This window comes from Magnolia sinica, chromosome 4 (assembly GCF_029962835.1).
Source record: "Magnolia sinica isolate HGM2019 chromosome 4, MsV1, whole genome shotgun sequence".
Taxonomy (NCBI): Eukaryota; Viridiplantae; Streptophyta; class Magnoliopsida; order Magnoliales; family Magnoliaceae; genus Magnolia; species Magnolia sinica.
The window spans coordinates 45,740,451-45,805,090 of record NC_080576.1 but is presented as its reverse complement, the minus strand read 5'-3'; the positions used below and the strand labels follow the sequence as shown (position 1 = coordinate 45,805,090).

Below are 64,640 nucleotides of genomic sequence, written 5' to 3'. Positions count from 1 at the left end.
ATTTAGGTATGGGACTGGTTTGGATAGAATTCTCTTGTGATAGACTAGTACATCCAACGATACTACATACTATTATCCCGACTTCACTCCAGCTTGGTCATTTCATTCGCATTGCATATTGCATTTTATCCGCAGCATATGACATTTTGGATTGCTACGTTATTGCACTTATATGGCTTAGACGAACCTGGCAGGATCTGCATATTACATTGCATCCGCAGTATATGATATTTGGCTCATTATGATATGCATTGCGTACTCTGATATTATATGACTCATGGATTTACCAGTATATTTTTGCTTACTCTGATATCATATAATTCATGATCTTGATAATATTTTCGCTTATTCTGATGATGTATGATTTATGGGCTTTATTGTATACTTGACACTTACCTTACACACACTTTCACCACCTTCTAAGCTTTCTATAAGCTTATGCATGATAGATGCGTGCAGGTGGAGTTAGGTCGCGGCAGCGTTAAACTTGGAGCGTGCAGCGGACTTCTGGAGCTTGATTTTGATACATATGTATTTCCCTTTCAGCATTGTATTGAAATGTACATATTAGTAGATATGTGATGATGATGTTGCCTTTTTGATTTAGGTATACTTGTGGTTATGCTTATTACGAATTAAATGTACATTGAAAAATCCTCCTTGTAGGGTCCCAGGATCAGAATCTAGCATATGGGTGCTAGGAGCCGAGAATGGGGTACTACGGAAGCTGTCGGCACTGGATTCGGCGATCGGGGATTTTGTGAGCCTGGTTTTCGAGTTTGGGGTGTGACAACATACATCATGGTGGGGTTGTGTGCATGTTAAATGGATGAACGACATGATATAGAATGCATGCATCAAAGGAGCCCACCGTCCCAACCTGCGGACGGTGTGAAATAAACCCATACATCATGTGTGGTCCACACGTGTGGACCCCTACACCTCGTGAGACCCTTGGCCGTCCAGCGATGGTGGGTCCCACCAAATAGATGGACAGCGTGGGTTTACTCCCACGTACAGAAGCTGACAGAGGGTGGGTCCCACATAGCAGTGGCCCACCCATTTAATATTATTAATATATTATATATATATATATATATATATATATATATATATATATATATATATATGTGTACGATGACAGAGGGCTGCCCATTCCCATCTGGACGATGAAGACGTCATGATAAAGGTGGGTCCCACGTAGGGCCCACCAACATATATATAATGATATATATTATATTATAATAATATTATCTTATATTATATTATATACATTTTTCTTTTTTTTTTTTTTTGCAGGACTTTACACTCCACTGCCGAATCACACTTCTATGGAGGCCATGTCCAGCGTCCAGGGATGCTGGACGGATGGGTACATCACAGGCATCATAGTGGGTCCCACATGGACGTGGCCCACTTTTTTGGATCAATTTAATATTTGTGTTTTTCCTTCCGTCTAGGCCCGGTAACGGGCTGGACAGTGTAGATCCAACACATCCATCAGGTGGGTCCCACGAAGGTGGTTGGCATGGATAAAATATATACTTCATGGTGGGCCACACACACAATGCACCATCATCTATACAAGAGAGAGAGAGAGAGAGAAATAATGAGATAGAGGGACCCCGCCACTATGGGCCCTCTCTACATTGCATACACCAATGTGGGTCCCACAACAAGTGGGTCCTAAAATTGAAATCAACGGTGGATCACCCACCTATCGGCCTCCTTCTTTAGCTCCTTGGACTCCTATGCTCATTGCCTTCAATTTTAATAGAGGTAGATGATGAATAAATGGTTAAGATAAGAGATGAGTGAGTGGGAAAGTGGGCCACACTTGAATTTGGGTGAGAGCTTGGACGTTTGGAATTTTGTTGCTTAGGAGATTGTTTTGAGAAATGAGGGAGAGAGAAGTGATGGGATGATAAGGGATGGAGTGATGGAGCTGTAAGAAAGGGAGGTAGAGAGAGAGAGAGTTGACTTTGGGAATGGGAAAGGGATGGGTTGGTTGTACTTGTGGTATGGTGTGTACTTGATTTGATTGATTGATGGGACATGTTGTAGAGATTCTCTCAGAATTCGCAACACGCGGCGTTTTTCCTCGAGGTGAACGAGGGCCCACATCTCCTGGCCTGGGTATTGGATCGGTGCGGGAGTCGCGGCGTTGGAACCATAGCGATGGCGTGGTCGCAGGGGTACAAGTTTCAAGTCGAGTCGACTCCGATATGCAGGACTCAGCTTAGGATCACGTGCAAACATCGGATACAGGTTGAGGGTTGCCGAAATTCGACCGGGATGACCGCAGAAACTTACGGAACTGTACGGACTATGATACGGGCCTTACAACTCTCCTCTCCAAGTAAAAATTTTATCTTCGAAATTTACATAATCATCTTAACTAGACATAACTCATAATAGAAGAGGAAACAAAGTATCACCATGTAAAATCGGAGACAGCATACAAGATACAACATATAATCAATCATCAAAGAGATGGGGATAGCGCTCTCGAATCTTAGCCTCGCGCTCCCAAGATACCTCATCAACAGAATGGTGACCCCACTGAACCTTCACCGAGGGAATGACCTTGGTCCGGAGGACCTAATCCTTCCGATCGAGGATACGAACTGACTGCTTAATGTAAGAAGCGTCCTCACGAACCTCCAACGGTTGCCAATCAATAATAGGAACGATGTCTGACCCACACTTCCTCAGCATAGAGACATGAAAAATGTTGTTGACACCAGACAACTAAGATGGCAAGGCAAGCCGATAGGCCATGGCGCTAATGCGCCCAGTAATCTCGAAAGGTCCTATAAATCTCAAGACAAGCTTGCCCTTCGCTCCAAATTGAACCATATCCTTTATGGGTGAGACCTTGAGATACACTCTATCCCCTACTGCAAACTCCAAGGGATGACGCTAACGGTTAGCAAAACTCTTTTGCTGGCTCTGAGCTGTGCGTATCTTTTGCCTGATGATATCGTTAGCCTTTGACGTCTATTGCACAAGCTTGGGACTTAGGAGACACCGCTCTCTGACCTCAGTCCAACAACTTAGAGATCTGCATGGTCTTCCATACAATGCATTAAAAGGAGTCATGCTAATGGTTACCTAATAGCTGTTATTGTATGCAAACTTAGCCAATCATAGATGCTCATCCCATCTACCCTCGAAGTGAATTGCGTAGGTCCGAAGCATATCCTCAAGGATCTGGTTGACCCTCTCGGTCTGGCCATCGGTCTGCGGATGATACGCAGTGCTGATCTGCAAATCAGTGCCCATCACTCTCTGAAAGCTTCCTCAAAACTGAGACGTGAACTTTGGGTCTCGGTCTGAGACGATCAAGACAGGAACACCGTACAGTCTCACGATCTTATCAACAAACAGCTTGGCGAGCCGATCCACATGCCAAGTCTCACGAATCGCAAGAAAATGTACCGACTTTATCAGACGGTCCATGACAACCCAGAGGCATCATGACCACGCTGAGTCCTCGGCAAGCCCATAATGAAATCTATCGATACGTGCTCCTATTTCCACATCGGGACGCTCAATGACTACAATGGACTAGGGGGTCTCTAATGATCGGTCTTGACATACTGTCATGTGTCACACTCGACCACAAAACTAGCGATCTGACGCTTCATTCCCGCCCAAAATTACTATCTTCTTATATCATGATACATCTTCGTCGAGCCAGGATGGATAGAAAACCGCAATTGATGTGCATTGGTCATAAGATCTCTGCGCAACTCAAGAATATCCGGGACACACAGTAGGCCTCTGAAGGGAAGTCCACCATCAGAACCAATCTGCCAATTTGTCTGACCCTCAGATGTTCCCTCTGCTTAGTAATCCTGTAATGACTCGTCTGTCTGTTGAGCCTCGATCACCCTTGCGACAAGAGAGGGTTGAATCGACATGCTCGATAGCTGAACGATAGAAGACTACAGACCAAAATCGAAGTCATAATCTGCCATATCCTCAAGCATCCTCCACTCCAGAATCATCATGTGTGCCAGCAGGCCTCGTGGCTGATGGCTGAGGGCATCAGTCACCACATTCACCTTGCATGGGTGGTACTGGAGATCAAAACCATAGTCCTCTAGGAGCTCCATTCAACACCTCTGTCTCATGTTCAACTTAAACTGAGAGAATAGGTACTTCAAGCTCTTGTGGTCGGAGAAGAGCTCGAACCTAACCCCATAGAGATAGTGTCTCCACACCTTTAGTGCTAAGACGACTGTTGTCATCTCCAAATCATGTGTGGGGTAGTTCAGCTCATGGACCTTGAGTTGGCGAGACGCATAAGCCACTGGTCTCTCGTGCTGTATCAAGACAACACACAAGCCAATACGTGAAGCATTGGTAAATACAATAAATCCATCACTCCCATAGGAAAGAGTGAGGACAGGAGCGAACATGAGATGGTCTTTCAGCTCCATAAATGCTCGCTCACTAGTGTCGCTCCAAACAAATTCTGTGCCCTTCCAAGTCAACCTAGTCAACGGGGTTACGATACGGGAGAAGCCCTCAATGAAAAGCCGGTAGTAGCCCGCTAAACCAAGAAAACTATAGATCTCAGATGCAGTCATGGGCTGGTCCCACTTAAGCACTGCCTTAACCTTCGAGAGGTCCACTGCGACACCCTCCCCCGTCACCACGTGACCGAGGAACTTCACCTCCTCCTGCTAGAACTCACACTTCTCCAGCTTCGCATACAGCTGGTGGGCATGGAGGGTCTGTAATGCAATCTCCAAATGCTGCACATGCTCCTCACAGGTCCTCGAATTGATCAAAATGTCGTCGATGAATACCACAACAAACTGATCGAGATATGGATGGAAGACCTCGTTCGTCAACTGCATGAATACTGCGGGGACATTGGTCAATCCAAAAGACATAACCTGGAACTCAAAATGACCATAACGCGTCCTGAAAGCCGTCTTCGGGATGTCTTCCTCTCGGACCTGAATCTGATGATAATAGGAACGTAGGTCAATCTTTGAAAAGAACTGTGCACCCTGCAGTTGATCAAATAAGTCGTTTATCCTCGGAAGCAAGTACTTGTTCTTAATCGTGACCCAGTTGAGCTCGCGATAATCCACTCAGAGCCTCAACGAGCCATCCTTCTTCCTGACGAAGAGTACCGGTGCTCCCCAAGGTAAACTGCTCGGACGAATGAATCCCAACTCATGCAACTCGTCTAACTGACGCTGCAGCTCCCTCAACTCCATCGGTGTCATGCGATACGGGGCCTTCGAGATAGGCGCAGTACCGGGCAGAAGATCGATCTGGAACTCAATGTGCCGGTGCGGTGGCAATCCCGGAATCTCCTGAAACACATTAGGAAAATCGCAGATCACCGGCAATTGGTCGATACACAAGATAACGGGCTCCTCAACTGCATAGGACATGAGACAAGACAATGACTCTCCTCTGGGCTCGGCAACAAACTGAAATTACGGTAAGCCTGGTATGTAGAACATGACTGTCCTCGCGGAACAGTCCAACACGGCGTGATACTCGTCAAGCTAATCCATGCACAGGATGACGTCGAAATCTGACATCAACAGCACAAATAAATCGGCGGGCAAAAAGATATCACCAACCAGAATTGGGCAAGATGAACAGAAATGGCCTAACACTATGGTCTTCCCCAAGGGCGTCGATACGATCAACCCCTCGCGAGCAGACTCTGTCGACAATCCAGTCGAATGACAATCCTCAGACATAAACGAATGTGATGCACTGGAATCAAATAATACTTGGGTGATGTATGCAGAGAGTGAGAGTATACCCTCGATGACTCATTCAGAGGACTGCGGATCCTGCTGAGCCGCGTAGAACTTAACATGAGTTAGCTAGCGAGGTGCTTGTCCCCTCTGAGGTCTTTGTTATTGATGTTGCCTCTGCGGTGGCTTGTACTGCCGTCTCTGTTGCTGTTGGGGCCTCGGTGGCTGTGGTCGCTGGTGACGGGGTTGTTGCTGCTGTGGTCACTGCTGTGTTGGAGGTTGTTGTGGCCCTCTCGACTGTTGCAGATGAGGGCGGGGGCACTCATACACGCAGTGCCCTGTCCCACCACATCCAAAATAAGTCCCTGTAAACGGCTGTTGGGTGACGCTGGAGGTGACGCTGGTACTGCTGGTGCTCTGGTAGATGGGTGGATCTTGTACCTCTATGGCCGTCGATGCTGCTGGGAGCTACTGGATGGGGCCTACCTCTTTCGACCTCTCCTCTGATCTCGATCGCTCTGTGTGTTGGCCCACTCAGTCTCATAAATCTGAGCCCTCTACACTATCGTTTGAAAAGTCGGGAGCTCATGCCCAATAACACGGCCTGAAAGACCGTAATGCAAGCCATTCTCGAAACGGCGGGCCTTCCGCCCGTCATCATCAACCAAATATGGCGCGAACCTCGATAGCGCCACGAAATAAGCCACGTACTATGCCACAGACATGTCTCCCTGCACCAAGGTCTCGAACTCTAACACTCACTGCCAACGAATGTGGTCGGGGAAGTACTGCTGCTCGAATCTGTCAATGAAATCCTCCCATGTCCAGATGAAATCTGGTCCTGCAACATGAGTAACGGAGATCCACCAGTGCTCGGCCTCACCTTGGAGAAGAAATACTTCCAACCGGACCCGCTGTTGGGTCGTACACGCCATAGTATCAAAAATCTTCTCCACATTAGAGCGTCATCTCTCGGCTGCAATCGGATCTGGCTCGCCTTGGAAACGCGGGGGATCGAGCTGTCGGAACTCTCGAAGAAGGGAGCTCGCGTGCTCCTGCTCTGCTTGTGCTGGCGAAACAACTGGGTGTCTGCCCTGTCCCTGAAGTGCAGTCGTCACAGCCTACAACATCTGCTGTAACTTGGAGGCACTCACACGTACGGTCAGATCCGCACCGGTCTCAGGTGGAGGAACGATATCCTCAGGCTGGGGAGTAGGGATCTCTGGGGGTGAAACGGGAGTCTTAGGTGGCAAAGCGGGAGCCTTTGGTGGTGGAGCGGGAGTCGCTCAGGTCGCTCTCCTAGGCGGCATGTCTTAAGGAATAAGGACACCAATCAACCTTGAGAATCTCTCGAATACACGCATGTTAGGGAACTAAATCGAAAGGTTACGCACTCGGAACCTAATCATCTTAAACTCATAACAAATATGTGATGTTGTTCTCAGCTATTCCTAAGTTATGCTCTGATACCAACTTCTGTCACGCCCAAACTCGGAAACCGGCCTTACAAAATTTTTGATTACCGAATCTGACGCCGACAACCTCCGTAGTACCCCATTGTCGGCTCCCGGCACTCATTCACTAGGTTCCGATCCTGGGAATCTACAAAGAGGATTTCTAACATGATTTTGATTCATAATGAGCATAACCATAAGCATAACCCATGAATAATAACCACAAGAACACCATCACAAAATCCACCATGATAAAAAACTTTAATGTACAATGCGTATAGAGGAAAATACAAGATAATGATAATAACGAAAACTCCTGAAGCCCGTCTACATACTCCTACTACAGCGAAGATACGGCTGCGTCCTGGCGTCGCATGCATTAATCGTGCATAAGCTTATAGAAAGCTTAGAGGGTGGTGTAAGTATGTACGCAATATGGGCGTGCTCAGAATGCAATGACATAGTAATGTGAAATCACGCTGATGAGTACATGAATGCAATTAGCCGTATCAAGGCTATGTAGTGCAAAACATGAATGTTATCAGCCATATCAAGGCCATGCGATGCGAAATGCAACTCACGCATGTCAATCCTCATCAACATATCAATGCAACTCCTCACTAGAGCATCAAATATCAGTACGGTTCTCACTCTGGATAATCACAAGGGTTTAGTACATCCAAATGGCACAGCCCCTTTCCCAGGCACGCATTCTAAGTGAGCACAGGAAACCTCACTATCTGCCTTGCCAATAGTCTACTAATACCTATCTGGCATGTCAATAGCAGACCCATTCACAAGCTGGTCAAACTCAGCCTAGCAATGCCCCCTACCCTCTGGCGAGTAAGGCCACACCCTTTCCAACCGACAATGACACAGTAGGAGACGCAGCCTCATGGTATTTGGCACTCGGGTGCTCATGTTTCCACTCGGTCTCGACGTTGGAGTCATCCTCTAGTACCATCGGGTTTATAAATTTTCACCCAGGGACATCTATGGCGCCCCGATGCTAGAAACGATATTTCCAATATCTAATCCGATTACCCACGATGTATCTGTGGAGGCTATGACCCTGATATCGCTAGGGCATACAGTAATCACAATCACACAAATGCAAAGTGCATGAGTCACGTAGTCCAATCATGCATCAATCCTGCGCATATCGTGTGCTCATGTGGGGTAACTCTACTTATCAGAGGGTCCCATAAACCACCTACACAAGGGCATGTACAATGGCCAATCACACCTCATAACAAACATACAGATGATGCGTATAGGCATATATCATAATGTTATGTTGTCATAAACTCATAATCGGCAACGATAGCTAGTAATAGAAATCAGTGCCGATAATCGGCATCGATAATCAACCTCGACGCAAGACGGGGTCCATAGATGGACGACTGATGATGGATTGATTAAAATCAATGGGGCCCAAGCATTTGGGTTAACCCACTAGAGAATGATGAGAATGGGCCTAATAAGGCCTAAGGGAAGGTCACAATGTGGGTGTCCAACTATCATTTCCCATCAATGTGGACCTTTAACCAACATTACTCCCAAGGAATGACGCTCACAGGGCCAATCATATAATGGGCCCACGGCCTCATACAAGGGCCTAATATACATCATCATGGGCCTTGCTTATGGGGCATATATGCATCACATTGGGCCTCACTCATGGGCCAATATAATATAACATCGGCCGAATCAAATGGGCCGAATCAAGTGGGCTAATTCAAATGGGCCGAGTCGAATAGGCCGATTACAACATAATTTATCTACTTTTAGAGATCAATATAGGGTATCATATAAAAAAAATGAATCATATCAAAAGATCAACCGGACCATACCACATCTAACAGTGCTGATAATGATTTCCACAGTTAAAAATTTAGAGGGCCCACCATAGCATTTATTTCCCACCCATACTGTTCATAAGGTCATAAAGACCTGGATATAGAAGGAAAAACAAATATCACATTGGTCCAGGACCAGGACCCTGTAACCCAAAAGGGATTTTCAATGGTGGACGTTCATCCCACTGTTTTCTGCAGTGTGGTCCACTTGATATTAGATCTACCTTATTTTTTTTTTCTCAAGCTTGGAGACAAGCTCACCAAATGGTTAGATGGTAGGGATACAACACATGCATCATGGTGGGGTCGTACCTAGCGTGGCATGCCAATTAATGGACGGTCAAGATGGATGGACGGTAGAGGTACAGCACATACATCATGGTGGGGCTGTGTGCACGTCAAATGGATGGACGACATGGTATAGAATGCATGCATCAAAGGAGCCCACTGTCCCAGCCTACGAACGGTGTGGATTAAACCCATACATCATGTGTGGTCCACACGTGTGGACCCCTACACCTCGCGAGACCCCTGGCCGTCCAGCGACGGTGGGTCCCACCAAATAGATGGACAGCGTGGGTTTACTCCCACGTACAGAAGCTGACAGAGGGTGGGTCTCATGTAGCAGTGGCCCACCCATTTAATATTATTAATATATTATATATTATATAATATAATAGTATATTATATATATATATACACACACACACACGGTGACAGAGGGCTGCCCATTCCCATCTGGACGGTGAAGACGTCATGATAAAGGTGGGTCCCACGTAGGGCCCACCAACATATATATAATGATATATATTATATTATAATAATATTATCATATATTATATTATAGACATTTTTCTTTCTTTCTTTCTTTCTTTCTTTTTTTGCAGGACATTACACTCCACTGCTGGATCACACTTCTATGAAGGCCATGTCCAGTGTCCAAGGACACTGAACAGACGGGTACATTATAGGCATCATGGTGGGTCCCACATGGACGTGGCCCACCTGTTTAGATCGATCTAATATTTGTGTTTTTCCTTCCGTCCAGGCCCGGTAACGGGCTGGATGGTGTAGATCCAACACATCTGTCAGGTGGGTCCCACGAAGGTGGTTGGCATGGATAAAATATATACTTCGTGATGGGCCACACACACAAACGCACCATCATCTATATAAAAGAGAGAGAGAGAGAGAGACGATGACATAGAGGGACCCCGCCACTATGGGCCCCTCTCTACATTGCATACACTAATGTGGGTCCCACAAGTGGGTCCTAAAATTGAAATCAAAGATGGATCACCCACCTATCAGCCTCCTTCTTTAGCTCCTTAGACTCCTATGCTCCTTACCTTCAATTTTAATGGAGGTAGATGATGAATGAATGGTTGAGATGGGAGATGAGTGAGTGGGAAAGTGGGCCACACTTGAATTTGGGAGAGAGCTTGGACGTTTGGAATTTTGATGCTTGGGAGATTGTTTTGAGAAATGAGGGAGAGAGAGAAGTGATGGGATGATAAGGGATGGAGTGATGGGTGATGGGTGGAGTGATGGAGTTGTAAGAAAGGGATGGGTGGAGGAGAGAGAGAGAGTTGACTTTGGGAATGGGAAAGGGATGGGTTGCTTGTACTTGTGGTATGGTGTGTACTTGACTTGATTGATTGATTGATGGGACATGTTGTAAAGATTCTCTCGGAATTCACAACGCGCGGTGTTTTTCCTCGAGGTGAACATGGGCCCACAACTCCTGGCCTGGGTGTCGGATTAATGCGCGAGTCGCGGTGTTGGAACCACGACGACGACACGGTTGTAGGGGTACAAGTTTCAAGTCGAGTCGACTCCGATATGCAGGACTCGGCTTATGATCGCACGCAAATGTCGGATACAGGTCAAGAGTTGTCGAAATTCGACCGGGAGGACCGCGGAAGCCTACGGAACGGTTTGGACTATGATACGGCCTTATACTATCTGTCGAACAATAGTCCGAAAAAAGATTCATTACGGCCATAATGTCTTTTTGGTCGAAAGAAGGCGCAGACAAAGAAGAAGCCATGGTTGAAGAAGAGCAAGAAATAGAGAAAAAGAAAAAAGAGATAAGAATCGTATGAATAACAAAAATAGGGTTTCATATATATAAGGGATTTAAAGGCAGCATTAATTAAAAAGCACGCCTTTTCATAGCATAATGACTATTTTTGAAGACACGTATTTGTACAAGATGCATTCGCTGTTTGATATCGACATACTTTATGATGGTAACACGTGTGGATATTTAATGTCAATACTTAAACATCGTAGTCCTTTTCTTCGAAAACACATCAACGAGGGGGGCAATGTTTGTACCCTATTCGACCGGATCCCGTTTCAGTTGGTTTCGTGTGGATTAGACGTATATAAGATTAATGGTCAAAGATTATAATGAGAATGAGCGACCGAATTCAAGTGACCAAACGATTAGTTGGTCAGCGGTTGAGTCACTACGAATGCTGAACAGGGGTTAAAGACCCAAGAAAGAGAAGATCATGAGAAAAATCCGGAAGCAGAGTGTGGCAAAAAATGGTTATGATAACCGTCAGATCGTGAGAAGTATCCAGAATGCTTGAATCAAATTTATAAATGGAAGATGTTAACAGGAAAAAATGTCTCACACCAACCCAAACAAACCAATCTTCAATTATCTTTCAATTATCCTTTCGAATTTATATTCTGTAGTGTAATCGCGGCTCTTATCAAGTAATTCTTTTACCTTAGAGTAATCATTTACTTATTGCATTTACTTGCTTTCCTTAACATAATCTGTAGTGTAAATCTAGTAGTTAATAGCTCTTCAACATTCGAACTTTCGATTATCATTTCATATTCCACTCTTCATGCATTAAGAAAGTCCTTTTGGACAGAAGGCAAAGAGGAACCCATCATCATAGGACGAACCCTACCATCTAACTACCACCTGATCTATTTTTACGCTTTGAGCGTGTGGCCAAATAGACGACCGATCTCCTCAGACCTCGGTCATACCCAGTGTCTACATACTTTGGCACTCGGGGTCATTATTATTCAGTTTAAGTTGGAATCGCAATCCAAATTCCGGCACATCCACGCACTTGTCACCCGTGCTAGGAAAAGGAACGTCGAAACAACAACGAACACTTAAAAGAAGTTACATCAACTGACCCGCCGAACCATCCACATTTGGCGGGACAATTCACGATCACTAATGAAATTCTCTAGAAGCAATCCTGTAATCAAGTTCTCCTCCAATGATTCGATGAATCTAAAGTTGCAAAGATTATGGAAGAAATCCACGACAGAGTGTGTAGCCTGCACATGAACAGACACATGATGGGAAAGAACATTCTACGACTCAGTTACTACTAGATGACTATGGAGACAAATTGCTACTAGCACATCAAGAGGTATTTCGAGTGTCAAGAGTATGCAAATCAAATACTTGCCCCAGCCTCAAAGCTATACAACCTGACTATACCATGGCCTTTCTCTTATGGGGTATCAACATCATCAAAAAGGTAAACCCAAAAGATTCAAACGATCACAAATATATACTTGTGGCAGTCAACTACTTCACCAAGTGGGTAGAAGCAACATCCTACACCACCATAACAGTGTCTCAAGTAATCAAATGTGTAAAGATCAATATCATTAGCCGGTACAGGATTCCACACACCATTATTACTGATAATGGTTTGCCTTTCATCGACCAAAAGATGGACGCCTTCCTTAGAAAGTTTAAGATTCAACACTTCCTACTGCTCCTATATGAACGGAGGAGTGGAAGTCACCAACAAGACGCCTATCAAAATACTTGAGAAGATAGTCAAGACATACAAAGATTGGTCTCATCTGAGATGCTCCCATATGCACTCTGGTCCTATTGGATGTCTGTACAGTCCGCTACATGCACAACTCCTTTCGACCTTATATATAAAATAAAAGCAATTCTACCAATGGAAATAGAAATACCGTCTCTCGAGTGCTACTTGAGAGTGAAGCCGAGGAAGGGGAATGGCTCAACGCTAGATACGATAAGTTGCACCTTACATATGAAAAGCGCATGCGTGTGTTAAGTCATTCCCAATGATATCAGAGAAGGATCACTTGGGCCTACAACAAGATAGTCCAAAAGAGAAGTTTCAACGTGGGCGACATGGTCATAAAGCACATTCTACTATTGCAGTCAAACCCTTATAGGATGGATGACTAATCATCAGAGAAGTACTTCCAGGAGGTGCCATCCGACTCATCAACAAGAAGGGAGAAGATCTTCCAAAGACAATCAACACCGATAATGTGAAAATCTTTTACGGGTAAGTCTATCTAATCTCATCTACATTTACATTAGTAAAGCTAAAGTCAACTAACCAAAGCTGGTCATCCTGAAAATCACCCCTTTCGCCCATAAAAAAGTGCATCGAATAAAGGGTAAAAAATAGAAAAGAGAAAAAAGAGGAAGAGTGAAAATACAGAAGCAAAGAAAGGAAATAAGGGTAAAATAAAGAGCGCGCCATCCAAAAAGAAAACTAAAAATTAACTCCCAAAGAACAAAACAACTACCCCCTTCACCTATGGATGCACCAAGCTACGGTCAACAACTTTACCATTGTAACTAAAGCTAAGGTTGGAATGGTGACCAATCGGTTGGCAACACTACACCAAAATTGTCATTTTTAAAGATGGAATTTTAGGAACGGTTTTAAACCGTTCTAGTTCCTATGGTCATATTTCACAACACTTTTTTTTCCTTATTTCGGAACGATTTTAAACCAGAAAACCTGCCGTAAAAAATAAAATAAAATAAATAAATAAAGAAACAAATATATTTGAAGCCATATCCATTTAAGAATCAACAGATGGTAAATACAACCATGATGTAATCTAAAACATTATTCATCTGACTTGTAAACCTGACAGGAAAAACTAAAATCTGCAATGGAAGACTTCAAAATAAAAAGACAATTCAATGATAGTCGTCAAGCAGATGAAGAGCTCCGCAATGTCAGGGATCAGCTCAAACATGTATTTTACATTATAGTGATGAAGTTGACCTTGACTATTCTTGCACCAGCATTATATGCATTCAAAACCTGTATAAGCATTAAAAGAGTGGACTCACCTCAAAAACCCAATTTACATTGCAAAAGCTTAAAAAGTAAGTGAAGAAAAAAAAAATAAAAAAATCCATCCTTGCTTATGTTGGAGTCATTACCCCAGGGATGAACATAACATTGCTACCATGGAAATCATCTGAGATTTCCTGATGAAATAAAAGCATTAGAGATTTCCTGATGATATAGAAGCATTAGAATTCATGAACAACCACAACCGTATATCTTCAACAAAAATCTGATCAAGGGGCCTTCCCATAAATTAAGATCAATGCTTCTTGAGGAGATAGTTAATTTGTTATTTTGGAGTTCTGTAATCCAAATATGCTACACAGCTCGTACATTAACAAAAAGTTATTGTTGATTATAGAACAATATGGAATTTGCTATGCAAATTCATCGGTGTGACCTGAAGAAGAAAAAAAAGAGAGGAAAGAAACAGATGGAAAAAGTAGAGTTCCATCATTGGAGTTTGAAAATGGTGCTTGCTACGTTGCCTATGGTTATCCATTCAACTGTACATTTAAAGCCATAAATAATGGAGTATACATTCAACAACCCCAAAAATGTTCATAGTTGTGGGCAGTGAAAAAGAAATCCATTGACTAAGCAATAAGCTATGAATGGCATGTCAATATGTTCTAAAAAAATAAAATAAAATTTTACCGTGGATTATTCACCAACAAACGCTTGTCTCCACAGACTTAATGTATTCGGACAAGAGAAATTTTCAAAGTCACCAACCCAGATCCTCAACATGAATGCTGACAAGAGAAACTCTAATTTGGTTATCTCAATTTATCAAACTAAAATTGAAATCCAATTCCATAGCACATCCATACATGCCCGAAAGCGGAAGAGGGCAGAATCAACAGATATTATAACACTCAAAATATATTAAAAAAAAAAAAAAGAAAATCGCTCACTCTGGGCTATGGATGGAGTGGCCCAGCTTGAAAAACTTGAATCTACACAAACCCATTTCAAAAAAGAATGATTTTGCATAACTGATTCCCTGCAAGAAAGAAAAAGAAACCCAATTAAGATCACCAAGAAACAGTTCTATTTCCAAATGCATTTCAATAAAATCCAAATCAGATGACCCAAAGAAGAGGAGAAAACAAGAAAAGAAAAAGAAAAAAATAACTGTTTTTTGGCAATTGATTTCGTGGGAAACAGAATTCAAAAACAAAACAGTTCTATTTTCATTTCATTTCAAAAACTCATATGAAATCATACAAATAAGATCACTCCCAAATAGTTATATTTACAAATCTGTTTCTAATTCAAATCTCATACCATTGGGTGGGGTTTGTCTTCCACTCATGATCATGTTATCAGAATCCGCCATTAGAGGATCCACAACGCTGAAATCCGAAAAGAAAAAAAAAAGTATATAAAAGAAGATATAACTGCGCCACATGCTAAAAAATTTGTGGTCTATGGTCCATCTAAATTTTTTCATTTGAACCATCCAGTAAATATCTACCAATTAGCTATTTACATAATCAATTCCATATAACTTTCGGTCTATGGTTCACAACTTGAATGGTTTAATTTGATTTACGTGTATGTTGCATGGTGAATCTTGAACGAACTGGAGGATTCTTTGGAACAAAACATGTATAATCAAGAGAACTTGATAAACAAGTGTATTGCCATTCCATTTTAAGAGAACTTGATTTTCATTTTAAGAACAATTTTAAACCCTGATAAACACACAAAATTTAAGATCAAGGGAAATAAATTAACAGAAGTGTATTGCATTCCATCAAATTAGAGATTAATCCAAAGAAAAACATTAGAAAATAATGTGCTTGAAGATGTTTCAATGCAAAATCAAATTTACAAAAAGCTCCAAATAACTTATCAAATAAGGAAAGAATAACTTAAAACTTTCATTATCTTATGAAAATGATCCAGCCATACTCTCGGAATCATTATGAAAAAAGACACTTTTGATTTTGTGATTTCGCCATAGGCAACATGCTCCTTTGCTACAGCGACCAATTGAGCACTTAATGCATGCTTTTAATCCTTTAAGATGATTACCTAACAATAAGAATCCTTTCTTTGATAGTTCTTATTTATATGGGCTGCTAAAATCACAGGGTGTGTAAATCAAGTTACCCAGGAATGATCCTTTCAGCAGCAATGTATGTGAGAAAAATTGATGCACCACTTGCAACATTACATGGACCAACTGTATACACTACTAAAAATAGCAGCCGATGTTGTGGTGATAAATCCAGTTCAGCTTTAGGGGATCTCAACAGGGTTTTCTGTTCTGTGAGAGAGAGGATGTCGGTTTAACTTTGGCTGTGGGTTTCTTTGGTTTGTTGTACAGCTTTCTTCCTTCTGTTTTTGTTCCTGTTTTCCTTTTGGCCTTTGTGCCTTAATAAAATTCAGTACCTTTCAAAAAAAAAAAAAAAAGCAGCAAGAAAACCTGGGGCAAGATATTTGCAGACATAATGGTAATAAATGTTTTACACATAAATACTGCCAAAGATCAGCAAACAGAAATGTTCCAGACATGGACAAATCAAGTCAATGGCTTTATCAGGAACAAGCTCTATTCCTAAACAATGTCATGTGATTATTCTAAGGTATCCATGAATACATATTAAGGATCCTAAGCAAAAGAAAGATGGATGGAAGCCTTGCTCCCAGCAGTTTGGGGCTGGCTTTTAGATGATAGATTCATGATCAATTTAATTGCCACAACTAACTGAGGATACTTCTTATGTAAGATCTGCCCAAATGAATGAGACAATTAATAGAGAAAGGAAGATGGAAGGAAAAAATATTGCTTTGATACCATCAGATGTCTTTTTCTACTAGCAGGTTGATGAGCCAAAAAAGGGGAATATATATATATAAAATCCATGTACACTATTAACCACTTGATAGTTGATTAGTCAATATTCACATTATTACATCACCATTGGATTTTTTTACAATTGGGGCCCGATAGATTTAGAAGGGAAAAGCCAACAAAATCTTATATGATAACAAGAGCAACATGAAGAACTAACCATCCAAAAGCGCATTGGGGCAACAGGCTTGACATTGCGATCAAGCTCGCCAAACACATCTCGGGTGGCAACAGTCAAAAGATGTGACGAATGATCTAATTCATTGCTCCTTCCAGAATCTGTATAACTGTTTAGGAAAAAAAAAGTCAAAGGCAAATTCAGCCAAGCAGAGATGAATGCATCAACAGATGCTATTTTTAGTAGTGTATACAGTTGGTCATAGCTCTATACAATCAGCAGAGCTACTTTCGAAACTTTTGAAAATAAATAGATAGTTGACACATTTAGAAGGTTTATGGCAACTGTGTAATCATATAGACCCATACAGCTTTATATGCAGCCGAGGAAAGGAGGATAGTGTACATAGGGAGGTTATGTAGTGGGTGATGAGGAGCCAGGGATGATATTTCAACATCATCAAAGACGGATTTGGGGGCATTTTTACAAGAGTGATAACAGCTTGTGGTGAGGCAAATGAATTACCTAGCAGGGGTCATCATCAAGGGTCAGAACTTACCATTTTGTACTCGCTGTAGATGAATTAAATGCTATTCCAAGTTTAACAAATGGTCTTATGACCCTATAACAGCCAGCAGACGTTACAGTTATCTAACTGTAAGGACTGTTGTAAAATGGAAAAAATGAGAAGATGGAAACAGGAAATTGAAAATTGCCACATGTGGGGCGCAAGAGAAGATAGATGGAAAGATTAGGAAGTCAAGATCAAGCAGCAGTCAAACAGATCAGTTTGGTAAAAAGATTAGGAAGACCGAAGCAGAATAATTATACGATAACAATATTCCTTCGTATGTCATGAAGGCTTTGGCAAGACTTTAAGCTTCCTAGTTATCTCATGCAAGTTGCTACATTCATTGATTTTAGTTTAGAAAATAAAAAGAATCCTGAGGAAAAGCCCATATACCTGATTTTTCTGCATTTCCATTATTTGTGCCTGCAGCAACTGAATTATCATTAAGGAAGGTTCACAATTCATTAACTTCTATGCATGATCACAGTCAGCTAATGAAAAGATTACGATAAGCAAACATGCACATCCTACTCCATGTTATATTTTAATAACGGGAAGGATCCTAATGCATTGAATAATGGATACCTGTTTCTCCTGTAATTCATTGTTCTCCTCTTTAAGTTTTGCAACTTCAGCCGCCAGTTCCATGGTATAAGCCTAGCAGAAAAATTAAATTAGATAAAACACAAGCATGCATACCAGGATATGAAATATTGTAAACGCTGAGGTGATTTTTTAAATCAATGCAGCATCAAGTGTGCTTTGGTCTCCAAATCCCCATGGTAGCCCACAACAATGCAGTATTATGGAGATTGAACTTAATCAGCAAACATACAAGCCAAGTGTGTGGCAACTTAGTAAGGTTCAATTCCCATAGAAAATGAAGTAACTGCTACATTGAAGACTAGCTGATTTGTTTAGGCCGCGTTTGATTGCACCAAATATCACGATATTTCATGATTACTCAGTTCAATTTGGTGCAAATTATCATCAAATTTCATAGTATTGGGTACAACCAAACGCACCCAGAAGTGCTAGAAGCAATCCGCGGCATACATTCCAACCTGAAACACGCGCGGATGCCGGGCCGTTTATCAGCCGAGTCCTGCCATGAACATGCCCTAGCCAGAGGATCACGCTGATCAAATCATCAGGCCGTGCCACACGTGTACATTGAATACAGACCGTCCCTTTTGGACTCATGGTAGGGGCCACATGATGAATGATCGAGATCCAACTCATGCGATGGGTTCTGCAGATAGGGTAATGAGATAGAGAAAATGGCAGTGGAAAAATCATAATTCGGAAATCCAGAAAATAAAAGAAAATCTACATAAATGTGCACCTTTTCTCCTGTTATTCTAATTCTCTTTCCTTCGTTTCTCCTTTTTGAGTTCTTCGTTCTCTAGACCGTCCAAAGGTTTTCCCATGTCGCATGGGCAGAGAGAATGTGAGGGCAAATATTTGTGCGGAGTCTCTACCATCTGCACCATGGTCAATCTGCTTCCACCGATTGAACTTGGGATGTAGATTAAGTAGTGAGGCTCTCACCCCCATTAGCTGTGGTGGGGTGAGTTAGTGAACTTTAATTGGTGTGGCTGTAAATTATCATAGATGGCTGGGAACCTTTTATTTTGTTATCGGTTCTCAGCTGATGTAGCTGGGCCCATTTCTTATGGTGCACGGCTTTACCAATCAAATCTCCGTGTCATACTGTGACGAGGGCCTCACTACCTAAATGAGATATTGGTCGGCGCCCTGTTTTACATAGGCCACTTCAAGCATTGGCAATCCAGCATGCTAAGAGCCCGAATCCATCAATCCATTATCGAATCAAACAGCTAAATAAATGATTGCAGGACTAATATTCTTCTGAGATTTATATGTAAATGCCTACATTGACTCACAATGCAACTTATTGCTTGTACCTGAAAGTACTAACAAAAGAATGGCAGCAAAAGCAGATAAAAAAAGATCTAATCAACAACTTGAAACATCTATTTGACATGCCTCACCTTGGATTGCTAATCAGTCTAAAGAAATGCTTTTGTCACATGATGATAAACATATACAAACATTTTCCAGACTTTTACAAATATTTTCATGTACCTGAAATCTAAATCAGTGTATCAAATAGCGTCCGTAGCGTAGCAGTAGTGTACACTACGTAGCGTAGCGTAGCGATTTCGCTACGTAGCGCTGGAAATAGTGTTTTTCCCCTGTAGCGCACGTACGCTACGGAAATGTAGCATGTAGCGCAGGTAGCGTACACTACCTGTTTGGTTTTTTTTTTTTTTTTTTTTTGTTTTTTCGGTCAAGAAACAGTGGTGAACTCACACCACAAGCTAAGCTTCTGATCCCAAACCGCAGCCGCCAACGCAGCTGCTCTCCCTTCTGATCCATTTGGAGACCCAAAATCGTCTCAGAGAGGCCATCCGACGTTGCTGCTCTCTCTTCCGATCCATTTGGAGACCCAAAATCGTCTCAGAGAGGCCATCCGACGCTGCCGACGCTGCTTCTCTCCCCACCCTTCAATGCTATGGTCGAAAGTCAGCTGCCAGGCGCAAACCGACCTCATCTCGAGACAAAAACAAGTACGCACCTTCCTTTTTTTAAATTTTTTTTGATGTACAATGAAAATAACTTGGTATTTTCATTTTTTTCCCTTTTAAAATACTAGTTACCGTCGGTTTGTTGTTCTTTATACCTTTTTTCTGTAATATGGCCCACGTGGGCCCCACTGAGGTGCGTGAAGGGGTGGGATGTGCATTATTTTCTATGGTGTGGCACACGTGGGGCCCACTGAGGTGCGTGAAGGGGTGGGATGTGCATTATTTTCTATGGTGTGGCCCACATGGGGCCCATTGACGTGCGTAAAGGGGTGGATTTGCATTATTTTCTATGGTGGGCCCACTGTGGTGTGCGTATGAGTGTAAGTGGTGTGCGTATGTTTATTTTTGTGATTCACTGATTTATCTTTGATGTGTTTTTTTTTTTTTTTTGGTCAAGTAGTAAACTAAAGAGAGAAGAATGTTTGAAGAAAAAGAGAGATAGAAAGATTTTGCATGGAAATATGTGGCTGATAATCCACTTGGACAATCTCATAGAAATTATGTGCTATGCAAATTTTACAATCAAAGATGTACGGGAGGCGTGACTCGCCTAAAGCATCATTTGGCCGGAACCCACAATGGGATAAAGCCGTGCCCAAAAGTAACGGAAGAAGCCAATGAGGAGTGTAGAAAGGCTTTAAAGGAATATCATGATGGAAAAAATAAAAGAAATGAGGTGTTTCGAGATATTGGGAGAGGGGAATCGACATATCTTTCTGGTTCTGGCTTTGCAAGTGATAGCGCTAGTGTGGGTAATGATGCTTTCATTGGCAGCCAACTTAGTAGTGGATCTTCTGGTAATCAACCAATGGCAAGAGCAAGGGGTCCTATGGATCAATTTGTTAGTAGTGAGCAACGTCAATCCACATTGAATTCAAGGTGGAAGAAGGAAGAAAGAAAAGAAGTATGCAGGGTGATTGGAAGATTTTTTTTGAGAATACTTTGTCATTCAACCTGTGTAATAGCCCATACTTTTCAGCAATGTGTGAGGCTATTGGCAAGTTCGGACAGGGATTGAAGCCACCATCCATGCATGAGATGAGAACATAGATACTAAAAGAGGAGGTTGCTAATACTGATAGTTTAATGAAAGCATACAAAGCTTCCTGGAAAACTTATGGATGTTCAATTATGTCTGATGGTTGGACGGATGGAAAGAATAGAAACATCATTAATTTTTTGATTAATTCTCTGATTGGAACAATGTTTTACAAGTCTATTGATGCTTCAGATTCAATAAAAGATGGGAATTTATTATTCAAATATCTTGATGAAATTGTAGAAGAAATTGGGGAAGAAAATGTGATCCAGGTTATCACGGATAACCATTCAAGCTATGTGAGTGCTGGGAAGAAGTTGATGGATAAGAGGAAAAGGATATATTGGACTCTGTGTGCTGCACATTGCATAGATCTAATGTTGGAGGATATTGGAAAAATGAAAATATATTCTGAAACGCTTGAAAAGGCAAGGATAGTTACGAAGTTTATTTATGGGCATGGAATTGTATTGAGCATGATGAGAAGCTTCACGAATAACCATGAGCTTCTACGGCCGGCAGTAACACGCTATGCAACATCATACCTCACCCTTCGAAGTATTTACAAGCAAAAGAATGGTCTTATAGCCATGTTTGCATCAGAACAATGGTGCTCCCTCATGTAGCCTTATGTGTTAAGAGCACCATGCCATTGGTAAGTGTTTTAAGAGAAGTAGATTCGGAAGAGAGGCCAGCAATGGGGTTCATTTATGAATTGATGGACTCAGCGAAGGAGAAAATTGCATTTAATTGCAATGATGTAAAAAAGAGATGTTCCAATTTGGAACAAAATAGATGAAAGATGGACTCCTCAACTTCATCGTCCTCTACATGCATCCGGGTACTATCTGAATCCTCAAAGACGGTACTCAGATAAGTTCTCTACACACCCTGAGATAAAAAGGGGGTTGTTTGAGTGCATGGATAGGATGATCCCCCGTGAAGAGCATGCTGATATTGATATTTAGTTGGATGAATATGACAAGAGAAGAGGGGATTTTGGCTCTCGCCTTGCACTCGAAACCATGATAAAGCGTTCCCCAGGTAATTTATAATCTTATATTTTGATATTTTCATTGTTATGTAAATTATATTTTTATAATTGGTGAAAGTATTTAATTAATTTATAAATTATAACTAATTTATGTAGCTGATTGGTGAGAATGCTTTGGAGATAGAACTCCATAGCTTACGAAGTTTGCAGTACGAGTTTTAAGCCTCACATGCAGTGCTTCTGGCTGCGAGAGAAATTGGAGTACTTTTGAGCAGGTGACTTTTGTACCATTCAATATTCTAAATTGGCTAATTTTTATTTAGTAGATTAGAAGTCTTTGATAATTGACTGACATAGATCATCACATGATCAGATCCACACAAAGAAGAGAAATCGGCTGGAGCAACAAAAACTCAACTCTCTAGTATATGTGATGTATAATATGAAGCTGAGAGAAAGAAGCATGAAGAGAAGGGCGACAATGGATCCGATATTGGTGGACCACATTGAATCAAATGATGAATGGATTACTGAGAAAGAAAGCCCTATTCTCCCAATTGATCTATTGTGGCTCGAAGATCAAAATATGGCCTTTGATATTAGTGTCATTACAACTATTCCGGAGTCTGATGATCCAGTTGACAGTAATGCACCATCAACATCTAATATTTCTGAAGGAGATTGCCCCCCACCTTCCTCAAGGAAAAGGAAGGCAACTACTTTAAGTAAGTGTTTATAGTTATAGACTAAGTTACATGAACATTTTTAACAAAGAAAGTAAAAGACCATTGAATCTCTCTCTTCTTTTTTTTTAATGTGTAGGCGGTCCCATGGGAAGATTTCTTACTCCTATAAGAGAGGAAGGAGATATAGGAACGAGTGTTCATGGTGTGGATGATGTACATGCAGATGTAGATGCTGATGTTGATGATGAAAGGCCTAGACCTAGTGACGAAGTGAATGAGGATGACGACAATGAGGATGACGACAATGACGATGACCTATTACATATAGATGACCTTTAGAGTTTAGACACTAGAGTCAAGAGACTAATTATTGAGAATTTGAGATGTTGATTTTGAGGAATATGACATTTGTATTGTACTTAATGCTCTTAACTTTGGGATTTTTATTTTGAAGAATGTGACATTTATATATTTTGTTTTTTTCTTACTATTTAATATTTATCATTTATCTCATATATATATATATATATATATATATATATATATATATTAAATTAAAAAATAGAAGTAGTGTGTAGCTTACGCTACACGCTACGCTATTTCGCTACACGCTACGGAGGGTTGAACGCTACGCAACACGCTACCGCTATTTAAAACACTGATCTAAATCTTTCACAGAGGCATGGGCATCACGCTGATCAAGTACTTCCATACTAGCCATTTGAAAACTCTTAAATGGCCATCCTACATTCAACAAAGCTGAAGTGTAACATACCACCTTGAAGATTAATCACATTCAACTTAATCTATGCATTCAGACTAAAAATAATGGCATGATGATTTTGCATACACATGCACACAACCAGCTTGCTACATGCTTAAATGCAAGATTGGACATAAAAATAAACTGGCCAAAGACCCACTTATCACGAACAGGCCCTTCTTAACCATGAACTTTTTGATAGTATCACCTTTTAAACATGGAGGCGTTCTGACAAACTGGGCCATAACGTTCAGATGTGGAAAATCATCACCACAGACAAATCAAAGAAAAACATGAAAAGATGGCATCTTTACAACAAATACCAGGGAAAAAATAACTCTAATGGCAGACATGCTGATGTACAATGTTTTGGTGACTAGACATGTGACGTACAAAACCATCATCAATGATCCAACATAGATTATCCTGATTATAACACTGAAGCACAACGAAAGATAATTGAATACATACTGATATGTTTTTGGGCAAGGAATTGAACCCATTTTTTGAAGCTTTTAGCAGGTATTGCAATTAGCTTCAAGACTTCTGTGAATATGACAGAGAAAAGCAAAGAATAGTAAATCATGAAGGTCATTACCAACATGATGTGAAAGCAATTGTATTTCATAAACACCTACCCTTTGATTGGTTCCAATCAACAAGCCTTCTCATATCCACTTTCTCATTATCCTATAAATGTTATCATCAACAAACTATTACTGATTCTCTACTAAAAAGAAAAAAGAAAAAAAGATTGAGAAAGAAATCATGACCTGCTCCTCTCACTGCACTAGTGTTGTCTCCCTTTTACTCCACTGTGTATCCACCAACCTGACACAATTACACTTTCCTATACTATTTTCACTTCACAACACCATACTTTTTAACTAATAAAAAAAGACCCAACTCAGCTGGGTCTCAGTTCAATTGATGGTGGGAACCATAAGATGGAATCGAGATCCATGTTCCCACATGTATGGGATCATGTGTGTGAGATTAGAAAATGCCAGCAGTCCAATCTTTTGCCTTTTCCCGTTCAGTGTGGACCACTGTCATGTTCATTTCTTTTATGCCTATCGAATAGCTAGGAATTTCATCTTAGGTAGTTCTCTAACAACTGTAGGGATCAAAGGAAGTATGGCAGCCCCTTCATTCAAAGTTGGTAAATAGAAAATTCATACCTTGGCAAAGGATGCTATATATCCATTGGTCCAGGATCATATAATTCTTAAATGAACAGAAACCCTTTCACCTTCAATGTCAGTTGGCAGAGCTGAGATTCAAACCAGCCTTTCCATTTCCTCAGGTCATCATCATTTTCTGCAGTGATCAGAAAATGATGTCAATCTCCAGATAGTTATTGTATGCATCAAAGAAAGGGTAGGGCTCAAAAAGGGTATTCCAATCAGCCTTGTTTATCTCCGTTGTCTGTAAGAGAAATTAACAGGTATACATAAATAAAAGAGGGTAAAGGGAAAAGGAAAAATGCTAGTACTATTCTAATATCAGAAGTAGGAAAAAGAAAGAGTGTGTAGAAAGAAAAAGGTTAAAATAATTTTTTTTTTTCTTTAGTTGAGAAGGAAAGAAGAATAAAGAAAAAACCAGACTGTAGGTCCACATTGAAACCACTTGGAAGGTACACAAACGCACCTCACATATTTCATTTCCATGCTGGAACTCTTCAGTCATTATAAAAAGTACTTAATGAGACATTGTAGCTAGAGTTCATACAAGGATACACAAGCATGATTATGGGCATTTGATGGAGTCTGTCACGAAAATTTCTTCTTGGATCCCAAATGGGAAGTCCCAAGGAGTCCTCTTCAGATGAAAATAGTATTTCAGCATTCTAATAGCATCTAGTTCACCACCTGTTTCAGGCTGTTTTCTACTATTTGTTGATTTGAGCAGGAATTCAGTTGTATTCTATTAATTTTCTGTTGTAGGTTGTTGGGTTAGTTGTCTTAGTAACTAATCATTATGATTAGTTAAGAGGCTGAGATTAGTGGGATTAGTTAAAGAATTACAAGAATTGTAGGACTTTTTTCCCTGCATTGAATCAGTTTTGGAATTTTCTAATAGAAAATGACAGAGTTAGAGAAAGAAAGATAAAACTCTTAATCCTTCTTATATTTGAAAGGTGTGAATTGTCAAATCACAATCCAAAACCCCAAAAACTCCTTAAATCCCCTTCCCTTCTCCTCTTCTCTGTGGGATTAATATTCTAGTTTCCTATCGGTTTAAGTTTATTCGGGATTTTATTGCATACAAAAGCTTGTATATGATCCAATCTAATTTATAATATACTAAGTAAAGAGTCATTAATGTTTTTAACCCAAAATGCATTTCTACTTTGATTGGAAATAAAATTTAATGAGGATGAAATTCATTCCAACTAAAGAAGAAATGCGTTCCAACCATAGATGAAACTTGTCCCAGCTCCAATTGAAGCATGTATAAGCAGCAAGCGAACTTGCTTGTCCCACTATAACATACACAGCTCAGAGGATACAAAAAATCAAGAAAAGATTGGAGTGATTGCAATTACCAGGCTATTGCAGTTGATGCATCTCTGATTCGGAGGAAGTTTCATCAAACCTTTGATAATTTTCTCGTTCCGCTCCTCTTCCTTCCTACTGCTCATTTTCTGCAATGGAATTGAAGAATCCGACCGAAAAAAAAAAAAAAAACCCAGAGATTTCATGTTTTCAGGCCGGTGATCAATGGATTGGACAGTTGTGCTCAAAATATGAGATTTCTAGGGGGATTTAGGGTTCAGATTCGAATGCAGGGTTTGAGAGCGAGAGAGAGTGTGTGATCGAATGAGAGAGGAAATTAGAAAAAATCATCATTCTGAGTAAAAACAGGATGAAATCTCTCGCATTCGCCTTTCAAAACGAGATTTCTCACGGAAAGAGGCAAAAACCGAGCAATGCAGTTACAAAATCCTAAAAATCGCTCCACAAGGTAACCTCAAAGCAAGAAAAACAGCGAGATTTGAAGTTCCAAAAAGCAGAAAACGTTGAGAAAATCGTCAGTAAGAAGCTTCTAGACTTCTCATCTCAAATAGGATCTTTTTTTTTTTCCAAACCCTGAACAAGCATTTATTGCAAGATTCACTCAATCGCAAAGATGAAAACCCAACAAACACCACATATCTAACTCAAAATGCCATCAATCACAAATATATTGGAAAATCCCTAATCTCAAAGAAAAAAAAAAACATTTGTAAACTATCAGATTCCGCCATAGACCAATCGCAACAAAAAGCCTAACCTGACCGCGCCCAATGCTGCTGCCGCCGAAATCCTAACCGGATTAACGGAACCGGTGGTGGGTGATGATGATCATTTGGGGGTAACGATGGGGGGCGTGCCAACGGGAGGGATATCTTCCGCTTTTAGACGGTAGAGATTGAAGGATCTGAGCCTTTCTAAAACGGAGGAGGTGCAGGCGAGCTGGGGTTTGGGGTTCTTTTCTTCCTTTTGGGAGGAAGAGAAGGAAATGGTGCTGATGACGACGTTGATGAGGATGAAGAGGACGGTAGGGATCAACCAGCTGTGCATGGAAGCCCAGATGGACGGCAGTGATTCTTCAAGCATTTTTTTTAAAATTTTTTTTTTAATTTCTAGCTGCTGGAGACGGATTTTTCTTTTTCTTCTTTTGCTCTGGAGAAGAAGAAAGGGCTCTGAGACAACTGCTGCGGCAGAGAGCCTTTTGCTCCTGACCTAATGGTAACGGATTGGCTACGCCCCCTGCCACCGGCCAATGGCTGGTGGTCGGTGCTTTGTGGGCCCCACCATGATGTATGTGTTTCATCAATGCTGTCCATCTATTTTTCTAGATCATTTTATGGTATCATACAAAAAGAAAAAAAAAGAGGTATATTCTAATCTCAAATGAACCACATTACAGGAAACAGTGTTGAATGAACGTCAACCATTAAAAACTTTTTGGGGCCCATAAAAGTATTGGATCAAGCTGATATTTGTTTTTTCTCTTCATCTGGGTCTTTATGATCTAATCAACAGATTGGATGTAAAATAAACAGTACAGTGGGCCTTAGTAGGATTTAAATGATGGATATTCAATCACTATTGTTTTCCTGTGGTGTGATCCACTTGAAATTTATATCCCTCTCATTTTTGGGATGAAGCCCTAAAATCATCTTTAAAAATGGATGAACGGAATGGATAAAATACATACATCATGATGGGGCCCACAGATCACTGACTACCAACCATGGGGTTGGTGTTTGGGGGAGTAGCCAATCCGTTCCCGACCTAATTAACTTGGTGGCCATACGAATGTTTCAAACGGTGGTCACTCAATCCCCACATTTCCTTCCGTGAGGCCCACTTGAATTTTTTATCCAACTTAATCTTAGCCTATTGTTTTAAAATGATCTCTCAAAATAGATGCACAGTATGGATCTCTCGTAAACATCATGGTGGGCGTGATCTTAATTTAGTGTGGAGATATCTCTGTACTCGGGCATGGTTCGAAACCGTTTTGTATTAGAAAGGGCTAAAACCGTTTCTGAACCAAAACTATAGCCGTTCCTGAGTACTAATTTTGGTGTAGTGACAATTGAATTCTGACCCCTCAGCCGGTATGAAAAGGAAAAGGAAGAAAAAGAAATGTGCCTAAACAAAAAGGGCGGAGTGAAAATCCAAAAGGATGCTCGAATAAAAATAGTGGGCACATAGCGAACTTGGTAAAAATCGAAAAGGTGTCATGGGTAAAAACAATGTAGCTATCAATGAGCAAGTAAGTTCAAATACTAACTAAAAAAGCTGGCAGTAACAAAAACTAAAAAGAGCGATACAGGCAAAAATGGCTCAAGAAAATAAGAATAAAAAAAGCAGGTATCAAAAGACAAGTACAAGATGGCTCAGCAAGCAACCCCAATCAAGAACATGAGGGAGTACAATCAAAGAAGATGGTTCTACAGCATCCGATAGATTCAGAAAGGCAAAGGTTTCAATTGCGTACTCCCCTAGAGAATCAAGGATTCTCTTAAGGCATTACCCTAAGTTACAAGTTAAAACACTAGCTAAGCCACAATTCTGATTCTTGCACCCTAGCACAAAAATCCAGATATATGCACACAAATGATACAAAGAACAAAGTCTTCAAAATATCTTCTCTCATTTCATCAAACTTTTATTACATACATGTCTTTCTCTTTTCTGGAAAAAATAAAAAAACAAGATACAAATGTTTTCCCAAGTCGTTCATATACCAAGCAAAAAGAGCATACAAATGGCCTAAATAAACAAATAAATGCTCAACTCTCATCCTCATGAGGTAAGTACCACTCCTTCACCTCAAGCTCAGCTAACATCTCTCTCAGCTCTCAACCTCATCAGTTGGTTCGAGTCCATCGTCGAGCACCGAATGGGGAAGGGGTGCAATGAGCTTAAAGATTGTCTCATTGAAAAAATATAGGTCACCTACACCATCCGAGGGAGCTTAGTTCTAATCTTTAGTATGGCAGAAATCTCTATGTAAATAGGCCATTATGAGATAATGACGCCAGAGTTTTATGATTATGGATTTGATTTTGGCTATGATGGTATAAATGCAACATATGGACATGTATGGTATTCATGCATTTGGAATTATAAATGCATAAATATAGTCTAAGTGACACATATTTGTGGGCCATGGTCCCTAGTAAGTATGAGATTGTTCCGAATCATGAGTCTATCATTCTAAAATCACTTCGCAATAAGTATGGGTTGTGGTCCTTGGTGTGAGGCCCCTACCATCCCACAATGCTATGCACTACAACTCGACTTCATTGTATGTTTTCTTTGTAACATGCCTACTTATGATATCATGCCTGTGATAATATGCTTAACATACTTAGCGGTAGTTTGTTATGACTATGCATGTGATATCTCTCGTGATTGAGGAAGTTCAATGATAAGTTATGCTCACCTTCTCGCATGCAATATGATCCATGAGCTTGTGTGCTCACACCCATATTTTCTTATTATTTTCAGGACACTACTAGACCCAAAGTGCATATAGAGGTTGATGAATGTCCTTTTTATTGCTTCTTTTATTTTGAATTTTAGGCATATAAATGTTATGAATTTTGAATGATACTTTGGTAATGTGTGGATATGATTTTGGCGATCCTTATAAGGATCAAGTTGCCATTCTAATTTATGGATGCTATGAGGATGCAATACTTTACATTTTCATTGTACCTTTTTCACAAGCAACTAACCAAATAAATAAATAAATTTCCTCCACCACAAGCCAAATTTAGAGTTTGGAAATTTGGTAAGCCCGTTCAACAAATCAGGTGCGTAGTGAGGAAGATGGAGCAACTTCGGGATTGGCACTCAAGAACTTAGAAAGCTCGACCGCCTGTTTTGGGGCACGAAAGATTGCCTCTTGGATTTGGACAGTACCATGTTATTACATGGTGTCATTGAGAGTAGATTGGATTGCTAGTCATTGATGGTTTTGAAATGGATCTATTTTGTTCTTGGCACTAAGGGCCATGTTTATGGCTGACTCTAGGTGGAATAATTATTGTCTGTCAAGGGATGTGAAACTAATATTGTCCCTGGATTATCAGAGTGATGTAAATAATAAGGGTTGAATAAATCTTCAACTTTACTAGTTCCACATGAAGAAAAATTCTTAGTACATATGGACTTCATGTACTTCAAGTAGAGTTAATTTGGAAGGTCCGTTGAATGACTAGGGAACAGTGAATAGTACCATGTTATTACATCGTGTCCACTAAGAGTACATTGGATTGCTAGTCATTGATGGTTTCGAAATGGATCAATTTTGTTCTTGGCACTAAGGGCTATATTTATGGCTCAGCTCTAGGTGGAATAATTAGTCAACCAAGGGTTCTGAAATTCACATTGTCCTTAGATTGTCTGGGTAATGTAAATAACAAGGGTTGAATAAATCTATAACTGTACCAGTTTTACCTGAAGAAAAATTCTTAGCACGGATGGAGTTCAAGGAGAGTTTGGGAAGGTCTACGGAATGACTAGGGAACCGTGATGGCATTCGAATGCTGCATCTAATTTTATGGAGTTGTAACAAAAAAAAAAAAAAAACCCCTTTGTTCTAGCGGTCATCAATAAGATCGTGCTTTCATATTGCTGTTAATCTCATCTTCCATAAATGAACAAAACATAAGTTCAATTGCTGCAAAATTGGTAAAAAGATTCATTCCAGTCTCATTAGTACTACCCATATTCAAACAGATCAATAACCAATAGATATATTCACCGAGTTCATTGGTGCTTCTCAGTTTTGTTATCAAGTTGTGTTATTAATATTCACACCAACTTGAGAGCGGAGTATTAGAGATTTTTGAGGTAACTAATTGAGGTTAATTTAAGCAAATTGACTCCCCAAGTCATGGGATTTTATTTTCCAAATATTTACACACGTTGTAATACACACACACTCCATCGATAAACAGTAAATATACGGAAAGAAATTAATTCAATCCCATTTCAGTACTCAACCCCGGATCCCACGCATTTTCACCCCTAGAAAGGTACCATAAGTACTTGTGGAATAGCTTATTCTACAAGTGCAGTGTGAGGCCCACCGTAACGTGTATGGCATCAAACCAGTCCGATAGGTGACACCACCGCGAAAGCTGGACACACTAAAATCAAGTCGATCCAACCATCACACGTACGGGCCATCACGTGAATTTGGGGATCATTGAGTGGTTGCCCAATAATTTCCTATAGTGAGGTCCACCTGCTCCTCGGATAAGCCTTATTTTTGGGACATGGGATCGCGTAATTCACGGGTTCGATGGCATATACACAACATGATGGACCCCACGCAAGTGAACGAAGAAATAAACAAGTAGTTGAATATCTTTAGTCCATAGCGGAATATCTTTTTACACACAGGTGAATAGCCTTGTAGAAGAACCGGCTTCGATCACAAAATCAAGGAGATTCGCGTCTAGATCTGAGGTAGTCTGCAAGGGCTTGGATTTGTTCCTTTGACGGGGGCCTCTCGTTATTCTTTGTCGACCTATGCACGTCGTACGTTGTTGATGCCAAGAAGAGAAGCCTGTCATGGAGGAAAAAAATAAATAACAGAAGGACACAGTAAGTTGAGCGCGTGCGCACGATAAGAGAGGAGCTTATCAGGATCGTACGATTGTACGGTCTGGCTTTTGAGATGTAAGGAGGTTACCCAGATGCCGCGAGCACGATTTGGCCAGGGAATACGTGCTTGCCAAAGAGCTTCATGGTTGTGCTTTTCTCGATCCCCTTTTCCTCCCAAAAGCCCCAGAAAATATCGCTGCATGCCGAAGGAGAAATTTGCGACTGTACGACCCATTTATGGCCCATTTACATTTGTAAGCCCACTTCCGTTTACCTTGCAAGAATAAGCCCCATACGTACGGACGGCTTCCCAAAGATCGAAAATGCCCCTGCTTTTCCTTCCGCAAGAGGATCGGCTGGTGCTCGAAGACGAGCGCTGACTCTCCTCGAACTCCGAGTTGTACGAACGGTTCAAAAGATACCAAACTTACATGGCCCACACTGATGTATTTATTATATCCACAACATTCATCCAAATTTCGAGATCATTTCGGAGCATTATCAAAATAAAAAAATCATACCCGACGATCAACTAGACCACACCATAAAGAGTAGCGGGAAAATTGATTTTCACCGTTAAAAATTTTAGAGGGACCACTATAACATTTATTTTCCATCCAATCTATTTGTAAGGTCACAAAGACATGGATGAAGAGGCAAAACAAATTTCATAATGATCCAAAACTTCTGTAACTCCTAAAAGGGTTTCAAGGGTACACGTTCAATTCCCCACTGCCTTTTACAGTGTGGTCCACTTGATAGTTAGATCTGTCTTATTTTTTGTCTCAAGCCTTAATATGAGCTTGCCAAATAGATGGACGGTTTGGATATAACACAGACCTCATGATGGGACCCACAAAAGCAATGAAAATTCCACATTAAAAAAATAAAAATAAAAATAAAAAGCCTAGACTGCCGCGGCACTCCGCCCTAGCCAGTCTGGCAGATTTTTTTTTTTTATTACAAGGAGAACTTTTTCCTCCCCCCACATTTTTCTCTAATACATAATTATGTAAATATGTATATATAAGTATATAAAAATATTTTTCTATTATTAATTCATTTCTTTGTCTATTTATTTAACAAGCATATCTCCTAAATTAGAATGAGTTACTTAACTTACCACATATGATTTTGGGGTAGGAGAAGCTAATTTAGCCAACCAGGAGGGTAAACCTCTCCATTGTTGTGCACGGTGAGGCCCACACAAGCCACGGATTGACTTGATTTTAAGTCCCACGCCCCACGTTCAGATATGTGCGGGCTACCACATGGAGTTTATGGCCCATCCTAATATAAGGAAAACTGGTGTTTAAAAGTAGGGCCGAGGACGATTGTCTAGAAATTCCTGTGCAGGAATTTCAGCGGGTCATGTTCGGCCTTATGCCAAAAATCGTGTATTCGAATCTGTCAAGGCCCACTATAGGGGATGTTTCTTTTACATGTCGGATTATTAGTATGCCTTACGACTTCGCCTAGAATGGACCCCAAGTGTTTGAAATCTGGGCGTAAAGATGGGACAAATCCACTTCTGAAATGCACGTCTGATTTTCTAAGTTTTAGACCAACTTTGGGCATATGTACTGGACCCACGTTCAAGATACGAGTTGAACACCACTTGAAACTTTCAAAATATACCATTGATCAAAGAGATAATATTTTGATTGGGTCAAAGAAGACCCCACCTGATTGGGGAGTGGATCTCAAAATGGTGCTAGGCATAGTGGTGAAGGAAGTTTCGTGCAAAAAATTTAAATGCCCATGTTTGGCCTTATGCCAAATATCGTATGTGTACATCCAGAAGACTGGACCTTTTGGGTTTTGAAGTACAAACATAGGGTTACCTAGGGCACCTGATGGCATTCCAAAAGGCGGCCCCACCTAATCGTGGGACACGCCCAAAAATGGCCAAAAGTCATTCTCCTACCCCAAAATCATATGTGGTAAGTTAAGTAACTCATTCTAATTTAGGAGATATGCTTGTTAAATAAATAGACAAAGAAATGAATTAATAATAGAAAAATATTTTTATATACTTATATATACATATTTACATAATTATGTATTAGAGAAAAATGTAAGGGAGAAAAGTTCTCCTTGAAAAAAAATGAAAAAATCCAAGTCTTAAGTGTACCACATTACAGCGGCAATCTGGGCTCTTTTTTTTTAATGTGGAATTTTCATTGCTTTTGTGGGTCCCATCATGAGGTCTGTGTTATATCCAAACCGTCCATCTATTTGGCGAGCTCATATTAAGGCTTGAGACGAAAAATAAGACAGATCTAACTATCAAGTGGACCACACTGTAAAATGCAATGGGGAATTAATCATCTACCATTGAAACCCTTTTAGGGGTTACAGAAGTTTTGGATCATTATGAAATTTGTTTTTCCTCTTCACCCTGGTCTTTGTGACCTTATGAATAGATTGGATCGAAAATAAATGTTATGGTGGGCCCTAAAAAATTTTTAACGGTGCTCTTTGTGGTGTGGTCCAGTTGATCTTTGGGTATGATTTTTTTTTTTTATAATGCTCCGAAATGATCTCGAAATTTGGATGAATGTTGTGGATATAACAAATACATAACTGTGGGGCCATGTAACTTTGATATCTTTTGAACCGTTCGTACAACTCGGAGTTGGAGGAGCGTCAGCGCTGGTCTTCGAGTACCAGGCGATCTGCTTCCGGGAAAGAAAGAAAGGGCATTTTCGACCTTTGGGAAGCCATCCGTAGGTATGGGGCTTATTCTTGCATGGTAAAAAGAAGTGGGCGTCCATATGTAAATGGACCATAAATGGGTCGTACAGTCGGAAATTTCTCATTCCGAAGGGTGATGATACGGTAGATTCGTGCGAACTGGAATTTGATACAGTCATCTTTCTACAGTACACGTGGCAGAACAGTGCATCAATCAAGTCCATTCATCTAGTCTGTGGCATAGATTGCTTATTTTTACAATTTTACGCATATTAAAAAATCTAGTCCGTCCATCCACTTACCGTATGAGTTTTATCCGCACTGTCCATCCGCTTTCCGTCGGTTGGACCGATTAAGTACCACCCAACTGCCTTGAGCTCCGGACAGGCAGAGGCTCGGAGGGCCACTGAGTTGCCAGCATGTGTATGAGTTTCGTCACTTTCCATATCATCTTAGATTGTAATCCTAAAAATAGTGAATGCCTAACACTCAAATGGACCATACAGTCCGAATTAAATTCCTACGGTTGAAAAATTCTTACGTACTACACTTTTTTTTGGATCAGAATGATATTATTCTTTTCATTTCATCCGGATGTACATGACCATGTCAATAGGATAGATGAAAAATAAATGACATGCTTATTTTTATCAAATATTTTAAATAATATATATGGTCTCCTATGCACCTTATCTGGAGAACTTTTGCGCACCAGATTACCACCAGTGATGCAAACTTAAACAAATGTGTAAGTGAACCTCACCATGATGTGTTCCCGTGATCCATTCAAACAATTCAATCCGTGGTATCAATTAAACCTTGGGGTGCAAAAAATATGGCTGATTTGTGATTTACTAGGCCACAAAATAAAAAACAGTGGGAGAGGAGAAGCCTACCTTTGATTTTTACAGGGCCCACCATGATGTTTTTGCAAATTCATTCCCTCCGTTAATTGTCTTGTAGAGGTTAATGCATGAAGACCAAACATTAGACCCACACCTAATGTATGTGGATTACACCAACGGAAGTGATTTTAATAGTAGGTGTTCCCTACACGGTTTCCCCTCACATAGCTCGCTAGAATTATACATGTGGCTAATGTTGAAGTAATACCCCTAAATTATCATCTTAACCCATTATGGTTGGAATGGATTTTACATACATGTCAAGGTGAGCCCACTTCCAGTTGACCTAGTATTAGTTGGGACGTTGTCCTGAGCTGTGGATTATATGTTGTGACGGCCATCAGCCACCTAACAGCTGGTTAGTACTAGTTGGCCCAACAATGATGTATGTGTTTAATCCAAGCCGTCCATCTATTTTTCCAGGTGAATGTATGACCATGCTACAAGAAAGATTGCTGAAAAGCCAAATATCAAGTGAACCATGCCATAAGAAAGATTGCTGAAAAGCCCACCATTAAAAAATTCTTTGGGCCAACGTAAGTTTTGGATTAATCTGATATTTGTGTTTTACCTTCATCCAAGTCTCTGTGACCTAATCAATATGATGGATGACAGATAAACTGTACCTAAAAATTTTTAATGATAGGCATTTAATCCGTTTAATTACCACTATTTTCATGTGGTGTGGTCCACTTTAAATTTGGATCTATGCATTTTTGGGATCATGCCATAAATTGAGCTAGAAAAATGGATAGTCAACTTGGATTAAATATAGACATCATCGTTGGGCCCACTAGCACCAACCAGTAGCAATGTTGTTAGTTACTGACAGGGTCAACATGCAATCCACGTCTCCGACGCATCCCAACCACTACTAAGTCGGCTAGAGGTTGGCCAACCATGATGTTTATTTGAAATCCGCTCCATTCATAAGGTGTGTGACAATAATTTAATCATAGGGATTAAAGATCAGCCACATTTATAATGTTGGTGGGCCACATGAGCAAAAACCGTGTAGGAGATGCCCACTATCCAAACGATTTCACTTGGCATGACCCGTATGAATCACAAATCTACCTACTTTTTAAGACATACTATTAAATGTCTATAACAGACTTAATGATCGTGCTGGATTTCATGAATGCATCATGGTGGGGCCTAATCCCAACCCACCCTTTTTTACCTGTATTGGTTGGTGAGCAAAATATCTCATGTAGCACTGTGCGCAGGAGACCGAGACTATATATATATATATATATATATATATATATATATTAATGGACATGTGAATAAAAGTCATACATTATCGTGGCCTTCAGAGCCTTCTCCTATCCCAAAATCCGAATAGGCAAGGGTAGTACCTAATATGCGCCCAGATTGTTGGGTTAGTACCTAATCGGCGCTCGAATTTTCTTACTTGTGGCAGGGAGATGATGGAAGCGAATTAGCTACTGACAAGTTGAGTAGCCAGAAGTGACATCACTAAGTTATGTGCGCCTCACCATAATGTATATGTTGTATTCATGTTCACAACCCATAGTGTAGGGTCGCGATGTAGTAATAATCTTGGTGAGACCGAGGTCGAATCCACAGGGACTAAACTCGTACATATTTTGAAAGTAGCTAGAATTAGAACTAGAAAAAGAAGATATAAATCTGAAAAATAAGGAAGTAATTGTAAATGGTGTTGATAGAAACTTGTGAATTTAAAGGTGGGAACTAAGGTGCCAAGGATCTACTTGTAGCTATAAAGATGCTACTTTACTTGATTCAAGAAACACAACTGGAATCAGAGTCCTATCTTATCCAGTTAGAGGAAGAGATAATTAAATCTCTTAACTTTTCATTGATCTAGCCTCAATGGAGAAGAATTGTAAATATTGAAAGGGATTTTGTCACCCAACCATGCCTAGGAGACGATGGTAAACAACAAGATTTACCAATCCCACAATCTCAAGAAAAAAAGATATTCAAAGCTATCGTAATGTCTATTGTAATTTGAGTCACAACAAACCATAGAAAACTGAAAATATTCTTTAAAATCAACTAGAAATCAATGAAGTTCAATATTAACAAGAATCAAAGCAAAGTAAACATCTCAATCACATTATAAGCTTCATCTTTTAGCCATAACTAAGAGGTTTAGTTAACTATAGACATAATTAAACAAAAAACTTTTAAAGAAAGCATAAAAACAACTAAGGAAGAAGAAGAAAAACTCTTGGCGGCGGCTCTCCACCCTTTAAATCCATTCCTTAAAATCTAGAAGATATTTAGGAACATCCTATGGACTCCTATTTATAGTTGTGAAGCTCCACCTTACACACCGACTTGGAATTTCGCAATCTGATTGCGAAAACATCTTAATTTATGCAGCTGCTGTGATGCTCTGTCACTGTTGCACATGTGGGCGGACGCTGATGTGGGCGGGGCCTAAGGGCCTGGGTGAGCTACCAGTGGTTGGCAAGCTACTGTGCTAGCAGGCTACTGTGTATGCCGTGGGGGTTGAACTTGTCCCACATCGGAAGAGTTGTAGGAAGTTGTGGTAGTTATATGTGGGGTTTGCACCTTAAGGATACAACGCGTTTTGGGGGCAACCCTGAGAACAAAGCTGTGAGTCCTCTAGGCAAAGCGGACAATATTGTATCCTTGGGTGGGTCGTTTCAGCCGCATTACACATTGGTTGGACCGAAGTAGAATCTAAAGTTGAGTATGAATTTAGAAAGGATTTTGTTTCAGCAGTTGTCCGATTTTGGTCGGACCGAGATGGGTTTGGTCGGACCGAACTTAAGTTGTCGGTTGGATCGAATTAATCTTCGGTCAAATCAAATTTACTCTTTTCGGCGCTGGAGCTTTTTGTACACTTTCGGTTGCACCGAATCCTCCCTTCGATCGGACTGAACTAGGTTTCGGTTGAACCGAATTGTCCATCGGTTGAACTGAATTAACTTCTGAATTTCATCGTTGGTCACTAGACTGTTTTGTGTTATTTCGGTCGGACTGAACATGGGTTCGGTTGGACCAAACCTGTCTAGTTTTTGTTGCAGATTCTGAAGTCTTTTAAGTCCTCTCTTCATCTTTTGTACTTGGTTTTCTTTGATCTTTGATATGTGCATTCTTCACTCTTGGTCTCCTAAGATCCATTCTTTGCCTTGGCGATTCTTGAGCATTAAATCCATGCTTTTAGCATTCTTTTCAATTTAAGCTCTCAGATTCACCTTACAACACAAACATGTATAAAATATACCATTAAGCATTATCATGTTCATAAAACCAAGATATAAATAGGAAAAAATATACAATATTTGACACTCAACACACTCCCCAACCAGCATTTTGCTAGACTCAAGCAAAACATACGTGAAGTGAATCTCAATTTTCAATGTTCAAACCTCTTTCAAAAAATAATATTTTATGCAAACAAGTATGAATGAGTGTAATCCAAAGAAACAAGAGTGAGACTTTGAAAACCTAGAGCCGAATCATATAAGCAATCAATCAAATAGATTCTTTATTAATTTCTTCAGAGCATAAGTTCCTATATCATGTTTTTCAATGTACTCAGTGAAAATCAATTTTCTTCCCATGAGAATACTATCAATTCAAAATGTTAGCCATGTTCAACATATCAAGATTAATTTCAAACTCAAGTGCTGATTCCAAACTTATCCTTCTCCTTCTTTTTCCAGTTTTTGATTTTATATCAACGGTTGCTTTTTGATTATTCATTCTTTTTAGATTCTTTTCAAAAAATTTCATTCTTTTTTAAACTTTTTTCAGTCTTTTCATCTAAATGACCTTTTCGTCGATCTCACTGCTTTTTAACTGGTTCTTTTCATCTTTTAAGGTGGATAGAATTCTCCAGACTGAATTCTTAACATCTATCAATGATTCACAAACTAACCATTAGAAATTCTAGCATAATTCACACAAAGAAAACTGAATGTGTCTTGTGACTTAGATCAACATGATAATCAAACTTCCTCTTAATTAATCGAGTGCAAGAACTTAGTTGATAATATACTTGGTTGATCAAACTCCAACAATTAAAAGTTTAATCTCAATCTTATCATACTCAAAACATTCTTAAGTATATAAACTATTACCTTCTAAATATGTTTTTAATTTGAGAAATTGAAATTTTTCAAAATTTTTGCTCAGAGACTAAGAAAATATTGATTAGTTTACCTAATCCACACCCCAACCTAAAATCCACATTTTCCTTAATGTAAAAGATATAAGCATGCAATATAAATGAGACAATGAAAATAATGGATAAGCGATGGAAAGGTAGGACCTGAAGAAGGCGAATTGCAGCTCTTTTAAAGTTCTCAATGTGAAGATGGGTTAACACAACGACTAAACAATTGAAAGAAAACTATCCTAGTCCTAAATCTTATGAAAGCAATAAACCTGGCTACACCTTCATCAGATTAAGAGGTTAATCCAAGTACATAAGATCAGTCAGAGGTATGGATATGTCCTCTGGATCAAACTTTTCAACAAATGGCTTTAGTTGGTGTCCATTTACTTTGAAGATGTTACCATTTATTGAGTTTTCTATCTGACTACCTCATGAGGATAAACCATTTTGACTTTGAAGGGGCTGGTCCAATTTGATCTTAGTTTTATAAAAACAAAAAGATGAATTCTAGAATTATACAAAACTACTTTCTAGTTTGGCACAAGAAATTTCCAAAGAATATTCCTGTCATGGAACACCTTCATTATGTCTTTATATATCCAAGAATTCTCATATGCATCATTCCAAATTTCTTTAAGTTTATTCAATTGTAATTTGCACAGGGAGTTGGTATTGTCGATATTGAAATTAAAATTCTTTATAGCCCAATATACTCTATGATCCAACTCAATCGGCAAGTGGCAAGCCTTCCCATAGACAAGTCTAAAAGGTGACATACAAATAAGAGTTTTATATGTCATAGGGTAAGACCACAATCCATCTGCAGTCAAAGTGACCAATCCTTACAATTCGGGACCAATCCTTACAATTCAGGTTAACCATTTTCTCAAAAATTTATTTTATTTTCCTATTTGATATTTCAGCTTGGCCGCTTGTCAAAGGATGATAGGGGGTACTCACTTTGTATGAAATTTCATATTTCTTCATTAATGCTTCGAATGGTCGATTACAAAATTGAGATCCTCCATCACTTATAATGACTTGAAGTGTTTCAAATCGAGATAAGATATTTTCCTTTAAGAACTTAATGATCGTACGATTATCATTGTTCCAGCATGGAATTACCTCGACCCATTTGGAGACATAATCCACAACGAGAAAAATGTCAATATTTTTATATAATTGGGGGAATGGCCCCATGAAATCGATGCCTCAGTAATCAAATGCTTCAATAATAAGTATATGGTTCATTGGCATCATATTTTTATAGGGCAATCCTCCCAATTTCTAACAACGCACACATGCTTTATAAAATTTGTGTGTATCCTTGAACATAGTAGGCCAGTAAAAGCAATACTACAGAATTTTTGTTGTGATCTTCTTAGCTGTGAAGTGGCTAGTACATGTGGGAGAATGACAAAAAGAGATGACACTTTGGTGTTCATTATCAGGAACACATCTCTTAATGATTTTATTTAGGCAATATTTAAATAGATGTGGATCATCCAAAAAGAACTTATGAACCTCGGTGAAAAATTTTCTTTTATCTTCCGCAACTTAATATGTCAACGTGAAACCTGTAGCAAGATAATTTCCAATAACAACAAACTAAGGTAATTGGGAGATTTTGAACAATTGTTCATCAGGGAACATGTCATTTATGGGTGTCGTCTCAAGAGGATCAGAGAGATCAAGCCGTGAAAGATGGTCAGCCACTACGTTCTCTACTCCCTTTTTGTCTTTTATTTCTAAATCAAATTCCTGGAGTAGGATGATCCTTCTTATCAAGCAGAGCTTAGCATCATTCTTGGAAAGAAGGTACTTTAGTGCTGCATGATTATTGTAGATGATGATCTTGGATCCGATCAAATAGGACCTAAATTTGTCCAGAGTGATTACTACGGCCAAGAGTTCCTTCTCCGTAGTAGAATAGTCCATTTGGGCAGATTTTAGAGTTTTACTTACATAATGAATAACGTAGGGCTTCTTCTCTTTTCTCTGGCCTAACATTGCCCCAATAGTATAGTCGGATGTGTCGCACATGATCTCAAAAGGCATGTTCCAATCGGGTTGCTGCATGATAGGTGTGGTAGTTAACATACCCTTGAGCTTAGTAAAAGCTTCCTGGCATTACTCAGTCCACTCGTATGGTACATCCTTTTGAAGCAGATTGCATAAAGGATGAGAGACTCGGCTCTCAGTACCCATACACCAGGTTCCGATCCTGGGATTCTACAAGGAGGATTTTCAGTATACATTTATCTCGTAAGAAGCGTAACCATAAGTTTACCCAAATCACAAAGGCAACATCATCATCACATATCCACTAATATAAACAATCAAATACAGTGATGAAAGGGAATACATATATCAAAAGTCAAAGCTCCAGAAGACAGCTGCACGCTTCAAGCTCGTTAGCTGTATTTCTTCTCTAGGGTGAGACTCAACACTAGTGGGCATCGGTTACTCGAGCGGGGCCAATTTCGAGTGGACCTGGGAGGACTTTGTAGATCGGTTCGACCGAAAGTTCTTTCTTGAGCACATTCGACAGTAGCGCACATTAGAGTTTAAGACTCTAGTCCAAGGGAACATGACTGTGTCCCAGTATGAGGCACATTTCATCGAGCTATCGAGGTTCACTACGTAGCTTATTGATGATGAGGAGCAAAATGTCCGCTGTTTTGAGAATGGCTTACGTCCTGCCCTCAGGAGTCGTGTGGTCAAACACATGCTTCCAACGTTTAAGCAGATTATGCAGAGGGCCCAGATCTACGAGGTAGATTGGGCCGGTTTTGTAGAGCAGAGATTAGAAGAGGAAGGTGCCATCTAGTAGCTCCCATTAGTAGCACCATCGTCCACAACAGCGATGCACAACCCGCCCAATTCCGAGCACGTGGCACCCCAAAGACCACCTTTGGGACCGTTCCTGTGTACTTGTTTTGCATGCGGTAAGATAGGACATCATAAGAATGAGTCACCCCATCCACAAGAATAAAGGATGGCACCGTATCGCCTCCGCGACCCCCATAGCGAGAGCCGACCACATCACCGGCCTCTGACCTTCCTCGCAGCAAAAGGTAGCAGATCAGGTCACCGCAGGTGATAAGCGATGGATAGAGACCTCGAGGGGACTGCACCTCTCCAACAGCCCAAGGTAGATTTTATGCCACCCAGCAGGCCCTCGTCATCAGGAGGGGTCGTCAAGGGTACTCTCCCTGTTTCCGCATGTATTGCACGTGTATTGTTTGATTTCGTGCATCGCATTCCTTTATGGCCGATGATTTCGGCCGATTGACCGTTTTGCCGATGGAGTCTACCCGTGAGGATTATTAGTGTCGACGCCTTTGGGAAAGACTGTAGTGATAGACCGATTTTGCTCGTCTTGCTCCGTTCTCCGATTGGGGATATCTTTTTGCCTGCCGATCTGTTTATTTCGATGTCATCCTGGGCATGGATTAGCTCGCCGAGTACTACGCCATATTGGATCGCTCCGCGAAGACAGTCACATTCTATATACTTAGCCTGCCATAGTTCCAGTTTATTGCCAAGCCCAGAGGAGTGCAACTTTCCTATCTGTTGTTATGTGCCATTGAGGAGTTATCGCTTTGAGTATCGACTAGCTACGGTCGTTTGTGGTTTTTTCGATGTGTTTCAGGAGATTATGGGGTTGTCCACCTCGTCGACTCACCGAGTTTCAGATTGATCTCGTACCCGGTACCACGCCTATTTCGAAGGCCCTGTATCATATGGCACCGTTGGAGTTGTGGGAACTGTAAAAGCAATTGGACGAGTTACGCAAGTTGGGCTTTATCCGTCTGAGCAGTTCGTCGTGGGGAGCGCTGGTACTTTTCGTGAAGAAGAAGGATGGCTCGTTGAGGCTCTACGTAGACTACCGCGAGCTCAACAAAGTCACGATCAAGAACAAGTATCCACTCCCGAGGATTGATGATTTGTTTAATCAGCTGAAGGGTGCAGTTCTTTTTGAAGATAAACTTGCGGTCCGGTTACCATCAGATTCGGTCCGAGATGAGGATATCCCAAGACAGCCTTAAGACGCGCTATGGTCATTTTGAGTTCTAGGTCATGTCCTTCTGACTAACCAATGCACCCAAGTATTCATGTAGTTGATGAATGATGTCTTTCATCCGTATCTTGACCATTTTGTTGTGATGTTCATCGACGACATTTTGATATATTTGAGGATCCGTGAGGAGCATGAGCGGCATCCGGAGATCACATAGACCCTCCGTGCACACTAGCTTTACGCGAATCTGAAGAAAAGTTCTGGCAAGAGGAGGTAAAGTTCCTCGGCCACGTGGTGCAAGGCAGGGCGTCGCAGTGGACCCCTCGAAGATTGATGCCATGCGTTAGTGGGACCAACCTACGAACGCGTTCGAGATCCATAGTTTCCTTGGTTTGGCGGGCCACTACCAGCGCGTTTTATTGAGGGATTCTCTCGAATTGCAGCCCTGCAAGTTGACCCAGAAGGGCGCCAAGTTCATTTGGAGTGACGCTTGTGAGCAGACATTTATGGAGTTCAAGGACCGTCTGACGTCCGCTCGTATCTTCACTCTTTCCTCCGGGAGTGATGGATTTGTCATATTTACCGATGCCTCGCGAGTTGGTTTGGGTGCTATCCTGATGCAAGCACGGGAAGCCGGTGGCTTATGCGTCTCGCCACCAAGGTCCATGAGTTGAACTACCCCATGCATGATTTGGAGATGGTAGCAGTTGTCTTCGCACCGAAGGTGTGGAGGCACTATCTTCATGGGGTGAGGTTCGAGCTCTTCTCCGATAATAAGAGCTTAAAGTATATATTCTCTTAGTCCGAGATGAACATGAGAAAGAGACGTTGGATGGAGTTCCCGAAGGACTATGATTTTGATCTTCGGACCACTCGAGCAAGGTGAACGTGGTGGCGGATGCCCTCACCCATCAGAGGCTTGGTGGCGCACGTGATGATTCAAGAGTGGAATATGCTTGAGGATATGTCACTGCATTTGACTTCGAGATCGGCTTGCAGCTCTTCTATTGTGTAGTTATCGAGCATGTTGATTCAACCTCTCTTGTCGCAAGGGTGATCGAGGCTCGGCAGGATGATTCGTTGCAGAGTTATCGGGTAGAGGCAACATCCGAGAGTCAGAATTGGTAGATTAGTTTTGATGGTGGACTTCACTTCGAAGGCCAATTCTGTGTCTCGGATATTCCTAAGTTGTGCAGAGATCTTATAACCGAGGCACATCGATCGCGGTTCTCTATCCACCCTGGTTCGACAAAGATGTATCGCGATATGAAGCGTCGTATTTTTGGCGGGGATGAAGCGTAGATCGCCAGTTTTGTGGTGAGTGTGACACATGCTAGTGTGTCAAGGCCGATCATCGGAGACCCCCGGTCTATTGTAGCCATTGAATGTCCCGATGTGAAAGTAGGAGCATGTGTCGATAAATTTTATTATAGGCTTACCAAGGACTAGCGCGGTCATGACGCCATCCGGGTTGTCGTGGACCGTTCTGACAAAGTCGGTACATTTTCTTGCGATTCGTGAGACTTGGCATGCGGACCGGCTTGCCAAGCTATTTGTTGATGACATCGTGAGACCGCAGTGTACTTGTCTCAATCGCTTTGCATCGAGACCCGAAGTTCACGCCTCGTTTGGGAGAGCTTTTAGAGAGCAATGGGGACCAATTTAGAGCTCAAGACCGCGTACCATCCATGCATCGATGACTAGATAGAGAGGGTCAACCGGATCCTCGAGTATATGCTTCGGCCCACATGATTGATTTCTTAGGTAGTTGGGCGAGCAACTGTGATTGGTTGAGTTCGCGTACAATAATAGCTATTAGGCGACCATTGACATGACTTCTTTTGAGGCATTATATGACGACTATGCAGATCTCCGAGTTGTTGGACCGAGGTTGGAGAGCAACGCCTCCTAGGTCCCGAGCTTGTGCAGAGACGTCAGAGGCTATTGATATCATCGGCAGAGGATGCTTAGAGCCGGCAGAAGAATTTTGTTGATCGTTGGCATTGTCCCTTGGAGTTTGTTGGGGACCATGTATATCTCAAGGTCTTAACCATGAAGGGTGTGGTTCATTTTGGAGCAAAGGGCAAGCTTATCTCGAGATTCATAGGACCTTTCGAGATCACCAGGCGCTGGCATCGTGGCCTATCGACTTGCCTTGCCATCTCGGTTGTCTAGCATCCACAATGTTTTCCACATCTCTATGTTGAGGAAGTGTGGGTTAGACATCATTTCTGTTATTTTGGCAGCCGTTGGAAGTTCGTGAGGACGCTTCTTACATTGATCAGCCAGTTCGTATCCTCGATTGGAAGGAGCAGGTTCTCATGACTAAGGTCATTCCCTTGGTGAAGGTGTAGTGCGGCCATCATAGTGTGGATGAGGCGTCTTGGGAGCGTGAGACCGAGATTCGAGAGCATTATCCCCATCTTTTTATGTTTGATTATATGTTGCATTGTATTTTGATCATATATGATGTTATGTTTTCTATTCCCTTATGAGTTATGTTTAGGTGCTATGGTAGTGTAAATTTTGAGGATAAAATTTTTATTAGGTGGGAAGAGTTGTAAGGCTTGTATCCTAGCATGCACTATTCCATAGGTTTCCGCAGTCCTCCCAGTCGAATTCAGCAACTCGCGACCTATAATCAACGTTTGCGTATGACCCTAAGTCATCTCCCGTAGACCTAAATTGGCTCAATCTGAGACTTGTATCATTGTGACCGCACCGTTGCCACGGTTCCAACGCCACGGCTTACACACCAATTCGATACCCTGGACATAAGATGTGGGCCCATGTTCAGTTTGAGAAAACACCACGCGTTTACAATCCTAAGAGAGTCTCTACATCATGTCCCATTAATCAATTAATCACCTCATGTCAAGTATAAGAGCAACCCCAAATTCAACTCTCTCTCCCTCTCTCTCTCTCTCTCTTACACACCCATACATGTCAAGTACATCGATCAACTCACACCCATCACCTCTCTTACAACAACCCCTTCTCTCTATTTCTCTTCACATTTTCTGAGCAAGCAAAGGAGTGCACGTCTAAGCACTTCTAAGAGAGAAAAGAGTGTTGTGTGGCCCACTTCCCATCCCAAGTTCCATCATCCTAGCCCTTCATTTCTCATCATCTTCCATTAAAGTTAAACACAGGGAGTTTGGCGTTCCATCGGACTAAGAGGATCGAATGGTGGGTGTTCTATAGGCCTCGATTTCATTCTTTTGATGATGGGCCAAGTGGGACCTACCGATTGATGGTATGGATCTCACTTTGGACCCTATATGTGCCGATGGCCCACTACGATCTACATGATCATTCCATGACGGGGCCAATCTCCATGGACCCCATCATGATGTTTACTTTTCTAAGTTTGAAAGAGGTCATCTAGACCTTTCATTTTGGTGGAGAAGGAATCTCCACTATTGATTTTTGATTTGGTGGGCCCACATGTATTGGGACCCACTTGATGTATGATTGAATGCATGAAAAGGGAGGGCTCATAGTGGCGGAGCCCTCCATCATCACGTCTCTCTCTCTCTCTCTCTCTCTCTCTCTCTCCCCCTCTCTTTTCATTTTTTTGTGATATGAGGTAGCTGTGTGGCCCACTCGGATGGACCCCACCTTGATGTGTGTCTTACCCAAACCATCTGGCCATTTGGTGGCCCACCCTGGTAGCATGTCTATGGGTGGGGCCCACCTTAAATATGTGTTACCCAAACTGTCCATACAGCAGGTGGGATCCACAGTCACCTAATGAGTGAACGGTTGGATGGCATATATATATATATATATATATATATATATATATATATATATATATATATATAATATAAATATTAGGTTGATTCAACAAGCCTTAGGTGGACCACTCATGCAGGCCCCACCTTGATGTATGGGTCCAATCCACGCCGTCCATCCTGTTCCCCAGATCATTTTAGGTGTTGAGCCAAAAAATGAAGCCAATACACGACTATCTGGCGGGCCATAGCATAAAAAAACAATGTTTTTACCATTGACATCTACCCTGATATTTCTGTACACCAAAACATGTCAAATATTGGGCTTGATGGGTCTGTCTTGGGCTATAGAAACCAATGGTTGGATTGGATTTTACTGATGTGGACCCCACCTATGAAAAACCTCAAAAAAATGCAGGTAGCAGGCGCTTCCGTTGATGCCAGAGGATGCACAGCAGTGTCCTGCTGCTGCGTGCTGGAGAGGTAGGGACCATTAGGTCCCAGCCATGGGCCCCACCGTGAGGTGTGTTGGACATCAATACCGTGCATTTGGTAGGCCCCCTTAGGGCAGTGGGCCACCCTAAAAATCAGCCGTATGTGGAACTCAGGTGGCCTACATGGTAAGAAACAGTGGGATTGAGCGTCTACCATTGAAACCTTTTTGGGTTGTCACAGAAGTTTTGGATCATTATGAAATTTGTTTCTCTTCTTTACCCAAGTCTGTGTGACCTTGTTAACAGATTGGATGGCAGATAAACGTTATGGTGGGCCCCACATGGGACCCACTGATGTAAGTATTTTACCCACTCCATCCCCATGTGTGGGAGGTGGGATAGCTGGTGTACCTCACTCCAGCTACATAGCTGCTGTAATGGCATCACCAAGTCTGTGGGTCCCACCTGCTTTATCCACGCCATCCAAATATGGGACCCACCATGATGCATGTGTTGTATCCATACCGTCCAACCATTTGGCAAGCTCGTCTTAAGGCTTGAGGCTAAAAATGAGTCAGATCTAGGATCAAGTGGACCACGTTACCGAAAATAGTGGGATTTGAACGTCTATCATTGAAACCCAATTGGACCACAGAAGTTCTGGATCAATGGGGAATTTATTTTCCTTCTTAATCCAGGTCTTTAAGACCGTATGATTAGATTAGGTGGAAAATAAACTTGACAGTGGGCCTTGTGATTTGTTTAACAGTGAGAATTATTATCTCCACTACTATTTGTGATATGGTCCAAATGATCCTTTAATATGACTCTCTTTGGGTATGTATGAGGCCCACCTTTATATATATATATATATATATATATATATATATATATATATATATATATATATATATATATATATATATATATATATATATATATATATATATATATATATATATATATATATATATATATATATATATATAAAAGGCCTATTTGAGGAGACCTATCTTGATGTATTTGTGTCTCGTTGTTGAGGCCCACCTTAATATATATGAGGCCCGTTGTTAAGGCCCACCTTAATGTGTATAAGGCCCGTTGTTGAGGCCCACCTTGATATATATGAGGCCCATGTGATGCGGCTCATTTGATGTATTTAGAGCCCATGGGTCAAGGCCCAATGGGATATATGCAAGGTCCATTGTAATGTGTGATTCCCCATGGTTTATGTAATGTTGTTTATAATGGGCCATGCCTTGGGAGCAATGATGGTTTGACGTCCACATTGTAAGAATAATGTTGGTTAAATGTCTCAATTATAACTCTCCCTAGGGCCCGTTGATAGGCCCATCCTCGTTTGAAGGATAGTTCATCACCATATAACATGCTTAGTATAGCTCCATGATTCATGCCCATATGCATCATATGTATGCTTGATATGAGTAATGTTTGATCATAGCATAAGCCGTTGGGTTGAGACATTTACGGGACTCCTTATGAGATGGAGTGCCCCACACGATTGCGCGGTACGCGTAGGATTACTGCATGACTGGTCGGTGTGACTCATGCATCTCGCATATGTGTGACATGATCATTGTACACCCTAGCGACATCAGGGTCGTAGCCTCCACAGGCACATTGTGGATGGTCAGATTGGATACCGAAAATATTGGCTCTAGCAATGTGGGCACTTAAGATGTCCTTAGGTAAAAGTCCTAAAACCTTTTTGGTACCAGGAGATGCTCCAACATCTAGACCGAGTGGATACACGAGCATTCGAGTGCCGAATACCAGTAGGCCACGTCTCTCACTGTGTCGTGATCGGTTGGAAGGGGGTTTGGCCTTATCCGCCTGAGTGAGGGGGCTGTAAGCTAAGCTGAGTTTGACCAGCTTGCAAATGAGTCCGCTATCGACGAGCCGGGTAGGTATTGACAGACTACTGATCAGGCGGATAGTGTGGTCTCTTCCACTCGCTGGGCTGTGCGGCTAGGGAGACGGAAGTCAGTGTAGAGTGTACTAGACCTCGGTGATATCCCAGATGAGAACTGTACTGATCTATATACTTGATGAGGACTAACATGCTTGTATTACATCTCGCATATGACATTTGGCTATGTAGGCCTTGCATCGCATGGTCTTCGTATGGCCGATAGCATTCATGCCTTGCATCACATAGCCTTGGTACGGCTGATAGTATTCATGGACTTACCAACATATTTCTGCATTACTCTGATATTGTATACTTGGCACTTGCTTAGCGCACACACTTACATTACCCTTTAAGCTTTTGTAAGCTTATGCACGACTGTTGCGTGAAGGTGTCGTTGGATCGCAGCAGCGCTGAGGCAGGAGTGCGTATCAGATTATTTTAGAGCTTTTTGATCACCTTTTATTTCCCTTTCCACATTGTACTTAAAGCTTTTGATATAGTGGATATGTGGTGATGTTGTTTTGTGACTTGGTTATGCTTGTGGTTATGCTCATTATAAAAAAAATCATACTGAAAATCCTCCTTGTAGGATCCTAAGATCGGAATATGGCATATGAGTGCTGGGAGCCAAGAATGGGGCACTACGGAGGCTGTCCCACCACATGTGGGACCTCAAGTCATAAAAATTAATGGTGGAAATCCTAAGATCACCCACCGTTTTCTCTCCTTCTTGGTTCCTTAGAAAGCTAAGCTCCTTAGCTCCTTTGATGGTGGAAGATAGAGGATGATGAAGTATGGATGGCTAGGATAAGAGATTGGTTGGTAGGGAGTGGGCCACACTTGGGGTTCTGTCCCTTGCTTTGATGGTCACCTCCCTTGGGTTGCTTAGGAAATGGATTGAGAAATGAGAGAGAGAGAGAGAGAAGGTGTTGTAAGAGAGAGGTGATGGGTGATGGATGGAGTAATGGGTGGTGGGTGTAAGGAAGGGATGGGTGGAGAGGGAGAGAGAGAGAGTTGACTTTGGATGAGAGGTATATGGGTTGTCATGCCTTGTTGGTGATAGAGGGATGGGCTAGGTATGGGTCGGACTTTGATTAATTGATGTGATGTTTGTGTAGATATTCTCTCGAAATTCACAACGCGTGGTATTTTCCTCAAAATATGCGCAGGCCCACAACTCCTGGCCTAGGTATTGCATCGGCATGCGAGACACGGTGTTGGAACCGAGACAACGGTGTGGTCGCAAGGGTATAAGTCTTGGGTCTAGTCAACTCAGATTTATAGGATGCGACTTAGGGTCGCATGCAAATGCCGATTATAGGTAGCAGTTTGTCAGAATTTTACAAGGAGGATTGCGAGAGTCCACGGAATGGTACTGACTAGGATACGGGCCTTACATTAGTAAAAGCTTCCTGGAATTGCTTAGTCCACTCGTATGGTACATTATTTTAAAATAAATTTCATAAAGGATGAGAGAAGTGACTAAAGTCCTTTATGTATTATCTATAGAATTCGGCGTGTCCTAAGAAGGATCGCACGTCTCGTATGCTTTTGGGAGGTGGTAGGTTAGAGGAAGATCGATTTTGGCCTTGTCCACCTCAATTCCCTTAGATGAAATTATATGTCCAAGAACAATTTCCTTGGGAACCATGAAATGATATTTCTCCCAGTTCAGAACCAAATTCTTCTCCTCACATCGCTTCAACACATATTTAAGATTTTTCAAGCACTCATTGAAGGATGGACCAAAAACAGAAAAGTCATCCATAAAGACCTCTAGATTTTCTCCTATCATGTCAAAAAAAACTCAACATGCATCGCTGAAATATGGCAAGGGCATTACACAGTCCAAATGACATCTTTTGGTAAGCAAAGGATCCATAGGGACATGTGAACGTTGTCTCCTCTTGATCTTCAAGGGCTATCTCTATTTGATTGTAGCCCGAATACGCGTCAAGGAAGTAGTAATAAGATGACCAACTAACCTTTCCAAGATTTGGTCAATGAAGGGTAAGGGGAAGTAGTCCTTCTTTGTGATTGTATTCAATTTTTTGTAGTCAATGTACATTCTCCAACTAGTAGTAACTCTAGTTGGGACGAGTTCATTATTGGCATTGACTACTATAATGATTCTGAATTTCTTAGGAACCACCTTAGTTGGACTCACCCATTGACTGTCGGATATAGGGTAAATGATACCCACATCCAACAATTTAAGTACCTCTCCTTTAACCACTTCTTTCATACTTGGATTGAGTCGACGTTGTGGTTGTCGGGAGGTTTTCGTATTATCCTTAAGATGAATGCGGTGAGTACAAATCAAAGGATTGATTCCCTTGAGATCCACAATCGACCATCCAAGGGCTTCTTTATGTTTAATGAGAGTAGTGATAAGCATACTCTCTTATTCTTGTTCAAGGTGGGAAGAAATCACCACTGGGTATGTCTCATCTTGACCTAAATAGACATATTTAAGATCAGCAGACAAAGGTTTTAGGTCAAGCTTCGGTGCTTTGAGGCTAGACGGTAGAGGCACTACATCAGTTTAGGGAAATTTCTCAAATTGTGGCCTCCACCGATTAACTTCAAGTACTGGTGCAGTATTAAGCATGTTATATATCCCTAATTGTGTTATCATCCAAATTGGGGGAATGTGCCAAGCACATCTCTAAAGGATCAAAGGATAAGGTCATCAGAGTCCTATCTTCCACGAAAGAGTCTATAATATTAATGTCATGGGCCTCGTCATCATCCTCTGCTTGTCTGGTCATGTTGAAAAAGATATTGAGCTTCAACATCATATTTTCAAAAGACAAATTCATGACCCCATTCTTACAATTGATGATAGCGTTGGATGTAACAAGGAATGGATGACTAAGTATGACAGGGATTTGAGTGCTCATGTTTGTGATGGGATGAGTATCAAGGATGATAAAATCTACTGGATAATAGAATCTATCAACTTGGACCAATATATCCTCAATCATCCCTATCGGTACACGAACTGAGCGATCAGTAAGTTGTAATGTGGTCCGGGTGGGTTTTAATTCACTTAGACCAAGTTGTTCGTAAATCGAGTAAGGGATCAGACTTACGCTCTCCCTCAATTCAAGATATGCGTTTTCAATTTAGTGTTTCCCATTTATACAAGTTATAGTTGGGCTACCAGGATCTTTATATTTTTGTGACACATTTTGCTTGAGGATGACACTCACTTTTGCTGTTAGGAAAACTTTCTTCCTGATACTTTGCCGCCTCTTAGTTATGCATAGGTGTTTCAGAAATTTGACATATGAAGGAATTTGTTTCACAACATCTAGAAGAGGGATGTTGACCTTCACTTAGTTCAACACCTCTAGAATATCCTGTGAGTTGGCTAGAGGTTTTGGTGCAATTAACCGCTGGGAGAATGGAGTAATCGACTTGTTTTGAGGTTCCAGTTTTAACTCATGTGGAGCAATGCTAGGTTTATCATTCATGTCTTTTCCGGGTCCTTAGGCTTTTTAGCCGTTACAGGAATAGTTTTGTTAATTGTTTTTCCACTCCTGAGAGTGGTGATAGGCTTGGGTTGATCCATTTGATTTGAAGAGCTTAGATCACTAATTTCATATTGCGGTTTTAGATTAGGGAGAGGCTGAGTCGGAAGGATCCCCTTTTCCCTAATTGATTTGCTTGTCGCAAGCCCTTTTATGGAATCTGTAAGGTCTTGAAAGGCTTGGAGCATATCCCGATTAAAAAGTTCTTGATTTGGATATGTTTTAAGATCAGATCCTCTTAAGGTTTCCCTTGATTTAAGAATTGGTTAGAGAATCTTTGAGGAGTGGCAGTTTGTCCGTTCCTCCAACTGAAGTTTAGATGACTTTTCCAACTAGAATTGTATGTATTTGAGATGGGTCCATTGAAAGGTCTTTGGTAATTGTTTATGGCATTCGATTGCTCATTCAATAGCTCTTGAAAAGTAGGTATTGTTGGATAATTTGCAGTTGTATGTATGTTGCAAGCACAAATACCACAAACAACTTCCTTAGCCTTATCTTTCTTAAGTTCTTTGGCCTCAATTTTTCTTATATGATTAGCCACTTTAACATTGATATCATCTTCCATTTTCAATATATATATATATATATATATTTCACCGCTCTCCTTTGATTGGGTAAGCTTAGAAGTGGTGTTGGGTCTTGGGGATATATCCCATGATTGTGTGTTTTCAGCAAGTTTGTCAAAGTAATCCCACACATCATCGACATCCATGTTCATGAATTCCCCATTGCACATCGTCTCGAACAATTGGCGTATGGAAGATGTCAGTCCATCGTAGAAGAAATTTGTTATGCGCCACATTTCAAAGCCATGTTGTGGGCATAAACTGACAAGATCCTTGAATCACTCCCAACATTGGAAGAATGTCTCATCTTCTCTTTGGGTGAAGTTCATAATCGACTTCCGGATTGTGTTCATCTTATGGTATGGGAAGAACTTCTTTATAAACTCCCTTGTCATGTCATTCCATCTGCCAATGGATCGTGGACGTAGTGAATGCAACCACGTCTTAGCGTTTTCTTTCAAGGAGAAAGGAAAGAGTTTTAGCTTGATCATGTCCTCAGATACATTAGGAAAGTGTAAAGTGGCTATTATTTCATCAAACTCTTTCGTGTGTAGATATGGACTTTCAGATTCAAGTCCATAGAACTTTGGTAGGAGTTGGATTACCCCTAGCTTAATATCCATATTCCTTGTATTTTTTGAAAAAATCATACAGGAAGTTGTACTCACCCCACCGATTGTAAATAATCTCATAAAGTACGAGGCGGGGGTGCATTATGCACCTTTTTTCATTCTGAATTTCCTCAACTGGAGGTTGAGGTTGATTTGCAGCCCTTAGATCTATTAACTCAGAGGATCTCTAGTGGTGTCTAATCCTGTGATTGATAGGCAACCCTTCGACCAATCCTCCTTCACTTAAGAGACGTCGAGTATTGTTATGGACCCAGTTAGGCATGAAACATTCAAAGCCCTGAAGTAACTAAACAAAGTAACTAAACCTTAAACTTAAGAAAGAAAGCTAGGGAAACTAAAACAAATAAGAGATCTAAAAAAAATAAGATAGAGAATTAGAAAGAATTTACCAGATTGGAGATTGCTATGTTAGAATCCTACAAAATAGAAAACCAAGTTAAGAAAAAAAAATCCTAAATTAGAAATAAAACAAAAAGTTAATCCTAATCTTAACCAAATTCTAAATCTAATTAAAATTAGAAAAGCGCATCCGTAGTCCTTGGCAACGGCACCAAAAACTTGTTCACAACCCTAAGTGTAGGGTTGCGATGTAGTAATAATCTTGGTGAGACCGAGGTTGAATCCATAGGGGCTAAACTTGTACATATTCTGAAAGTAGCTAGAATTAGAACTAGAAGAAGAAGATTTAAATTTAGAGTATAAGGAAGTAATTGTGAATGGTGTTGATAGAAACTTGTGAATTTAAAGGTGAGAACTAGAGTGCCAAGGATCCACTTGTAGCTATCAAGATGCTACCCTGATTCAAGAGACACAACTGGAATCAGAGTCCTGTCTTATCCAGTTAGAGGATGAGATTATCAAATCTTTGAACATTTCATTGATCCAGCCTCAATGGAGAAGAATTGTAAAGATTAGAAGGGATTCTGTCACCCATCCATGCCTAGGAAATGATGGCAAACAACAGGATTTACCAATCCCACAATCTCAAGAAAAGAAGATAGTCAAAGCTATCACAGCGTCTATTATAATTTGAGTCATAACAAACCATAGAAAACTGAAAATATTCCTTAAAATCAACTAAAAATTAATGAAGTTTAACATTAACAGGAATTAAAGAAAAGTAAACATCTCAATCACGCTACAAGCTTCATATCTTATTATCCCTAACTAAGAGGTTTAGTTAACCATAAACATGATTAAACCAACAACTCTTAAAGAAAGCATAAAAACAACTAAGGAAGAAGAAGAAAAACTCTTGGCGGTGGCTCTCCACCCTTTAGATCCACTCCTTAAACCCTAGAAGATATCTAGGAACATTCTAGAGACTCCTATTTATAGTTGTGAAGCTCCACCTTATACACTGACTTGGAATTTTTGCAATCCGATTGCGAAAGAATCTTAATTTACATAGCCACGTTACGCATAGGTCGGACCAAAGTCACCTTCGGTCGGACTTAAGTAGAATCCAAAGTCGAGTCCAAATTTAGAAAGGATTATGTTTCAACAGTTGCTTGATTTCGGTTGGACCAAGATGAGTTCGGTCGACCAAACTTAAGTTGTCGGTCGAACTAAATTAATCTTCGGTTGAACCAAATTTACTCTTTTTAGCACTGGAGATTTTTGTACACTTTCGGTCACACCGAATCCTCCCTTTGGTCGCACCGAACTGGGTTTCAGTCGGACTGAATTGTCCATCGGTTGAACCGGATTAACTTCTGAATTTCATCGTTGGTCGCTAGACTATTTTGTGTTATTTCGGTCGAACTGAACATGGGTTCGGTCGGACCGAATCTGTCTGTTTTCTACTACAGATTCTGAAGTCTTTTAAGTCATTTTTTCATCTTTTGTACTTGGTTTCCTTAGATCTTTGACATGTGAATTCTTCACTCTTGGTCTCCTAAGATCCATTCTTTGCCTTGGATATCCTTGAGCATTAAATCCATACTTTTAGCATTCTTTTCAATCTAAGCTCTCTGATTTACCTTGCAACACAAACATGTATAAAATATACCATTAAACATTATCATGTTCATAAAACCAAGATATAAATAGGGAAAAATATGCAATATTTAACACTCAACAATCCACACCATCCATTCATTTGGAAAGATCATTGTATGGCATGAGCAAAAGAATGAGACAACTTCAAAGCTTGAGTGGACACTACCACAGAAAATAGTGGAGAGAGTGTTGCCCACCGTTGAAACCTTCCTAAGGTCCACCATGATGTTTATTGGAGATCCAACATATTCGTAAGTTAACACAAACATGAAAGTAATGAAAAAACAAATATCCACTTGATCAAAAACTTTTGTGGCCCTTAGAAGTTTTTAATGGTGGGCGTCACTCTCTCCATTGTTTTCTGTGGTGAGGTCCACTCGAGCTTTGGATCTTACTCATTCTTCGGCTTATGCCCTAAAAGGATGTCTCTAAATGGATGGATGATGTGGATATAAAACATACATCATGGTGGACCCACAAAACTTCGTGACATCACTTCAATAATGAGTCTCGCTACTCAACCTGTTACTAGCTAATTAGAGTATTCGTATTCGATTGACACATAGCCCTGCCATGTGTATCTATAGGAGAGATTGATCTACCATGTTCCTGGTTCTTCCGGCTTTGCTGTATCCCAAGTACCGTGTGTGTTTGCCACACGATTGGGTAAGAACAAGACTACCGTTCCTTGCACCGTGTACATATGTTTTTTAGCCTTGACATGTGGAGGTCATGTCTTCTGGTTATCCAGGCCATTGGTCTTTCATGTCCCACTTTGGATGGACTATGCTCCAACAATTCTTTGATAGGGAAATCTGAGTCTAATATGTGGTCCGAGCTAGATGGTTGATAAGATATATCAACGGTTAGTATTCGACATGAGAAAGTTTCATGATGCGACCACCGCATAGATCGTGTGATCAAAATCTCATGCTGGTCGGCTGTCAAGTAAGCTAGTATAAATGAATTTGTTATGGGTGAAAATGAGCCGGTCAAAACTACGAGATCAGCTCGGATATCTGTGCGCGTCACATGGTCAGCTCAACCCCGACAACTGAGAATGACTTCCACGATCAGTTCAAGGATCGACCACCAATGATCAACCACCAAGATTAGGATTGGCTCTGGTCAAGATCTTATGACAAACAGCTAATGACTATCAATATGGACCAAACCTTCCATGAAGAAAGTTCCCCTCCCTACAATTAACAGTTCAGCTTGGTTCGCGGGGCATCTACCCCCCAACCAGGAAGTCGACCTCGCCCCCCTGGCCTAGAGCTTGACCTCGGCCATCTATCGCGATCTCCTTGGATCCTGACCACATGGAGATCTTATCAATAGAAGATCTCTCCGAGGGTTTCGGGAAAACAACTATGATACGTCCGAAGGGAGATCAATTTTGTGATATGCATCTACCATACAGAGGCATTGCCATATATGTCATTAGCACCAAAAAGATTATAAATAAGAGCCTCACCTACGGAAAAAAGGTATGCACAAATACATCCTAAGTTCTATTAGACCCAAAGTCTCAGTCCTAACTTTGGCATCGGAGGGTCCCCTGTTATAGTAAGAGTCTTCATTGTTGTTCGCTTTTATAGGTGCGTAGCGGTCTAATGAAGACATCCAGATCATAGCATTAACAGTTGGCACCATCTGTGGGAAGCGACATTGAAGCCATTCCCATCAACACCCATCATTTACAGTGGTTCTACAATGGTGAAAGGTAGGAAGAGAGCTTTGGCTATTATTGATGTAACTGCCCCTGTGTTGAGTGTCAAATATTGCATATTTTCCCCCATTTATATCTTGATTTTATGAACATGATATTGCTTAATGTTATAATTTATACATGTTTGTGTTGCAAGATGAATCTGAGAGCTTGGATTGAAAAGAATGTTAAAAATATGGATTTAATGCTCAAGAATCACCAAGCCAAAGACTAGATCTTAAAAGACCAAGAATGAAGAACTCACTTGCTAAATATCCAAGAAAGCCAAGTGAGGAAGGAAGAGAATCGAAGACAGAAAAGGAATCCTAAAAATTTACGTGCTTCGAGTTTTAGTTCGACTAGCCCGAGTTCTGGTCTGACTAGCCCGAGAAAATTCGGCTCGAACTCCAACAACATTATCTTTTAAATTCATGTGAATTCTGACTAGTCAAAGACTTCACTCGACTAGTCGAAGATGACTCTCAACCAATCGAAGATTTCTCTCGACTAGTCGAAGGTTACGCAAATTTTGCGCGGACTGCGTAAATTTGAGGCGGTTTCCGGACTTCTCCAACTCGGTGAGAAAGTTGGAGTTCCCCAACTATAAATAGGGGTTCCTAGGATGCCCCAAAGCATCTTCTACCGTTTAAGGAGTGGAAAAAAAAGCATGGAGAGCCACCACCAAGAGTTTTTTCTCCTTCTTTCTTAGTTTATTTTTATGTTTTATTTAAGAGTTCTTAGTTCAATCATGTTTATGGTTAGCTAAACCTCTTAGATAAGGCTAAGAGGTGAAGCTTGTAGCGTGATTGGGATGTTTGCTTTACTTTGATTTATGTTTTTATTGAACCTTATGGATTTTAGTTATTTATTAAGGAATATTTTTAATTTTTAATGGTTTGTTGTGACAAATTACAATAGATCTACAATTGCTTTGAATATATTCTTTTCCTGATTTGAGATTGTGAAATTAGTAAGTCTCGTTGTTCACCATCGTCCCTTGGGCATGGTGGGGTGATAGAATCTTTCATAATCTTCACAATTCTCCTATGATTGGTTGTGGGATTAGTATATCCTGTTGTTTGCCATTGTCTCCTGGGCATGGTTGGGTGTTGGAATCACTTCCAATCCTCACAACTCTAATCGGTTGAGACTAGATTCATGAGAAGTTTAGAGATTCAACCATCTCTTCTTTCTCTAACTGGATAAGATAGGACTTTAATTTTAGTTGAGTTCTTGAATCATGCAAGGTAGCATCCCAATAGCTACAAGTGGATCCTTGGCACCCTAGTTCCCACCTTTAAATTCACAAGTTTTAATTACAAATTCACAATTACTTTTTCAAATAATTTCATATTTAATTTTAGATCTTCTTTTAGTTTTGCTTCTAGTTACTTTCAGAATACGCATGAGTTTAGTCTTTGTGAATTCGACCTTAGTCTTATCGAGATTATTACTACATTGTGACCCTACACTTGGGGTTGTGAACAAGTTTTTGGTGCCGTTGCTGGGGACTAATGGTTGCATTTTTCTGAATTTAATTAGTTTTAGAATTAGGTTAAGATTAGGGTTAACTTTCTGTTTTATTTTTAGGTTAGAAATTTTTCTGCTTTCTTTTTAGAAACTAACTTTGATTCTCTATCTATAAGATCCTAATCTAGCAACTCTTATTTGGTAACTTCGTTCTAACTCTCTCTTTCATACTTCCTATTTGTTGTAGTCTTCAATTCTTAGATCTCAGGTTAAAACTTCTGAAAGTAAGGGCTGAGAGTATTTCATGCCCAAGTGGGTCCGTGATAATACTCTACGTCTCTTGAGTGAAGGAGGATTAGTTGAGGGGTTATTTATCCATCACAGGATTAGACACCACTTGAGATTCTCAGAGTTAATTGAAGTGATGGCTGTCAATCAACCTGCTAATTAACCTGCAATTCAACCTCAACCTTCGGTTGAAGAAATTTAGGATGAGAATGAGGTGCATCAAGCACCCCCGCCTCATACTTTTCGAAATTATTTACAACCAGCAGGAGTGAGCATACCTTCTGTATGGTTTTTCCAGAAAATACAAGAAACTGGATATCAAGTCAGGAGTGATTCAACTTTTTCCAAAGTTCCATGGACTTGAATAAGAAAGTCCATATTTGCACATGAAAGAGTTTGATAAGATAATAACCACTTTATATTTTCCTAATGTGTTTGAGGACACAATCAAGCTGAAACTCTTTCCTTTCTCCTTAAAAGAAAAAAGTTAAGACGTGGTTGCACTCACTACGTCCATGATCTATTGGCAGATGGAACGATTTGACAAGGGAGTTCATAAAGAAATTCTTCCCATATCATAAGACAAACACCATCAGAAAGTCGATCATGAACTTTTCCCAAAAGGAAGACGAAATATTCTTCCGATGTTGGGAGTGGTTCAAGGATCTTGTCAGTTCATGCCCACAACATGGTTTTGAAACGTGGTGCATAACAAGTTTCTTCCATGAAGGACTGATATCTTCTATGCGTCAATTTGTCGAGATAATATGCAATAGAAAATTCATGAACAAAAATGTCGATAATGTGTGGGATTACTTTGACAAACTTGCTGAAACTGCACAATCATGGGACATGTCCCCATGACCTAGCATCACTTTTAAGCCTACTCAATCAAAGGAGAGGGGCAAAATATACTTGTTGAAAGAGGGAGACGATATTAATGCTAAAGTGGCCAGTCTCACAAGGAAACTCGAGGTCATGGAACTTAAGAAGGACAAGGCTAAGGAAACTGTTTGCGGTATTGTAATAGACATACCCTTTAGAGTGAAATCAGTGCCATCCATTTTCATTCATTATGATAGCATGACTAGCATATTAAGGGATAGCAACGAGTGTTATAATGAAAAATCTAGACAAATCTGTATAAGGAATGAGCGGGTAAGACAATAACTGAAGAATGGTGTAACTACTTTAAACCTTGTAAAATTCAAGAAGAATATTATGGATCCCTTAACTAAGGGCTTGGGTAGGGAAATATTTTAGAGAATATCAAGGAAGATGGGAGTTATGCCCCTAAAAAATGAAACAACCTAGTATGCGCCTCGTCTAGGAAGAAAAAAAAAAAAAGGCTTCTACATTGATCAGGATTACTGCATTCGCGGTCTTCTAAACAAATGTGACGTTTTATACTTTGAGATAGTGTCGCGTGGCTTTAGGAAATCCATCAAACGAGAATAAATAGTGCCGCATGGCTTTAGGAAATCCATCAAACGAGAATAAATCAGTTCCTTATAAGAATTTCATTAAGAGGTGCAAATAGAAAGAGCTAGCCTAGAGGATATATAAGAGCAGTGCTGTTCTATTGTTATCGTCAATTTCTGATTTGATCTAAAATTCCAGCGATGTTTTTTCAGGAGATGAGAGCCGGTCAAATTCTAGTTTATTAGACGAAAATTGCACTAATATTTTCATTCAGATTTATGGAGTGGGAGATCTAATATGTCGAAATTGGCCCTCACGGGCGCGTTCCTTTGGGATCCATTTTTTTGCACACTTTGATCATCATCTTTATATTGTCCGTTAACTATGATTTTTGCACAAAATGTTTTATGCTTATTGTGCTTTGGTTTAATGGTTTTGAATTGTGTGGATGATTTCTCTCAAGAAAGCAAAGATACCTCCTCTAGAGAATTGTCTTCTATAGAATTCCCATCCATGTACAAGTTCCAGGGTCGGGGTTGGCTCAGTTAGCCCAACCCATTTACTAAATAGGCTAAAAATATGGCCCAAGCCCAACTTGCTACCCATTACCCTTTGCCCTTTGGCCTGACCCCACCCATTTAAAATATAATAAGCCCTTGCAGACATGAACTAACCCAATATTAAATTTCTGATTTCTCTAGTTAAGTAATATATATCTATATATATATATATATATATATATATATATATATGGGAAAAGGTTCCATGCGGTCGAGCTCATGGGAACTTCCTATGAGGTCGAGCTGCGTGGGCCCCACCATGATGCATGTCCAACATCAACACTGTGCATTTGATGGGTCCCCTTTAAATTATAGGATATGCCAAAAATCAGCCATATTTGAAACTTATTAGGCTACAGTTTGGAAATCTTAACTGTATGTTTCATTTATAGCAATCCAGAAAATATACAGGAGAATTTGATACCTGAATAGATCATTGGAGATAATACTAGATCTAAAAAAATGTAACCCAGTTCTAATGTAATATGTCCTAACAGAAGTACAATAACCTTTTAAATGGTCCATGGATCCAAACTTTGTCCGAATATTTTGTTACGAGTAATGAGTCAGGTTGGGTCAGGTCATCCGTCCACCTCTCATCAGCATTGCTTTTGGGACGAGGCCTCCTATCCCACGGTGGCAAGATCCACCTGTAAGGGCCAGTTTAGTGGACCACCAAAACAACCACCAGATCATGTTGAGAAAATCATTGCCATATTTGTGCTTGGTAGATTTCAATTGGAACCGCGCGATCATGTTGTGGGCACCACCATTAATGGGCCTCAAGTCCTTATCAGAACTAATGAAAGCTGAAGCTGGTTCCAATCATCAATAAGCTAGATTTAACGATTGGTGTCTGCCCGTAACAAACAAGGTTCAGCCAAAGATTTTCAAGGCCCAAGCTGAGTACTTGGCTTCAACATTACAAACCCAAGCTCATCAAACAGTCAAACAATTTAAGGATCCAAGCTACAGCTGATCTTAGTTATTAAAAGCCCAATGTTGAAAAAAGGAAAGAAAACAAAACAAAAATGAAAAGAAATGTCGATTTGCTAAACAGGAAACACGAAGTCAGTAATACCAAGAATGATTATAGAGGTACAAAGGAGAAATGCTAAAATACAACCCACTTTTGGATGTGACTCAGTCATGACTTGATAACTTGTCCTTAGCTTGCTAACTCTACACGACTCCACGTCAAGATAAGCTGACCCATTTATTTAATTAATAGATTTGATCTAATATCAGCAAGGTTTAAAAATCGATTTTGGTGGGCTAGCTATATTGGTAACTGCCAAAACTGGGCTAGATTTATTTAATTAATAGCTTTGACCCAAATTTTTTTTTTTTTTTTTCAGAAAGGAGAAATTTATTGAATAGGGTTATTAATAAACATTTCGGACAAGGCTTACCAAAAAAAATTGAGGCCTTGCCTATCATAAAAGCCCATGTACAGAAAAAGTCCAACGCAGACTCAAAAGAAATCTTATTATTGACCGTATTGAAGGGATCAGGCTGATAGGAGATACCTCTGCCCCATTCTGTTCAAATGAGATGGTTATGATTTCTTGATTGCTATAATCTTAGATGTATGATTCATTCTCAATGCGTCCCACAATTTAGATAGTCTGGACGGTGTATATAAGTGCCACATGTGAGAAGGATGAGTTGCAACGTTGGTCCAACAATCCAATTTCAACAAGTATCCATGAACCAGCGGTTAGGATTGTTAAATGAATGTGATTCGGAGACTGTGACTCAGCAATGGTGGTTTCCACAATTTAGTTGGTTTTATTAGAGTTAATGTATAGAAACGCTATAGCTCATCCTGAGGCCCGTGGATGGTGAGTGGGATAATGCTTTGGCCCCACTCTTCTCGGTTGTAAATTTTAGGGGTGCACATGATTCGGTTCGGTCCGGTTCTGGGGTGAAATCTGAACTGAACCGTTCCTTACGGTTCTAGGATTTTCAGAACCAGAACCGGACTGTTAGCACCCTAGAACTGAACCAAACCGTGAAAACCGGTTCAGTTCCAGATTGGTTCCACGGTTCTGGGCTTTTTATAATCTAGCCCAATTGTATGTTCTATTTTATAATTTAGCCCATGTCCATTCGCGTTGTGATCCATTTGATGAATGGTTTAGATAGTGTATATGGTGTGAAAAATACATTTATGAAAACAATCAAAAGGCGCATTGTAAACCATAAATCATGAGTCAAATATATAACTAAAATATATTGTAAACTCACGGTTCTATGTTCTGTTCCATGTTTGATTCCACGGATCGGATTCACGGTTCGGATCCATGGTTCGGTTCGGTTCTACATACCCCCAAATCGGAACTGAACCGAACTAAATGGTTCTTTAATTTTTGGAACCGGAACTGATGCACTCTAGAACCAGACCAAACCAGACCATTTGGTCGGTTCCAGTCCGGTTCCACGGTTCTACCAGTTCGATGTGCACCCCTAGTAAAATTTTCATTTAAATCAATGAAAAGAAGGGGGTGTGTTACCAGCTAGAAAATAAAAGATGGGACACATTTCTTATACCACTTGGTACGGAAATTAGGGGGACTTCACTCCCAGGCAAGTCAAATATGTGAAACACACACACACACACACACA

At 40.6% G+C, this 64,640-nt stretch overlaps 1 protein-coding gene, 4 long non-coding RNA genes and 1 other non-coding gene across 7 annotated transcripts; 2 read left to right on the top strand and 4 right to left on the bottom strand.

The window, feature by feature from the left end:
• Positions 1-13,883: 13,883 nt before the first annotated feature.
• Positions 13,884-15,573, bottom strand: LOC131243072 (uncharacterized). Of its 2 annotated transcripts, none has more exons than XR_009169841.1 (3): positions 15,471-15,573; positions 14,838-15,186; positions 13,884-14,150 (listed from the first exon to the last, which is right to left on the bottom strand). It is a non-coding gene; the product is annotated as an uncharacterized LOC131243072 (long non-coding RNA). The 2 variants fall into 2 exon arrangements; XR_009169842.1 differs by lacking the exon at positions 13,884-14,150 and adding an exon at positions 14,266-14,320.
• Positions 14,311-15,202, top strand: LOC131243073 (uncharacterized). Its single transcript, XR_009169843.1, has 2 exons — positions 14,311-14,479; positions 15,124-15,202. It is a non-coding gene; the product is annotated as an uncharacterized LOC131243073 (long non-coding RNA).
• A 6,615-nt stretch (positions 15,574-22,188) lies between the features above and the next one.
• LOC131244134 (uncharacterized) lies at positions 22,189-23,405 on the top strand. Its single transcript, XM_058243788.1, has 5 exons — positions 22,189-22,251; positions 22,355-22,430; positions 22,591-22,655; positions 22,754-23,105; positions 23,203-23,405. Exons 1-5 carry the CDS (start codon positions 22,189-22,191, stop codon positions 23,403-23,405), a joined length of 759 nt encoding a protein of 252 aa, XP_058099771.1.
• A 732-nt stretch (positions 23,406-24,137) lies between these two features.
• On the bottom strand, positions 24,138-28,188 carry LOC131243071 (uncharacterized). Its single transcript, XR_009169840.1, has 7 exons — positions 28,113-28,188; positions 27,106-27,557; positions 26,378-26,476; positions 25,011-25,257; positions 24,603-24,660; positions 24,468-24,519; positions 24,138-24,375 (listed from the first exon to the last, which is right to left on the bottom strand). It is a non-coding gene; the product is annotated as an uncharacterized LOC131243071 (long non-coding RNA).
• Positions 28,189-31,675: 3,487 nt separating this feature from the next.
• On the bottom strand, positions 31,676-32,159 carry LOC131244482 (uncharacterized). Its single transcript, XR_009170318.1, has 2 exons — positions 32,038-32,159; positions 31,676-31,911 (listed from the first exon to the last, which is right to left on the bottom strand). It is a non-coding gene; the product is annotated as an uncharacterized LOC131244482 (long non-coding RNA).
• A 28,459-nt stretch (positions 32,160-60,618) lies between these two features.
• Positions 60,619-60,725, bottom strand: LOC131244828 (small nucleolar RNA R71). The gene has a single exon (XR_009170601.1). It is a non-coding gene; the product is annotated as a small nucleolar RNA R71 (small nucleolar RNA).
• Positions 60,726-64,640: the final 3,915 nt, after the last annotated feature.

Excerpts from the sequence above, each read along its gene's own strand:
- LOC131244134 (XM_058243788.1), top strand. The coding sequence starts at position 22,189 with ATGGACTCCTCAACTTCATCGTCCTCTACATGCATCCGGGTACTATCT. Across the intron at positions 22,252-22,354 it reads TATCTGAATCCTCAAAGACG|TTGGATGAATATGACAAGAG; the intron begins GTACTCAGATAA and ends ATTGATATTTAG. Across the intron at positions 22,656-22,753 it reads ATTGGAGTACTTTTGAGCAG|ATCCACACAAAGAAGAGAAA; the intron begins GTGACTTTTGTA and ends TCACATGATCAG.